General features: G+C 38.5%; 2 protein-coding genes across 2 annotated transcripts; both read left to right on the top strand.

Annotated features, from left to right (window-relative positions):
* Nucleotides 1–464: 464 nt before the first annotated feature.
* Nucleotides 465–9,408, top strand: LOC125178109. Its single transcript, XM_047881152.1, has 6 exons — nucleotides 465–511; nucleotides 4,048–4,131; nucleotides 6,659–6,710; nucleotides 7,432–7,542; nucleotides 9,076–9,158; nucleotides 9,388–9,408. Exons 2-6 carry the CDS (start codon nucleotides 4,048–4,050, stop codon nucleotides 9,406–9,408), a joined length of 351 nt encoding a protein of 116 aa, XP_047737108.1. The 5' UTR covers nucleotides 465–511.
* A 17,308-nt stretch (nucleotides 9,409–26,716) lies between these two features.
* Nucleotides 26,717–38,312, top strand: LOC108670073. The gene is made up of 6 exons (XM_018157526.2): nucleotides 26,717–26,872; nucleotides 34,045–34,128; nucleotides 34,811–34,862; nucleotides 35,886–35,968; nucleotides 36,519–36,698; nucleotides 37,087–38,312. The coding sequence occupies exons 1-6, from the start codon at nucleotides 26,717–26,719 to the stop codon at nucleotides 37,123–37,125; spliced, it is 594 nt and encodes a 197-aa protein (XP_018013015.1). The 3' UTR covers nucleotides 37,126–38,312.
* Nucleotides 38,313–55,439: the final 17,127 nt, after the last annotated feature.

Here is a 55,439-nt window from a genome sequence, read left to right as displayed (position 1 = left end):
GCCTTCTCAACACTTTACTCTAAGTCTCTAACTTTCATAACTCAATTTACGAATTAATTCACCCACAGACTGCGTTCTATAAAATATAATATAATTTTAAATCAGAATTACCAACGCTCTAATCAAGGTGAAATTTTATTACAACTCCCAACTCAATTCTAAGAGAAACTGTGAGGGGCTAATCTTGCTGCCCATATTTAATCGGACTTACTCCACTTCATAAGAATACTTCAATATTTACGGCCAGGGATTGAAATGATAAAGTGATTATGGTAAAAGAGGCTTGTAATGTTCACTAAAATATAGGTATTTTATTTTATTGATATAGAATTATTATATCACAACATTTTATGTATTGAAATACGGTATGTAATATGTGATGTTTAGATTGAATTATTATGGCACAAACGCTCATTATTTTTCGCAGATGACAGAGAAGTGCTTGGTCTCGCAGTGCTGCTGCGGTTGTTCGCTCTGCTCGGGAGCCTTCGGAACTGGCACCTTTCGCTTGGTAAGTGGTAGCAATTACCTGCAATTCAATTTTCGACCTCACATTTTGCAGTTCAACAAATTTATTTCTAAAGTTGGGCAATGAAATAATTGGCACGTTTATCCGCAATTTCAATCAAGAAAACAACATCAGTTAGCACAGATTTTCCTCAACCAAACCTTTGTTCTTATACAACCTAAATACTACAGAAGGCAAGACGCCGTAATTTTAAATCTAAATTGGGATTTGCTCTTTGAGTTACATGCGATTCGATTTTTATTTCGCGCTATTTTCAACGAAAGATTTCGACAGCCTTACTTTCTTTACACTTGGTCGCATTAGGAATAACCGTCATATGGTGTCAAATAATTCCTGAAATTTGCGTATATATGCAACAAGGTGGAGGTGAAATTGGATTAAAACTCCTAATTATAAGAGAAGCTGTGGGGGCTAATCTTGCCGCCCATACTTAATCCTGTCTTACTCCACTTCTGAAGCAAATATTAACGTCCAGAGATTGAAATGATGAAGTGATTGTGGTAAAAGATTTATTTATTGTAGTAAAAGCTCACAACATTGGCATACGCAATTAGGATTTGAATGAGACATGTAAATAAAAGAATAGGCGAGATAAAATGGTTGGCTAAAATCAACAGTTAACTTATCTGGATCCAAGCAGTTAATGGAGCCAGTTAATTCAATAAAACAGGCTTTTTGGTCCTATATCATTTAATTAAAAATACTATAAAACTAATTAATGAACATTTTACATCGCGAAGATGTCATGCAGGTCTTCAGTGATTCGCATGCACAAAGGAAACGTGCGTTGTCTGCACGATCAACCAAAAGGCGGGTAGGAGTTTAGTTTTAGTCTAAACTAAACTTGTGCCAAGGCAGGCACGAGTTTACTTTTAGTTCCGTGTTCTGTTCATGTTCTTTGTGTGCAGTAATGCCAGGACACAAGACCTTGTATTACGGTATGTGTAATGTACAAAATTTTCCGGGGCTTCTCTTAAGAATCTTTGTATAATCTACAAGTCTTAGAAGTCTGCTTGCAGGTGGTGGTCAAGGCCGGAAGAGGACAAAGCCGAGTGGTGCACGGCTGATTGGTGGATATCCGGAGAGATCCAAGGCGTTCGATTCAGGGCTCTTTGGTGCACAAAATTGGTGGTGCACGGCTGCGCTCCCGTACCTAGCCACTCATTCAATTATTTCCATAGTCTTTGCGGAGGCGCGGACAGCTTTTTTCTTCTTCTTCGCATCCGTTTTATGAGGACTCGGTTGTTCACCACCCGCCTCTCGTCTGGTTGGTCAGCGACGGCCAAACTGGAGCGACTTGTGGACAAAAAGCCAGATTAGACTTTGAAAACTAAAAGGTTGGTTTGTTAGTTCAACAAGCTACTTCAGCACTAGTTTAGTAAATGGAGCAAATTTGGTCACCTTTACCTATCGGGAGAGCCTACCCAGACAAATAACAAGGGCCAGATGGTCCAGCCTGAAGAATCATCTAAAGTCCATCCGGGGGGCACACTTTAGATGAGAAAAAAAATGCAGCTGATGCTGCATCTGCAACGTTACTTAGCTACTACCATCAGGATCGTACTTCAAAGGGGGATCACTGTCTGAGCAATTTTTTTAGGACTCTTAGGAGGATCCTGTACATATGCACATTTACAATAAAATATATGGGATAGAATCCTTCCAGGAGCATGGCGCTTGAAATGGTATCAAAGGGATGGTTGAGGACCTCTAAGTTAGTGTTTAGGCAAAGTCTACAGATTTCTCAGGTGCCCTGTTCTGAGAAGGTACTTAAAGAAGGCTTCGACTCCGCGGACAGCTCGTTTTTGTCTCAAGCCGGGCACGTATAAACGTCTGTTTCTCAACTCAAACTAATTGAACCAGAACGGAAAGAAAATATTACAATGGATATAAAATGCACATCTCGCGTTCTCTATGATGAACATGAATCAAGGCTTTGCTTTGTAATTACATATGCTAGGTTTACATAGGTTTATACATAGGTTTATGCCAGATTATGTTGAAAATATGTCATCAAAAAATAAAGAATCTATCGAAAAATCAACTTGACATTATCAATCACGTATAATAAATTATCGGTAAAAAATTAATGAACCATAAAAAGTTATAATCAAGGCACAAGCAGTTTCATTTAATTCATTTGGTTGCACTTTATAGTCCGAATTAAATTATAGTGAGAATCCAATTTATTAACATGACTGAGTAAAATGGGTAGCAATTTTATTATAAACAAACGACCATCTTTTACTGACGGCAGTACCCGAGGTCTCTTTCACTGTCCGCAGTAAACACAGTCTCGAATCGGTGTCTCTTCCACTGATAGCAGTTAACACGGCCTCTTCCACTGTCGGCAGTGAACGCGGTCTCAGTCAGAGGCGGCAGTACTTATTTGGTTAAGATGAGGCGCGTCACCGACTGAAGTATTGGCGCCCACAGGCGGCAGTAAACGATGTCACATTCACTGTCAGCAGTGAACGCGGTGGATTCTTCCAATGGCAAGAGGGAACACTATTTTCTTACTTCACAAAATTAAGCCTTGTACCAATCAGACGTAATAATGAACAGATAGAAACCAGTGTTTTGGAACTTAATAAATGAGTGGATTAATATACGAGCGTGGATACGAGGATAAAAATAGTATGGCAACTTGGCAAGCCATCCGCTGCCTCACCCCTATGGGCCTATGACGTCATTAGTATGCTAGAGCGGTGCATTGAGTGAGGCGTGCGGTGCAGTGCGCTCACGTTCGACTTCAGTATTACCATTTGTTTCTACACGAAAACAACCAATACGAGGTGAGCTGTAGACGAATATCATACGTATATCTTAAAAGCAATAAATTGTCCAAGGAAGAAAAATCATCTAAAATTCAAATTGGGATTCGCTCTTCGAGTTTCATGCGATTCGATGTTTATTTCGCTCTATTTTCAACGGAAGTTTCCTTGTGTTCTTTGCATCTGGTCGCATTAAGAATAACCGCCGTATAGTGTCAAATAATTCCTGAAATGTGCGTATATATGCAACAAGGTGGAGGTGAAACAGGATTAAAACTCTTAATTCAAAGAGAAGCTGTGGGGGCTAATCTTGCCGTCCACATTTAATTCGTATTGCTCAGCCTCAGAAACATATGTATATATACGGCTTGAGATAGAAATGAAAAAAGTAATTATAATTATGGTATAAGATTTACTATAAAGAAGCTCACGACTTTGGCATCCGCCATTAGGATTTGAATGAGACAAATGTAAGTACAAGAATAGGCGAGATGTATATGGTTAACTAAAATAAATAGTGAATTTATCTGGATCCCAGCAATTAATGGAGCCAGTTGATTAAACAAAGCAAGCTTTTTGGTCCTTTATCATTGATTAAAAATGATTAATAACTAATTAATGAACAGACATAAAGAAAGATATCACGTAAGCCCTTGGTGAATCGCATGCACAAAAGAAACATGCGTTGTCTGAAAGATCAACCACTTGAATTATTATGGCACAAACGCTTCTTCTCTTTGGCAGATGACAGAGAAGTGCTTGGTCTCGGAGGGCTGCTGCGGTTGTTCGCTGCGCTCGGGAGCCTTGGCAACTGGCATCTTCTACTTGGTAAGAAGTGTCAATTACCTGCAATTCACTTTTCTACCTCACGTTTTACTGTTCAGCAAATCTATTTTTAAAGTTGGCGATGAAATTATTGGCACATTTATCCACAATTTCACTCGTAAAAACAACAGTAGTTCGCATATATTTTCCCTAACTAAACCTTTGTCTTATATGACAAAATTAAGTTAAGTAAAGTTAGTCTTAAAACAAACAAAAGAACAAAGTCTTAACAAAGTTAAGACTCTTCATTTAATATATTTTTTCAATATTCTGATTCAGCTTATTTCAGATTAAAGATGACCAAATATGTAACTAATTTCTGAGATCTACAGTAAAAAATCATCAACTCAGTGGTCTTACAATACAGGGTTATTCTAAGTGATGGGCCCAATTTAATTAATTCGTACTCATTCAAGTATTCATTAAAATGAATATTCATCCACCAATGGAAAGGGAATAAAGCAAAGTTTTTTCTATCTTTACCAGCAACTTTGTTTACGTCCCGCCTCTACCAGCAACTCTGTTTGATGTGAAGAACCGTATCACTGCTACGGTACACTCTTTAGCAAGATATGCTTTCTCGTGTGACACGAATTTGGATACCGTTTACAGGTTTGCCGTGCCGCACAAGGCGGACATATTGAAAATTCATAAATATTTTCAAAAAACTCTCCATCATTTAATTTCCATTGGTGTATAAATTATTCATTTTGAATCGATACCTAAACAAATAGAATAGAAGTGTCGGCACTGAAGAAATAAGCCCATGGCCTGGTGCCGATTCTTGTCTTCATGACTTGATTCACAAGGAATCCGGCTTTTGGAATCCGATCTTTCCAAACTGACAATTGATTGAGATAGCTGCTGGACTTATTGCCTGGTCCGTAAGTTGTCAGGCATTTCAAGACTGAACATTTGCTCCTCCTGCATAGCTTCGTCTAGTCTGTTCTTGAAGGCATTCATACTCGGAGCGTCAACGATGCTACAAGGAAGCTGTTCCACATGTCCCATGTGACTCGAAGCGAGAAGAAATGTTGTCGCGTGGACAAGTTGCAGCGCAGTTTTTTAGTTTGTAGCCGTGGCCCCTGGTGTTGGTTCTTGTTTCAAATTCTAGTAATCCTTCTGGGACCTTGTATAAACCGTGGTTATACTTGTATACTTCAATGAGGTTACCAAGCAGACGTCGATAACGGTGGCCTGGAAGCTTCATAATTTTTAATCTTTCTTCATACGGCTTGCGTTTTAATCCCGGAATTATCCTTGTTGCACGTCTTTGAACACTCTCGACTAAATTTTTGTCCTTTTCTAGTTTTGGTGACCACACTGCGTTTCCGAACTCTAGGTTCGGGCGCACGACAGCGACATACAACTGCTTCATCGCTTCTGCATCTAGGAACTCGAAAGAGCGTCTGATCAGTCCAAGTCGTTGATTGGAATTATTAACTTGAGCTTCAATATGATTAGAAAATTCAACTCATTGTCGACATCGACATCATCACTCTGTCGTTGCAACCATGTCGTCTCAAGTTCTCATACTGTAATCTTGCTGTCCATTAATCTTGCCAAGGTGAATTACTTTGCATTTGTCAGCATTAAAACGCAGCTGCCACTTATCAGCCCAGTTAACAAAACTGTCAAGATCACCTAGCAACTGTACTTTTTGCGACGTATTCCGCATTGTATTATAAACTTTTTATCGTCAGCATACATCTAGCACACGCTAGACACAGCTTCGGGTAGATCGTTTATAAACGCAACGAATAAAACAGGTCCGAAAACGCTTCCTTGTGGCACGCCGCTAAACACTGACGCCCAGTCCGATACGGTCCCATTAATACTGATACGTTGTCGTCTCCCTACTAGAAAATCTCTGATCCACTTGAATACATTACTCTCAATTCCCGAAGACTTCAATTTACGCAAGAGCCGCTCGTGTGGGACACTGTCAAATGCCTTGGCAAAATCGAGGCACACTGCATCTACTGGCTCCCTTTCGTCCAGCATGCGGGTCCATTCGTTCAGAGTAGACAAGAGGTTAGTGGTGCAGGATCTCCCGGCAATAAAGCCATGTTGACAATCTGATAGGAGATTATTAACTGTCAAATGATCGATCAATCGATCCCTCACAACAGATTTCATTACCTTGCAAACGACTCTTGTCAAACTGACAGGGCGACAGTTGCCCGGGCAGCTTTTGTCACCTTTTTTGAACAATGGTGTCACTTGAGCTTCTTTCCAGTCAGCCTGCAAGATCCCTACGTTCAAAGTTCTTCGAAAAAATGACGTCAGAGGGCCGGCTAGGACGGTTGCTAACTCTTTGAGTAATCTGGGATGGAAGCCGTCCGGACCACATTGCCGTGGGGTGGAAGCCGTCCGGTCCACATTGGAGTGGAAGCTGTCCAATCTGATTTTATTAAATTAGGTTCAATATTTAGAATAACCCAGTACATTCAAGGCCTACCACTGCAAGAAATATTACATTCGGGACTGTATGTGTCATCTTAACATTCTCAACGGTTTGTGTGCACAGGTGGTAAACCTCCTTACTCTACTCTACTCCATCTTGGTCATGCTCGCTTCACGTGAGTAAATGAAATAATTATTCAATTATCTGTATACGAGTCACGCACCTCTTACGTCTTTCTATTACGTCTTCTATCTATTTTCACGCACCGATTGATTCGATTTTCATTAGTAAAATTTTACAAAAAGCAAATCTACTCTCAAAATTAAAAAATTTCAAAATTGATATATACACAACACATGTGCACCCTGAATACTTATGTAAAAAAACTCAGTAGAGCTTGTAAATAAACTTTTAAAACACCGACTGCAGATCGATATCTTGAACCCTTCAAAATATTTACTTCCTAATCAAGCATTCATTAGAAGCCTATGTAGTTCAACGCGTTGGATATTTGTGAAATATAATGAACAATCAGCTTGAGTCAGCATTTCCAGAGTTTGATTTTCCAGGAGATTTGAAAATCCCGTAAGGACTCGTAGGATACTCTCATTTTACATATCATTTATCTTTCGTTTAAAAGTTCGGAGGATTATTGATTTTCTCACAAAATTGAAAATTACAAAATTTTAACTAAAAATTCGAGTTTCCAATCCAGTGTGCGGGCTACGTGCCCGACCACTTTCAATAATTATTTGACTCCTATCAGTGGAAATTGAGGCCAAGGCAACTTGTAATATTCACTAAAATTAGATGGAAACTTTAGGTGCGGCAAGATAAAATTGGTCGGCTCAAAATAAACACAACAACAAATGATGATATGAATTTTTTTTGTTAAGCTCACGTGGCTTGCTTGAAGGTGATGATCCCGATGGAATTTGAAGATGAGGCCGGTGGTGGAGACGACGCTTGGCTTGGCGAGATCTCGAGGCTGCGTGAAGAACCTTGTAGTGAGTGCTGCGTGGTGTTGACGGCGTCACGTATAGAGATCAGCTGAGGTTACTGGAGATACGTGGAAACGTAGACACGTGGAGATGTGTACACGTGGGGATATGGACCGTGGAGAAAGTCACTGAATGTGCATGGAGAAAAAGTCACTAAATGCACGTGGAGAAAGTTGTTCAGCCGACAGGGATGATGTCGTTATGCAGACAGGGACGGCGTCGGTACGCAGGCAGAGACGCAGACAGAGACGGCGTCAGTACGCAGACAGAGACGACGTCGGTACGCTGACAGAGACGGCGTCACTACGCAGACAGAGACGCGGATGGAGACGGGAGTTAGCACGTTGCAGAGTTTGGTGATGGCTCGTTCGCCGATTGGGGGTCACTGCGAAATAGACTAATACACTAATAATACACTATTCACGATACCATTTGATTAGTACGCAGTTATCACGTGAGCTTATACGGCATGACAACATTAATTACTCAAAAACTTGCAATGTCTCTGAACTAACTTTACACTTGCACTTAACACAACTGAATACAAGAGCTATTCTAAGGCAGGGTTTCTAAGTTAGAGAACTTACGAGAGATGCTGGCAGCGCGATGTCAGAGAGAGAGAGAGAGAAATGGACGCTAGAATACGAGGAGACCATAGAGCTAGTGAGAGAGGCGTAGGATGTTGCCAAACGGCGGAAATGAGATTTCTCTGGACTATTCTTATGATATGCAAATTATTAATACGATAAACATAATGTTATGGGTATTAATATTAACATGAGAAACATAAAATTAGTTCTATGTAGCGAGATCCGCTACACTAGCTCCCGTCCTGTAATACTCATGATTACACAAAAAAACGGATATACAGGGTGTACCAGAATTAACTGACCCTTTTAATTTGTTAATAAATAAAAAACTAAGAATGTTATGAAGTAGAAACTTGTTTTATTTAAAAGAAGAACATTTTTATGGTAATATTGTATCATAGTTACGTCATTATCTTGTATAGCTTGCTAAATTTGTGTTTAATTATCAAGCCTTAAATTTTCATCATGATTCGCTACAGCAAAGAAGAAAGAACGAAAATTCTGTAAACCTACATCAGGACGATGTCAATAACAGAAGTTCAACGTGATTACAGGATCCATTTCAAAACAATAATTGTGGTGGGCATTTAAAAGGTATTATATTTAAAAACTAGGATACAATATTACCATAAAAATGTTCTTCTTTTAAATAAAACAAGTTTCAACTTCATAACGTTCTTAGTTTTTTATTTATTAACAAATTAAAAGGGTCAGTTAATTCTGGGACACCCTGTATATACCACCTTTGATCTGAAAAAAAAAAAAGAAATTTTAGATCCCAGTAAAATCCCGACACGATAGGTATTGTGAATAGTCGCTCAAATCCCTTTGAATTTAAATACTTTCAAACCCAACAAGAAATGAAAACTATTACAATAATAAAATGATATTTTTTATGGAATATTAGCCGTGATTGCACTTGTAATTTAAGTTTTTAATTACTCAACAGAGGAAGAAATTATTTGGTTCGACATCACAAGTAGCATCATCGGCATCCTGCTCTCCCTCACACTCATATTTGCTGTTGATACGGCAAGTACAATAACATTATACAACTATTTTCAGCTCAACAGGTGTTTTCGAGATGGATAATACCTGAGGCTTGAAAATCCATTTCTTGTACGGTAATCAAAATAGTTTCCAACTTGAAGTACATTCAATTTAAAAAAATTCAAAATCTGCTTTCACATCAGAATATTAATATAGTTTTTAAAAGTGAAGTAAATTGTAATCATTTATCAACGAATAAATTACGCAATAGTTTGTCCAGTGGCAGGCATAAGAAGAAAAAATTTTCACAGTATGCCACAGCCAGGACTAAAATTGCAATATGTTAAACAACTAAAATTCTGAGGACGGAACACATCGATGTATTTAAATAATTAAGACATGTTTGGACTTTTTCTCATTACGGTAAAACATTATTTCGTGATATTCGTACCTCATGACCACTGGTGACAAGAGTTACAATCTGTACACGGAGGGGTTAACAGAACGGTTATCGAAGGGGTTAACGGGACGGTTACCAATGGGATTAACGTGATAAACCAGTCAGAATCCTAAGCTTCAAAGTCCTACACTTAGAACATACCTCATTCTTTTGATTTGCAGAAACGAGTGAAGCTCATCAAGTTTTGGGTCTACGTGGAGATCGCATTGGTCATCATTGCAATAATCTGCTACGTGACGATAATTGTGCTTACCAAGCATTGGGTCGACCTCATTGCAGCTCTCATCGGGACGGCTACTACGTCGTACCTCATCGTCGTAGTGCGCTCCTACGCCGTACAGGTGAGTTTACATTTCATTGTCTACTGCCTTGCAGATGTCATGCAATTTCTATCCGATTTACACTCATCATTGATTTTGATAATTATTTTTTAACAAGTGAATGTATGAGAGATACTTTTAGAACGGAATGAATAAATAGGAGCATTCAAAGTACAAATCCGTGACGCACTTTCAATAAGCATCAAAATCCAAATTATTATTTTTTAGTATCTCACAATCGATTATTTTTTATATGACAGTTGGAATCCGGTGGCGGTGGTGGAGGAAACATCGTCTAAGGCGCTCGACTTCATTCCCTTCCGCAACCATCCTTTCTGTGTACGCCGAACATACGTAAAGAGGGAATTACGGCGACCACCAATGCTGGACTTCGATTATACGTCAAGAGGTAATTACGGCGACTATCAATGCTGGACATCGAACATGCGTCAAGAGGTAATTACGGCGACCACCAATGCTGGAGATCGAACAAATGACCAAGGGTGATTACGGCGACTATCAATGCTGGACATCGAACATATGACAAGAGGTTATTACGGCGACCACCAATGCTAGACATCGAAAATATGACAAGAGGTAATTACGGCGACCATCAAAGCTGGACATCGAACATATGGCGAGATAATAAAGGCGACCATAAAAGTTGGACATCGAACATATATGATGAGTAAAGTAATCCACCTTGGCAAGAATAATGAACAGCAAGATTACAGTATGAGAAGACACGGTTGCAACGACAGAGTGATGATGTCGAAGTCTACAATGGAAAAAAATTTAGGAGTTAATATCGACAATTAGTTGAAATTTTCTAAGCATATTGAAGGTAAAATTAATAAAGCCAATAAACGACTTGGACTGATCAGACGCTCTTTCGAGTTCCTAGATGCAAAAGCAACGAAGCTGTTGTTTGTTGCTGTCGTGCGCCTGAGCGTAGAGTTTGGAAAGTCGTGTGGTCACCGAAACTTGAAAAAGAGAAAAATTTAATGGAGAGTGTTCAAAGACGTGCAACAAGGATAATTCCGGGCTTGAAAGGCAAGTCATACGAGGAAACATTAAAGATTATGTTAAGCTTCCGAGACTCAGCTATCGACGTCTGCGTGGGGACCTCATTGAAGCATACAAGTATACTCATGGCTTAAACAAGGTTCCAGAAGGATTACTAGAATTTGAAACAAGAACCACCAGGGGCCACGGCTATAAACGAAAACACCAGAGGTCACGGCTATAAACTAAAAAACTGCGCTGTAACATATCCATGCGACATTTCTTCTCGCTTCGAGTCACCGACATGTGGAACAGCCTCCCTGACAGCATCGTTGACGCTCCGAGTATGAACGCCTTCAAGAACAGACTAGACGAAGCTATGCAGGAGCAAATGTTTAGTCTTAAAATGCCGTGCAACTTTCGGACCAGACAATAAGTCCAGCAGCTATCTCAATCAATCGTCAGTTATGGAAAGATCGCATTCCAAAGGCCGGATCTTCTGTGATTCAAGGCACGAAAAGTACAAGAATCGGCAAAAGCCATAGGCCTATATCTTCAGTGCCGACACTCCTATTCTATTCTATTCTATGTTGAGAGGTATTGAAGACGAACATCACTGCTGGCTATCGTACAAGCTTGACAGCATCAAAGGGGCACACACCGCGATACGGCAGAGAACAAACATTAACGAATTAAGACTATCAATTATTCAAAAGAACTTTGGGGCGAAGAAAATTCATGTTCAATTTTAATTTCTGAGCATCAATTACATAACTTTAATATATTGTTGAAAGTTTCCCGAGCACTGTGAAATGGCCGACTGAAACGGCTATATGTAAGCCACTTATATTTTACAATTCACTCTCATAGTCTCATTGTCTTTCCGGAAATCTTTGTTATCTATCATTCCTAACAATGATTTAGTCTGTTCATTGATATTTTTTTAGGGGGGAAGACTTCCTCACTGTTCAGAACAATAAACAGTCTGGCAACCAGTCTTGGAAGTGATCAAGAAACGAAAGGCTACAGGAATCGAACACGAATTTGAAACAAGAACCAACACCAAGGGCCACGGTTATAAACTAAAAAAAAACAGCGTTGGAACACATCCATGCAACAATATTTCTTCTCGCTTCGAGTCACCGACATGTGGAACAGCCTCCCCGAGAGCATCGTTGAAGCTCCGAGTATGAACATCTTCAAAAACAGACTAGACGAAGCTATGCAGGAGCATATGTTCAGTCTTAAAATGCCTAGCAAATTACGGTGGCAACAGGCCATGGGCCTATTTCTTCAACGCCGACACTTCTATTTTATTCTATTCTACCACCTCTCCTCACCAAGCTATCATCCCCTTTGTTATCCGCCACAATTGTAAACAACGTTCAGTGTTGTCCCCCTCACCCTCACAGCCGACGTGAGAAAGGGAGAGGACAAGGGACTTGCCAGTGATTAATTGGCACTGACAGTCGGACGAGTCTACGTTTGACTCGTGCTGTCCAATTTTGTTCAGAGACTGACTAAAGAGTAAATTTCATTGATGATTGCTGTACGTGCGTGCCTGTGTAACTAAAGTTCCTCACAATGAGTGTAGAACTTTAATCTAGTAACGTTAAAAAAGTAACTGTGATATTGCATACATTAAATCGAGATTAGTGATGGATGTTTGTTCATTGGATGTGACTATTTGTAATATATTAATCGTTTAGAATAGATGAGATTTGAGAACTATTATGACTTGGGAGACTACTGATGGCTGAGAGCATGGTTGATCAACTATAAGTTCAACCATGGCTGAGTGCTTCCTCTACCTGCAACCTTTAATTCCTAACATTCTACCAATAAAACATGGGGATGTTGTGGGTGTGCGTGGGGCTGGTGTCTGGGGGTGCGAAATTTCTGAAGTGCACTCACAAACGCTCGTACGATGTGTATACACGCAAACATGCGCACTAGGGTGGAGAGCTTTAGACCTTTAGGTTGATTTCTTCATGATTTGAGGGTCGTTGGAAATTTTCAAATACATGAAAAAATAGCATATACATGAAATTTTTCTCAAAAATCCAACAAGCATTTTTATGCGAGAACTTAATTCCGTCTTCAACACTTCAAAATTATTGGCACGTGAGAAAGCCAATAGGTAAAACAAAAATTAACAACAAAATAATAGCTTCCTAAGTTCCTAGTAATTATTAAACCATATACATTTTGTTGTTATAAGGCCGGTTAGATTGTTACACGATAGCTTACCGATGTTGACTAACAAATTTTATTCTAAAAAATCATAGTAAAGGAATACCATGTAAAATAAACTAAATTTCATCAACTCACAGATGAACTTTCTTTAGTAAAACTTGCAACATTGAAATGCAAACTTCATTTGAATGTTTAGTCTCAATTAGCAGTAAAGTAGGAGTTGCGTAAATAACGATAAAAATATTTTTGCAATGATACTGCGTACCATGATACCTCGTATCAATATGGTTTTAGCTCATGCTATTTGATTTAAAATTAAACATTTATTTTTGCCGTTTTATAATCATATACATCATCATTTTTGCAATCACAGTAATAATAATAATTTAAATCAGTAATTCAGTATGACAGTTAATCAGTGGGCCTAGTCTGATAATAATATTACAAATTATTAAGCGATTTTCATTGTATTGCTACGGGCTACCTTTGATCCATGAGAAACATTTTTACAGGAATAGAAGAATGACATGAAATTAACCACGTTTTTAACCATAATTTAGTGTATCATGTGCTTATTTCTATCAAAATTTCTGTATTCAATGTTTCTTATAACTTGAAAATGAATGTTGTCGCATTCGAAACGAAGTTAATCAATTAAAATTACTTCCTAAAACCAGCATTTTGATCAACCAACGTCTTCTAAAGAGTAAAATTATTGCTCGACTCTGAAAATTTAAATCAATGAATTCTATGGTTATTAACCACCCTAGTTTGAAGGAGCTAATTCTGTTATCTTTTACTAATTTTTAAATGTTTAAACTTGTCAAGTCTCTCATATGTCATATAGATCTGTACCTCAATTTTTTTGTCGGATTTTCATAGAGAAAATCAAAAAATTGTCACGACCTTAACATCACCTTTAGGTCCCATTGAACACGTGTGCTGAGTTTCATCGAGTTGCGTTCATTAGTGTGGGAGATATTTCATGTTCACTGAATTTTGGAGACCGGCCTCAAGTTTGGACGTAAATGCGTCCGAGAGGTGCACTAAACGCGGACTATTAACTGTTGGCAGTGAGCAGTCTTTTCCAGTAACCGCAGGAAACGAGGTCTCATTTACTGTCAGCAGTGAACGCGGTGGTCTCTTTCAATGGCGAAAGGAACATTACTTTTTTACTTCACAAAATTACACCTTATACCAATCAGTCGTACTAACGAAAGAAACCGGCTGTTAGGAAATTAATCAACGAGCTGATTGATATACGAACGCGGATACGAGGATAATATATGTATATACGCATGACAATTGACAAGCCACAAGCCAATACATGACAAGCAACGCGTTGCCTCCCCCAACGACATCATTAGGTTTCAAAAGCTGGTGGAGTTTGGCGTGCGGTGCAGGGCGCTCACGTTCGACTTCAATATTACCATTTGTTTCTGCACCCAAACAACATATACGAGGTGAGCTATATAGACGAATATCATACGTTTATCTCAAACAATTAATTGTCAAAGGAAGAAAAATGAACTAAAATCCAAATAGGGATTCGCTCCTCGAGTGACATGCGATTCGATGCTTATTTCGCGCTATTTACAACGGAAGTTATTTTAGACTTCCGTTCTTTGCACTTGGTCGCATTAGGAATAACCGACGTAAGGTGTCAAATAATGCCTGAAACACGCGTATATATGCAACAAGGTGGAAGTGAAATTGGATTAAAACTCTTAATTCTAAGAGAAGCTGTGGGGGCTAATCTTGCCGCCCATATTTAATTCGTTTTACACCACTTTAGTAGCAAATATTTATGGCCAGGGATTGAAATGATAAAGTGATTATGGTAAAAGATTTATTTATTATGGTAAAGGAAGCTTATAATGTTGCATCCGCAATTAGGATTTGAATCATGGTCTTGCAGATCTCGCAATCATGGACTTGCTAATAGACGAGATAGATATGGTTAGCTAAAATAAACAGTGACCTTAATTAACTGGAGCCAAGCAAATTTAAGCCCAGGTGACCCGCTTGATGATGGCGGCCACAGACGAACTATATATACACTTAATTGTGCCCGAAATTATTTATACCCTAACGTCATTTCGAAAAATTTCCAGAAATAGACGAAAAAATGTTAAACTTTATAAGAGATATAAACCATTTATGAACCATATAACATGTATTTGAAATCCAAAAACATTTTATTCAGCTTCATAAAGAGATACAAATGAAACATAAAACTGACTCATAACCAAATTTATTCATACCCTGTATCAATAGTTAATATAATATAATATGAATAATAAAATTAATAAGCCTATGCTTTTGATAACTTTACATACTGTAATGGTCAACAAGGTTCCTGCATGTATCGACACAAAGTTTTGTCCATTCTTCCTTGGCATATTGTTCCACTTCTTTCAAATTTTTAGGTTGTCTCTTTTTTCACCTGTGTTTTCAGTACGCGCCACAAATTCTCAATTGTATTGAGATCGGGACCTTGACTAGGCCATTCCATGACATTGATGTGAGAATCCTCGAACCATTTCTTGATTATTATCGATATGATCTTCTGATCATTATCCTGCAGAAGAATCCAATCAGAACCAAGAATGCAGAAGAATCAGAAGAATCCAATCTGCAACCTGTTTGATGTTATTTTTGATAATATCAAGATATTTTTTCTTTTTTCATGATCCCGTTTAACTTTAATCAGACTTCCTGGACATTAGCAGAAAAATAATCCCAAAACATAAGATTGCCATCCCGATGTTCAACTGTAGGGATTTTGTTCTTTGAATTATGCGCCTCGCCATTTTTTCTCCAAACGTAAGCAACATCCATATGCCCGAATAGTTCTATTTTAGTTTCATCTGTCAACAAAATCTTGGAGAAAAATGAGGTTGGGGAATCGACATGAGTTTTAGCAAACTTCACACTTGTCATGTTAGCGAAGGGGCTTTCCTGGGTCGCCAACCCTTCAGTCCGTTTCGCGTATTGTTCTTTGCAATTTTTGTCTTGATACCTTCTCACCAGAAGTATCCAAATTTAAAAGAATTTCCTTACTTGTGATCCTAAGATTTTTGCAAAAGGAGCGTATATTGTTTCTAGCGTATTATGGGGAGATTTTTCCCTTCCTTCCTCGACCATATGCCAGGTTATCCAATGTGTTAAACGATTTGATTTTTTTAAGAAGTTCTGTATTGTAAAAGTAGATACATCAAACTTCTTAGATATTGCTTTATATACCAGCCCTTCTTTGTGGAAATTAACAATTTTGTTTCTGAAATCATTACTAAGCTCTTTTTCCTTCGCCATCTTCAAACTTTTAGCATTATTTTAGCTTTTCCCTGAATTGTAAAAAAATTATATTTTCAGACTCTGCTGAGAAAAATTACAATGCTTAATAATACCAAATTTTGAAATACACTTATTGAGGACCTACTACTATTTTCATTAATAGTTCTTCTTATATATTATGGTAAATGATCTGCAAAAGAGGGTACGAATAATTATGAACAGTTAGTTACTCACGAAATTCAAAATAATTACTGTTGAAAGTTATTTTGTAAATATTTTATAACATTAAATTTGTTACACATTATAATGACACCCTTTCCTAGAAGAATAAGTTGTAAATGATCTTTATTGTTCTTTAAAATTTGAATTTATTATATTTTCGAAGGGGTATGAATAATTTTGTGCACAAGTGTAGGAGACAAGAGCGCGCATGATAACGAGGTTTGAACATGGAAGTTTGAAAGAAAGGTTTCGTCGAATACTATATTTGAAATAAAGGATTTCAAATACTATATTTGAAATGAAGGATCGTGGCGTTGTAGGTTCACTGGGAGGTTCCTTTTGAACCAAAACCGTTACCGTATGTTGCATGGTCTTCCGACGATAACTCATACATAGTCTAAGGTTTACTAAAATAGAGGTATTTTATATTTATAATATTGAATTGTTATATCAAGATATTATATATAATGAAATACATTATGTTATATTTAGATTGAATTATTACGGCACAAACGCTTATTCTCTTTCGCAGATGACAGAGAAGTGCTTGGTCTCGCAGTGCTGCTGCGGTTGTTCGCTCCGCTCGGGAGCCTTGGGAACTGGCATCTTAGGCTTAGTAAGTAGAGGCAATTACCTGAAATTAAATTTTATACCTCACGTTTTACTGTTTAAAAAATTTATTTCCTAAGTTGGGCAATGAAATTATTGGTACGTTTATCCGCAACAATTTCACTCATGACATGAAAACAACATTGGTTGGCCTAGTTTTCCGCGACTAGACCTTTGTTATTATAGGACCTAAATACTCCTGAAGGCAATACGCCGTAATTTGATTTAGCTTATTTCAGATTAATGATGACCAAATACGAAACTAATTTCTGAGGTCTACAGTAAACAATCATCAACTGAATTGTCTTACAATACAGGGTTATTTTAAATGATGGACCCAATCTAATATTTTAACTTGACGTGACCATGTGGCCATTTTCTAACAGTTTGTGTTTGCATGCAAGACGATGAGACTCGACGACATTCCTAATAATCTGCGTCGATTCATTCTGTGCTATGCTAATAAATTCGTATTTATTTAAGCACGAATTTCTCATTGGGACGGCTATTGTGTCGTACCTCATCGTCGTGGTGCGCTCCTACGCCGTACAGGTGAGTTTACATTTTACTGTCTACTTTCTTGTACAATAATCGCCACAGTGGCGATGCTTGTGCTCGGCGAGCATTGGCTCTCCCTCATAGCAGTTCTCATCGGGGCGGCTATTGCGTCGTACCTCATCGTCGTGGTGCGCTCCTACGCCGTACAGGTGAGTTTACATTTCACTGTCTACTTTCTTGTACATGTCGTGCAATTTCCATCAAACTTTCACTAATCATTGATTTTCACAACTCTTTTTCAACAAATGGAAGCACGAGATACTTTCAGAACGAAATGAATAGATGAGAGAATTGAAAGTACAGGTTCGTGGCATACTTTCAATAAGCATCAAAATTCAAGTTATGATTTGATTTAGTATCTCACAATCGCTTATTTTTAGCGCATTTTCTCATTTATGGAAAAAGGCGCTGTTGTGCTCGTCATGTCCGTCCGTCTGTCCGTGACTTCACGTGACAGAGAAAATGCGCTCTCTGTCACTCACTGCAGTGAGTCCTGATAGATTTTTTATATGACAGTTGGAATCCGGTGGCGGTGGTGGCGGAAACATCGTCTAAGGCGCTCGACTTCATTCCCTTCCGCGTCCATCATTTCTGTGTACATCGAACATACGTAAAGAGGGAATTACGGCGACCATCAATGCTGGACATCGAACATACGTCAAGAAGGAATTACGGCCACCATTAATGCTGGACATCGAACAAATGACAAGAGGTAATTACGACGACAACAAATTTTGGACATCGAACGAATGACACGAGGTAATAAAGGCGACATTCAAAGATGCACATCGTACTAGCTTTTGGGAGCATCAACGGGGCACACGCTGCGATGTTCATTATACAGGCATAACATTCGATAGCTGAGACACAACAACAAACATTTACGAATTAAAGCTTCCAATTATTCAAAAGAACCTAACCTAGGGGCGAATAAAAACGACGTTTAACTTTAATTTCCTATCATCAATCATATAACTTTGATTAATTAGTGAAAGTTTCTGGAGCACAGAGAAATTGCCGGCTTAAACGGCTATGTGCACGAGAGCTTTTCGGCTAAAGGCAAGGTTAGTCTTTAAGGAGTTGTCAGGGCCTTATTATAGCCATATGGTCATTAATTAAATAAGAGGCCTTTTTTACAGATTTGGGTTTTAAACCAACTAGCTTTTTTATACTACGTTTCCAATCATAGAGGCTACGGTACTTTAAGAATTCATATATATGTTATTATAAATATACATAAGTATAAACCAGTATGAATAACCATCTATTGAGACCTAGTTGGACAACTTAATTTAGAGTTGCCATAGTTAGACAAGTCCTATATAAGTCGAAATTAAATTATGTATACATTAATCTCTCACTTGTCCTGAAACTACGCTTTTATGTTTAGTATTCATATATTCCTCATCATCTAAATTACACCTTGTTCAAAAGTTTTATCTTGTTCAATAGCTTGCTGTTGTTGATTTAGCACTATATTAAAGGCATCTGAATCTTAAATTAGCTAAATTATCCTTTACCTCATTCTTTCAGGTCAATTTTAGCCTGGTAGCTGCGCAAATTAACAAAAGTGATGATAGGCAATCAATATATTGTCCAGTTGTATTTATTTTTCATGTGTATAAGAAGACGAGTTCTAATAAATGTTGTTTGGAGATGTGAAATTTAAATGTATTTACTGTTTTTCAGTAGTGCATCGAAGTATTTAAGTTCGCTGCAAGGAATTAGACTGCAATTATTGCCATTTTATAAATGTACACAATAAGAAACTTGTTGCTTATGAGTGAACTTGTTGTTGGTAGTCTATAAAACACGAGAAGTGTTTTGCTACAGAAAAGCACTTTCATCAGACATAGCAGTGGGAATAAGTGGAACAAAGGTTTAAAATGGCATCAGTAAAAGTTTCAAAATTAAAATTTATTACTGATATAACAATTTTCTACATATATTCAACTAGGATTGTCTGTAATACATATTATAATTACTCAAGCTAGAATAATTTGTAATGGACTAAACTTGTAACCACAATAGGAAGTAATTGATAAGAAACAGGAGAGTGAAGCTTGAATTTTCATAATAGAGACGTATCCACTATAGATCTCCGAAATGATTTGTAAACACTAATCTTTCTACAAACAAAGTTTATAGTTTAAATGTTTTTTATTTCGGTTGGAGGTAATTTACATGAAAAGTCGTCAACAAAGTTGAAAGTTAATACTAATAGCATGAACATATATGTTGCATTCTCAGACTCATAAGGCTGTCCCATGAGAATTTTTTTATAAACATCCATACTAGGGCAGTTAATGACCATAGAATTCATTGATTTAAATTTTCAGGGTCGAACAATTTTTAGAAGACGTTGGTTGATCAAAAGGCAGGTTTTAGGAAGTAATTTTAACGTATTAACGACGTTTCGAATATGACATCATTCATTTTCAAGTTATAGGAAACATTGAATACAGAAATTTCGATAGAAATAAGTACATGGTACACGTATATATGATGCATCACAAAAATTTGGAAAGTTCAGAATTAATTTTAAGTTTAGAAAATCTGGTATGGATAGCTGGAGCCTGGAGGCCAATCCCGGCCGTAGAGATGCGGGCCTCTAGCTGATCGTCGGTCGGTTGATGTCAGGCCACTCCATGAAGACGATGCTAGTGGGTTCCTCCAGCACAGGAAGTGATCTCATCACAGGAAATCATCTCAAGATCGTCGATGAATTCAACAGTCTCCGATGAATTCAACAGGCTCCATTCAGTAGGTTTGACCACAATGTCAAACCCCAAAATATACGAGTCAACGGCCCCAGCAAAAGAGGGGTAGTTCTCCTACAATCTGGATTAATCTATAGATTTTGGCTTCAAAAAAGATTGTAGGCTTCTTCATTATTTGAACTACATTAAAGAAATTACTACTACATTGAGCAGCCGTTTATCCTGCTACATGAGACAAGCTCGAAGCCAGACCAGGTCTCAAAGTATTACAATCGAGCAGCTTCATCTCAAGATCCACGATGAATTCAACAGACCCCGTGACACCCTTGACAACAATGTCAAACCCAACGAGACTATCATTCACGCTGTCTTTCAAGAACCCACCAGCATCGTCAACTTGCAGTGGCTCGACAACATATGACCGACGACAGCTGAAGCCCTCATCTCTACGGATTTTACTCCAGCTATCCATCTCACAACTATATATATATATACTGGATTTTCTAAGCTTTGAGAATGTTTCAGAATTATTTTCACGATTCTAAATTTTCCTGTTGTATCATATTTACGTGTCTAATGTACTTCTTTCTACCAAAATTTCCGTATTCAATGCTTTATATAACTTGAAAATGAATGTTGTCGCATTCGAACCGTCGTTAATAAATTAAAATTACTTCCTAAAACCAGCAATTTGATCAACCAACTTCTTCTAAAGAGTAATATTATTTTTTTAAATTTAAATAAATGAATTCTATGGTCATTAACCACCCTAGTTTTAAAGAGCTAATTCTGCCATCTAATAATAATTTCTAAGTGTTTAAACCTGTCATCTCAATCTTATGTCATATAGATCTGCAGGATCACAATTTTTTGTCAGATTTTCACACAGAAATCGAAAAAATTGTCACGACCTAAACATCACCTTTAGGTTCCATTGAACACGTGTGCTGAGTTTCATCGAACAGCGTTCATTAGTTTGGAGTTATTTCATGTTCACTGAATTTTGGAGACCGGCCGCAAGTTTGGCCGTAAAAGTGTCCGAGAGGTGCACTAAACGCGGACTATTTACTGTTGGCAGTGTACAGTCTTTTCCAGTAATCGCAGGAAACGAGGTCTCTTCCACTGTCAGCAGTGAACGCGGTGGTTTCTTTCAATGACGAAAGGAACATTATTTTCTTACTCCACAAATATTAAACCTTGTGCCAATCAGACGTAATAACGAACGGCTAGAAACCAGCTGTTAGGAAATTAATCAATGAGTGGTTTAATATACGAGCGTTGATACAAGGATAAAAATAGCATGGCAAGCCACGAGCTGCCTCACCCGGTCACCACTACGACATCAATAGGTTTCAAAAGTTGGTGGAGTTTGGCGTGCGGTGCAATGCGCACACGTTCGACTTCAATATTACCATTTGTTTCTGCACGCAAACAACGTATACGAGGTGAGCTGTAGACGGATATCAATCGTATCATACGTTTATCTAGAACAATAAATTGTCGAAAGAAAGAATGAACTTAAATCCAAATTGGGATTCGCTGTTCGAGTGACATGCGATTCGATGTTTATTACGAGCTATTAACAACGGAACTTTTTTATAGCCTTATGTTCTTTCCACTTGTCGCATTAGGAATCGCCACCATACCGACACAACACTAGACCATATTGTAGTATGGTGTCAAGTAATTCCTGAAACGCGCTTATATATGCTATTAGGTGGAGGTGGAATTTTATTACAACTCTCACCTCAATTCTAAGAGAAACTGTGGGGGCTAGTCTTGCTGCCCATATATAATTCGATTTACTCCATTTCAGAAGAATACTTCAATATTTACGGCCAGGGATTGAAATGATAAGTGATTATGGTAAAAGAGGCTTATAATGTTCACTAAAATATAGGTATTTTATTTTATTGATAGCGAATTATTATATAACAACATTTTATGTATTGAAATATGTAACATGTTATGTTTACATTGAATTATTATGGCACAAACGCTTATTATTGGGCAATGAAATAATTGGCACGTTTATCCGAAATTTCAATCAAGAAAACAACATCAGTTAGCATAGATTTTCCTCAACTAAACCTCTGTCCTTATACGACCTAAATACTACAGAAGGCAAGACGCCGTAATTTTAAATCTAAATTGGGATTTGCTCTTTGAGTTACATGCGATTCGATTTTTATTTCGAGCTATTTTCAACGAAAGATTTCTACAGCCTTACTTTCTTTACACCTGGTCGCATTAGGAATAACCGTCATATGGTGTCAAATAATTCCTGAAATGTGCGTATATTATATGCAACAAGGTGGAGGTGAAATTGGATTAAAACTCCTAATTCTGAGAGAAGCTGTGGGGGCTAATCTTGGCGCCCATATTTAATCCGTCTTACACCACTTCTGAAGCAAATATGTATTAACGTCCAGAGATTGAAATGATGAAGTGATTGTTGTAAAAGATTTATTTATTGTAGTAAAAGAAGCTCACAACATTGGCATACGCAATTAGGATTTGAATGAGACAAATGTAAATAAAAGAATAGGCGAGATAAAATGGTTGGCTAAAATCAACAGTTAACTTATCTGGATCCAAGCAATTAATGGAGCCAGTTAATTCAATAAAACAGGCTTTTTGGTCCTATATAATTTAATTAAAAATACTATAAAACTAATTAATGAACATTTTACATCGCAAAGATATCATGCAGGTCTTCAGTGATTCGCATGCACAAAGGAAACGTGCGTCATCTGCACGATCAACCAAAAGGCGGGTAGGAGTTTAGTTTTAGTCTAAACTAAACTTGTGCCAAGGCGGGCACGAGTTTACTTTTAGTTCCGTGCTCTGTTCATGTTGAAATTTGTGATCCGCGCTATAGTGGGAGTCATGATGTCATTTGTGTGCAGTAATGCCAGGACACAAGACCTTGTATTACGGTAGGTATGTGTAATGTACAAAATTTTCCGGGGCTTCTCTTAATAATCTTTGTATAATCTACAAGTCTTAGCTTAGAAGTCAGCTGCGCAACGCTTCACAGTGGAAAAATTCGAAGTCGAAAAGGGCAACAAAGTTGTCTCATCCCTAGGGCTAAAGAATATTCTAAGAATATTTCTAAGCTAAGAATATTCGCCATATATTTTACGCTACGGAAAGAGTAGGAGCTTAGTGCTAAGGAAGAAGGCAGTTTTCATGTTATATCTCTGGGTCGCCTGCCGAAGACCACCACTGCCCTCGATGTAATGGACCATCATGATTCCTGCCTTCCGGAACGTAGCCTTCAACACTTCTGGACAATCATATAGGCAGCCGAAAGCCACCAGACAGAACGAATCAATTAAATTAGACCAATCAGCCCTCAGGAGAAACAGCCGGCGATCGAATGGCCTAGCATCGTCCGCCGTCCCGCGAAAAAATTCTGCACCACTCGGACGTAACGCGCCGGAGCCTTGCAGCGAATGTGATTTCCGCCACCAAGTCGTCCCTATCTAGGCCGTGCGTCGAACCAGCCCTCGGTCGAACGACCACTCGTCGAAGGACGATAAATTTTGGAACAGAGCTATGCTATCTGAAACCTAACCTCAGATGCGGTGAACGTAAAAGTACGTAATTTAACGATGTCCGAAAGTCATATTCGATCCGCGGTCTGGTGGTGCACGGCAAGTTTTTTGCAAGGCCGGAGGAGGACAAAGCCGAGTGGTCGCAAGCTGTTGCGCGCAAGTTCTAGTTCGAGCGGTGGCCAGGGTATGAAGTGATGCTTCGACGCAACGTTCAGTGGTGGACGGTCATTCGACTCTAGACTATTCGGCCTCGCGTCTGGGGGGTGTAGAGCTCAAAATATTCAAAGCAGAATGATGTCAAGGGTCGGCTACGGATAGCTGAAGGTTCCATTCACGGCTGATTGGTGGATGTCCAGAGAGATCCAAGGCGTTCGATTCAGGGCTTATTGGTGCACGGCTGCGTTCTCATATCCCTCGCGAATGTGACCTTGTCTGCATAAAGCTTCATTCAAGATTCTGGTGCGGCAGGTTTTGCCTCTTTGGTGCTCCGCCTTGCGCACGATTAAGTTGGTTGAGCTCAGGGTTGCCATGTGGTGGCAAGGGAATAGGGCATAATCAGCTCACAAAGAGGCTAAATAAAATACTTAAAAATACTTTTTTAAAAACATGTTTTACTTGTGGACTAAAAAGTAGAAAATAAATTATGGCTCGCCCCAAAAAACGTGTGTCGGGCAGATTTATGATTAAAGCGAAAAGCACACAACACACGAATTTGGAAATTTAATGGTAAACGTACAGCCCGACCNGGAAGGGAGGGGGCATTTTTTAACGCATTTTTCATATTCGGCCGTGTCTGTCCCGAACGTATCAGGTACCAAATACGCGCGCCCCACGATCGCCCCAAGCTCGACGGGTATTTCACAAGATTCCATTTCGGCGCTTATTTCGCTCCGGCAACCGGAACCTAAAGCGGACATAGAGCTTCTAATTTACACCGTAACAAGAATTTGGGGCGTCCTTGTGCCAGCGGCTGAGTGCTGACAGGAATAAAAGTTTCGATAGGGTATGGTTTCTCGTGCGTGGGACGAGTTTGGCTACCGTTTAGATGTTTGCCGCGCAGCACAAGAGGGACATATTGATCATTTATAAAAAAAACTATGAATCTTTTTATTTCCATTGGTGTATAAATTATTCATTATAAATTTATACCTAAATAAATACGAATTTATTAAATTGGGTCCATCATTTAGAATAACCCTGTATATTCAAGGAGTAAAACTGCAAGAAATTTTCCGTTCTGGACAGCATGTGCCATCTTAACATATCTCAATGGTTTGTGTGCGCAGGTGGCAAGCCTTCTTTTACTACTGTTCGGCATCTATGGCTTGGCCGTTACAAGTGAGTAAATGAAATAATTATTTATCTATATCTGAATCCCGCACCACATTGGTCTCTCATGCCCGAATGACCAATCAATTCTCACGCATCGATTGGTTCGATTTTCTCTTAATCAAATTTTCCAAACAGCAAATGTACGCGCAAAATTGGGAGAATTTCAAAATTGAAACATTATACACAACACATGTTGTGTTTAATGTTTTAATGTTTTTCACAACACATGTTGTGTGTAATGTTTTTAAAATTGAAAACAGTGCTTGGAACTTGTAAAACTTCCAAAACACCGAGAGGATCAATATCTACTCGGAAGAAACCCCTTCAAAATATTTACTTATTAAGCAAGCACTTATTAGAAGCCAATACAGTTCAACGCGTTGAATAATTGTGGAATATAATGCACAATCAGCATGAGCCAGCAGTTCTAGAGATTGATTTTCTAGGAGATTTGAGAAAGAGTAAACCTAGTTCACACTCACATTATACATTCATTTAACTTTCGTTTAAAAGTCTGGAGGATTCTTGATTTTTGTCACAAAATTGAAATGAACTAAATTAAAGTAAAAGTTCGACTTTTCAACCTAGCCCCATCCTGTAATGGCTTATGATTCTACCCCCAAAAAACATACCACCTTTGCTCAGAAAAAAAAAAAAATTTTTAGATCACAGTAAAATGCCGACACGATAGGTATTGTGAATACTCGCCCGAATCCATTCGTGTATAAATTCTCTCAGACGCAAACAAGATATAAAAACTATTACAATAATAAAATGATTTTATTAATAGAATATAAGCCGTGATTGCACTGTAATTTAAGGTTTTTGATTACTCAGCAGAGGATAAAATGATTTGGTACGACATCATAGCTTACGTCACTGACATCCTGCTCGCCATCACACTCATAATTGGTGTTATAAAGGCAAGTACAATAACGTTATAAAACTATTTTCAGCTTAACAGGTGTTTTCGAGATGGATAATACCCGACGCTTGAAAATCCCCTTTTTGTAATCAAACTATGGTTTCCAACTTAAAGTGGTCAATTCCAAAAAAAAAATTAGTTCAAAATCTGATTGAACATCAGAATATAAATAAAGTTTTTAAATGTGAAGTAAACTGTAATCCTTTATCTACCAATAAATTACGTAATAGTTTGTCCAATGGCAGGTATACGAAGAAATATTTCTTACAGGTTCCACTACCACGAATATAATTTCAATATTTTAAAGAACAAAAATTCTGAGGACAGAACACATCGATGGATTCAAATCTGTCTCTTATACACATCTAGATGTGTATAAGAGACAGATGTGGGGTTATGTGGGGGTCTACCTCCCGCACCCCCCATTGGGACAGTGCATTAGCCNCGGAGTTAGTGCTCGGCGACACGACTTGGGCCTTCTTCGTTGGTGGGCTCATTGGGACGGCTATTGTGTCGTACCTCATCGTCGTGGTGCGCTCCTACGCCGTACAGGTGAGTTTACATTTTACTGTCTACTTTCTTGTACATGTCGTGCAATTTCCATCAAGCTTTCAATCATCATTGATTTTCACAACTCTTTTTAGCGCATTTTCTCATTTATGGAAAAAATGCACTATTGTGCTCGCCATGTCAGTCTGTCTGTCTGTTCGTCCGTCCGTGACCTCAAGTTTTCGTCAACGAGAAAATGCGCTCTCTGTCACTCACTGCTGTGAGTACTGAGTTAAATTTTTTAACAAATGGATGCACGAGATACTTGCAGAACGAAATGAATAAATGAGACTATTGAAAGTACAGGTTAGTGGCATACTTTCAATAAGCATCAAAATCCAAGTTAGGGTTTGTTTTAGTATCTCACAATCGATTATTTTTAGCGCATTTTCTCACTTTTGGAAAAAAACGCTATTGTGCTCGTCATGTCCGTCCGTCCGTCCGTGACTTCACGTGACAGAGAAAATGCGCTCTCTGTCACTCTCTGCAGTGAGTCCTGATAGATTTTTTATATGACAGTTGGAATCCAGTGGCGGTGGTGGTGGAAACATCGTCTAATTAAGGCGCTCGACTTCATTCCCTTCCGCGTCCATCATTTCTGTGTACATCGAACATACGTAAAGAGGTAGTAACGGCGACCATCAGTGCTGGACTTCGAACATATGAGAAGAGGTAGTAACGGCGACCATCAGTGCTGGACCTCGAACATATGAGAAGAGGTAATAACGGCGACCATCATTATTTTGTACTCAACAGATTAATACATGCTGAATGATTGTAAAAACATTTTCATTAGATTAATTTGACAAAAATGCATTATTTTGCGAAATTTCTGTTCAATCTGCAGTACAGGAGCGCTCAAAGAAAACATATATTGATACTATTGATACAGCACATAAAAGTTTAAATATAGAGAAATGAATTTGTCCAAAAAGCGGCGCACTTTTTTTATGCTCCTGTGTGGGTCATTACGACCTAATTTGACCAGGCAGAAGGGCGAGTCAATGCTACGTCTGCTCCCGAAGTCCTAACAGAGCTATAGGCCGAACTGCGTGTCAACTCGAGACTGCAAGAGACAGCAGCGCGCCCTCACGTCTTCAGTGACGGAAATGGCTATACGACCACTCACATTTTTCTAAATATCTTTTCTTGCATAGAAAAATACTGGATTCTAATTATACTAGGCTAAACTACGTATAAAAACGTTTCAAACGCTATACGAAAAAAATAATTTTCTCAAAATATATAAGAAGAAACGATGAAATTTAGAAAAACCTAGGTGGAAATGGTTATAAGACCAAGATGGGCTTTTCTTCATTTTAGTATGTTTGTAATATTTTCACGTTAAAAAGTACAGCAACATAAAGAATATCCTGATTTTCGCCATTTAGGGTACTTCTGGTGTACTCTTGGTGTATTTCAGTGTCCTCATTTATATTTTTTTAAGGAAAAATATGTCAAAAGGGACAGGACTCACAGAGGCAGAGAAGGCGCAGATTTTGGCCTTTGCGAAATGCGGTAGAATCCAACAGGACATCGCAAAGGAAATAAAACGCTCAAAAACCGTTGTACAATTACTTTTTGCTAATCCGGATGGCTACGGATCATAAATGCACCCTGGACCAACCCCAAAATTGATCGACAGGAATCTTAGGCGACTGTTTCCAAAGGTTTCTAAAGCTGGCGCTACCTCTACTTCTATAATATTGGCCACCAGAGTTGATGTGACAGCACGACTCATCCGTCAGATATTGCATGCCTCGAATAAATTCAAGTACATGAAGCGGAAAAATGCCCCTCTGCTCACACACTACTAAAACTTGCTGAAAAAATATGCTTATCGGTGAGGCATTATCTTCAGTGATGAAAAAAAGTTCAATCTTTATGGTCTAGATGGATGGAAATGCTATTTGCACCATCTGAACCGTGAGCCGGAATTCTTTTCCAAGCTGCAATCCTATGCTCAAGTAAAAACTTATTATCAACCTACTAAAACTTGCTGAAAAAAATATGCTTATCGGTGAGGCATTATCTTCAGTGATGAAAAAAAGTTCAATCTTTATGGTCTAGATAGATGACAATGCTATTGGCACCGTCTGGACCGTGAGCCTCAATTCTTTTCAAAGCGGCAATCTGGTGTTGGTTCGGTCATGGTTTGGGGGGATTTTAGCCATAAGGGAAAAATTAACTCTATATAGCTATTTTACAAGGGAGACAAGATTCCAAGGCATAAAAGCACACGCTATTTCGCCATCTTCTCCCTTTTGCCGATGAGAAACGAGGGATCATATGTTTTCCAGCAAGACAATGCTTCGATTCACACTTCGAAGTCAGCTAACAAGTGGTTCCAAAAGCAGAATATTACTCTTTTGCCGTGGCCAGCGCTTAGCCCTGACCTCAACGCCATTGAAAACCTATGGAGCATCATGGCGAGGGATGTTTACCAAAATGAGCGCCGGTTCCAATCTGTGAGTGACCTGAGCACGGCTATCCTTCGTTCCTGGGATAAAATTCCTCAAAAGACTTTGGATGATTTGGTAAATAGCATGGGAAGATGATACATTGAGGTAATTAGGGCAAAAGGAGGTAAGATTGCCTATAAAAACGAGTGTATGTGTTCCACAAACGGAAAAACATATCTTGGTCTTATAACCATTTCTACCATAGGTTTATCTAATTTCATCATTTCTTCTCAAGTTATTTTTTTTTTCGTTTGGCGTTGAAACAGTTTTTGAACATAGTTTAGCCTTGTATAATTATAATCCAGTAGTTTTATACGCAGAAAAAATATTTAGAAAAAGCTAAGTGGTAGTACAGCCATTTCCGTCACTGTAGCAGCGTATAACAGTGGAGAGGATGATTGAGGGAGGGGAAGGAAATGGTGAATGTAGGGAGGAATTGGTGAATGTAGAGAGGAATTGGTGAATGTAGGGAGGAATTGGTGAATGTAGAGAGGAATTGGTGAATGAATAAATTGCTAAAATAATTGGGCCATGTATCGCGTGCGCGAAACATATACGGAACAGAGGTGCATGGTTTATTAACAAATCTATTATCCAACGCCCTAGAGCACAGTAAAAAATTCGAAGACAGTCTGATTCTGCGCTTTTCATATTTTGTGCGACTGGAAAAATCCTGACATACAATTAAGTGCCTTGTTATTCAGGTTCATGAATGAAGTTGTACAAGGCTGACTTAGAAGACGCTAGTATTTGACAATGCAGTCGTATTGTTTTTCCTGATATATTTGTTATCTATTTATCACGACAATGATTTAATCTGTTCATTGATACTCTTTTTTTTTTGAGGGTATAAGGAGGCTCTTCCTCACTGTTCAGATTAATAAACAGTCTGGCAAGGGAAGTGGTCAAGAAACGCAAGGCTACAGGAATCGAACGCCTCCTCACCCCTCCAATTGCTTACTCTGATCTCCTACCCTAATTAACCCCCACAATTGTGAAAAACATTTAGGGTTGTTACCCTCACCATTACAGCCGACGTGAGGGCGAGGGTGCCCTCATACCCTCTCCTAGGTACGATATATCTCGTCCATACAATCATATCATGTAAAAATGTTAACAAAACACACAACACATCCAGTGCAAATATTGTCTCATCCCTCCCTCAGGGGGGACTTCTGACGCGTGTCAGTACTCGTCAGAAGTCCTTTGGGATTTTGCGCTCCTAGGGGGATTGTCCCTAGCTGAGCGCCCCACCGCTGAGCTCGCGGTGTCTGACTGTGGGTCTCAGTTGTGTGGTTAAGTTATTATGTAGGTAGGATTCCTTACATTAAGTTATTATGTAGGTAGGGTTCCGTACATTAAGTTATTATGTAGGTAGGATTCCTTACATTAAGTTATTATGTAGCTAGGATTCCTTACATTTCCCTTCTCTGTCTCTCTCGTGCGGGCGGCCGACGTCCCGTGTAAGCGACCTTTTGTTCGAGTGTCTTAGTTTCTGGTGCTTTTCACCTGTCCCTCCTTGTCACTTCGTCTCTTTGAGATGCTAACGCTGCTTTCTTCGCGCCAGCTTCAGCGGGCTGGGCAAATGAGACCTTCCACCCCTTGTAGGTGATGAACAATTTTTGATTTGGGAATCTTTTGATAAGAGATTTTTCGATAACATCACCACCTCTTTGGTGATGTTCATATTGACTTAAGGTGCGAGATAGCTAAATAGCTGAAGCGCTAGTAAACCTGTGGCCACTAGACTAAACTAAATTATCTCATCCCTATACTAATAAGTGCGCTATTTACTTCAATCTGAGAAAGTGAATGCAGTCAAGGAAAATATAGACCACCAACTCACATAATGTTTTCTTAAAACTGCCCCTCTCCTATAATATGCATACACACACACACTCGCGCTCGCTTGCCCTTGCAAGGAAATTCTTAATTAACTGTGAAAAATCGTTCAACATTTATATTTTTACTATATATTAATGATGATAAATTAATTGATACCACCTTGTTGCGATTCTTGCATGCATTTCAACATGAATTTCGAACTGTTGACTCGAGAGGCTATGAATGGCTGAGTGTTTCCTCCATGGTTGAACTAATACAAGGTTGACCCACGTGCAGCTGCGCCTTGCGGATGTCGTTTGTTATTCCATCCGTGATGTCACCTTGGTCGTTGTGACGTCACCGTGTGATAAAAATTGATTTGTAGCACCTGTTCTGCTTAAAATAAGACTAGTTGCAGTAAATAATTTGTTGGGGCCATTTTGATGAGGTAAATTTTTTCATGATTGAACTAATATACAAGGTTTTCCCACGTGCAGCTGCGCCTTGCAGATGTCATTTGTTATTCCAACTGTGACGTCACCTCGGCTATTGTGACGTCACCTTGACTATTGTGACGTCACCTCGTGACGTCAAACGGATTTGTAACACCGGTTTGGCTTAAACTAAGACTAGTTGCTTGCAGTATACAAATTTTCTTGGGCAATTTTGATGAGGTAAATTTTTTAAATGCTTTCAAAGATGACATAAAAACAATATGTTGATCCACACTATTCACATTTTGTGCTCACAATGACGTCACTCTAGAGATGCGCAGAACGGCGAAACTCGTCATCGCTGTGGGTCAACCTTGTATTAGTTCAACCATAGTTTTCTCTACCCGCAAGCTTGCCTCCATCACCCCCAACCAATAGAACGTAGGGAGGCCGTGGGTGTGCGTGGGGCTACAGTGATTGGGGGTGCGAGACTACTGAAGTGCACTCAGCTTAATTATATTTCCATATTATTATATTATTGACGATACAGGTACAAACATGTCCTGTCCGAATATTGCCTAATTTCATCACTGATATCTGATCAAATATAAAGCATTCTCACTGGAGCTAACTACTACTCGATCGAGCTATATAAAACTATATATATAGCCTAACGAAGTATAAAATATAGCCTAAACTAAATATATAGCCTTCGTAAATAGCCTAAACTAACAACGAAGACTGTAATTTAAAAGTCTGGGTAATTTAAAATTAGCAGCCCCTATAAACGCTTGAGAACGGGAGAGGAGGATAAGAAAAAAATAACTCAGTACTCACTGCAGTGAGTACTGAGTTATATTTTTTTAAACTTGAATTTGATCTCTCAATAAATATACTAATTTAGCAGAGTTACAAAGGTAACTGCACTAGGCTTGAGCGAGCACACGGTACGCTCTGCTACCCGATAACTTACGGTAGTAACGTCTGTTTCCTTGTTTTAATTAGTTAAAAACTAATTAATTTTAACTCATTCCTTCTTTAATTGCAAGGCAATTATGTAGACTTTCTGTGAAGTGCACGTCGTAGTAGCAGTTAAAGGACGATCATCCTAAAGACGGACATGAGTTACGTTAATAGTTAAGTACTCAGTTAGTCCGCACTAGTGCATGGGAGTCATCAGGTCATAGCGTACAAAAATGTTAAGACGTCATAACAAATCGGGTTTTTACCATGTGCAGTAGAATCCCCGAGTGTAGTTTCCGTGCCAAACCCCGAAAGCGATTTCGGGTGGTCCCGTAAATACTATATTACATTCTCATTGCAAATTTAAACGCAAAGAGTTACTCCAAAGTGTAATACGGAGCGCACTGAGTGCTTCATTTCGCTGATCATTTAAATGAATTAGTAAATAAATTTTATGTTAGCGAGATCTTTTAATGTGTACTTTACACATTAGAGCCTGTCTCTTATACACATCTAGATGTGTATAAGAGACAGGTGTAATACGGAGCGCACTGAGAGCTTCATTTCGCTGATCATTTAAAATTAGCAAATAACTTTTATGCTGTTAGCGAGATCTTTTCATGTGTACTTTACACATTAGAGTGTTGCACGAGTAGAATAACTACCGATTAGTCGAGATGGATGTATCAAATTGAACGGCATTTCAGATAATGATGTTTACAGCACGCAATGCGAGTTCTTGCTGTCATTTTTTGTCGATTCATAGAGAATAAGATTGAAAATCAAAACTTTCTAGAACAAAACCGAACAAAATCGACGTGATTATGAAGATATTACTGGGCAAAATCTCATTTATCAATGCACTTTGAGCTCAGGGTGTCGTTTTAATGAAGTGATTTTCGATTAGGTCTGTCAGAGTCCAGGAAGGATTAAATGGTACAACAATCTCCTCGTAACATGACATATTGTCATGTTACGAAGCTCTTGTGCAAGAAGAGTCTGTTGTAGCGATCAGAATTCGATTATAACAAAAATTATACAGCGGGATCAGATTTGATCCAGGCCATGTTGGCCTGTAGCCGATTCCTAACAACCCGACCTAAGTCTAATGATATTCCGGCAAATCAATTGAAAAAACCGTAAAAGCCGGCAAATTTGGCCGGAAAAAGATCTAAGTCGGCAAATTTGGATATAATAAAGCCTGACAACTCGGCATCACTGATGCGCCGCCATGGATTAACCTCAACAACGCTAGCATCGCATTCTATTTCGGTGAACAAAACCTTATTAGTGCCTGTGATAATAACATAGAAGTTTAAAAGAAAGGTTTCGTCGAATAGTAAATTAGAAATGAATGATCGTGGCGTTCCTTGGAGGTTCCTCTTGAACCAAAATCGTTACCGCATGCGGTCTGCCAACGATGACTCATACACAGCATCAGGTTCAATTTACATTGAATTATTATGGCACAAACGCTTATTATTTTTCGCAGATGGCAGAGAAGTGCTTGGTCTCGCAGTGCTGCTGCGGTTGTTCGCTCCGCTCGGGAGCCTTGGGAACTGGCATCTTCGACTTAGTAAGTAGAGGCAATTCCCTGCAATTGAATTTTCTAACTCCCGTTTTACAGTTCAACAAATTTATTTCCTAAGTTGGGCAATAAAATTATTGGCACGTTCGATATTTCCGCAAGAAAAAAAATCCGATTTCACTCATAAAAACAAAATTAGTTTGCATAGATTTTCCTCGACTAGACCTTCGTTTTTATACGACCTAAATACTCAAAAGACAAGACGCCTTAATTTGATTCAGCTTATTTTAGATTAAAGGTTACCAAATACGTGACTAATTTCTGATATCTACTGTTAACATTCGCGTCAATTGTCTTACAATGAATTATTGTTCTAAATGACGCACCCCAATTTTTTGATCTGAAGAACCGTATCACTGCTACGGTGCACTCAGTAACAGAAGATATGCTCTCTCGTGTGTGGGACGAGTTTGGCGATCGTTTAGATGTTTGCCGTGCAGCACAAGGGGGACATATTTTACATTTATAAATATGTAAAAACTTTGAATCTTTCTCTTCCCGTTGGTGTATAAATTATTCATTTTTAATTAATACTTGAATGAATACTAATTGTCTAAATTAGGTCAATTATTTAGAATAACTCTTTACATCCAAGGCCTAACACTGCAAGAAATATTCTCTTCGGGACTTTATGTGCATCTTAATAAATCTCGACGGTTTGTGTGCGCAGGTGGCAAGACTCCTTTACCTACCGTTCGGCATCTATGGCTTGGTCGTTACAAGTGAGTAAATGAAATAATTATTTAATTATCTATATCCGAATCACGCACTCCATACGTCATGCACCCCGATGGATCAATCAATTCTCACGCACCGACTGGTTTGATTTTCGGTAATCGAATTTTACAAAGAGCATATCTATGTACAGAAGTAAGATAATTTCAAATTGCAACTTTAAATACAACACATGAACGAAATGCATGCTTTTGTAAAAAAAACTGTGCTTGAAACTTTAAAATAAATTTTTTTAAACACAGACTGAGGATCAATATCTTCTCATAAGAAAACCTTTCAAATTATTTACTTACTAATCAAGCATTTATTAGAAGCCAAAACAGTTCAACGCGTTGAATAACTGTAAAATATAATAAACAATCAGCATGAGCCAGCATTTCCAGAGATTTATTTTCCAGGAGATTTGAAAATCCCGTAAGGCTGACTACAGAAAGCCTCGTTGACACCCACATTTTTCATCCAATTTAACTTTCGTTTAAAATGTGAAGGATTCTCGATTATCTCACAAATTGAAATTTATTGAATTAAAACTAAAAATTCGAGTTTCCAATCCATCCCCCATCTTGTAATACTTTATGATTACACCACCAAAAAGATATACCACCTTTGATCTAAAATAATGAAATTTTACCTCCCAGCAGAATCCTCACACGATAGGTATTGTGAATACTCACTGGAATCCTCTTGTGTTTAAATTCTTTGAAACACGCACAAAAAATAAAAACTATTACAATAAAAATATAATAATAATAATAATAATAATGATAATAATAGGCCGTAGGCCGTCGCCGATTCTTAACATCGCAGAACACTCACGGCATTTTGCGGTCTCGAACTCGCAACTCACTGTCACAATTCTGCTGTGCATAACCGCCCGGCCTCCTTGCCGATTCTGACCAGAAACTGGTGCACAGAACTGGGATCGAACCCGCGCCTCTCTGCGCCAATCTTGGTACTCTGAACTTTAACCACTGGGCCAGTTGTAATATAAATATTTGATTATTCAACAGAGGACGAAATGAAGTGGTTCAGCATCATAGGCAACATTATAGCCATCCTGCTCTCCATCACACTCATAATTGGTGTTACAAAGGCAAGTACAATAATGTTATAAAACTATTTTCAGCTCAACAAGTGTTTTCGAGATGGATAATAAATACCCGACGTTTGAGAATCCCTCTCTTGTAACTAATAAAATTTGCAACTTAAAATACAATCAACTTGAAAAAGTTTTGTTCAAACTCTGATTTCACATCAATATATAAATGACGTTTTCAAATGTGAATCAAATTTAAATTATGCAACAACAAAAAAAATCATGTTATAGGACGTCCAATGATAGGTGCGAGAAGAAAAATTTGTCTTAGGATTCCACTAACATAAATAACATTTCAATATTCTAAACGACTAGAATTCAGAGGACAAAACACGTCGTTGGACTTGAATTACGAAGCCCATGTTTAAACTTTTTTTCCCTGGCGGTGAAACATTATATAGTGATATTCGTACCTCATGACCTCATAAGAGTTACAATCTGTACACAAAGGGGTTAACGCGACGGTTAACGGGACGGTTACCTATGGGGTTAACGTGATAAAACAAAGTCCCACACTTAAAACGTATCTCATTCTTTTGAATTGCAGGAACGAGTGACGCTTATCAAGATTTGGGTTTACGTGGAGATCGTATTGGTCATCCTTGCAATAATCGGAGTGGTGACGATGCTTGTGCTAGGCGAGCCTTGGCTCCCTCTCATTGAAGTTCCCATCGGGGCGGCTATTGCGTCGTACCTCATCGTCGTAGTGCGCTCCTACGCCATACAGGTGAGTTTACATTTTACTTTCTTGTACATGTCGTGTGCAATTTTCATCAGAATTCCACTCATCATTGATTTTGACAACTCTTATATTATATTTTTTATTAAGTTATATTTTTTTAACAAATAGATGTACGAGATTCTTTTAGAAATAAATGAATAAATTTGTGTTGAAAGTACAGATTCGTGGCATACTTTAAATAAGCATCAAAATCCATGTTAGGATTTGTTTTAGTATCTCACAATCGATTATTTTTAGCACATTTTCTCATTTATGGAAAAAAACGCTATTGTGCTCGTCATGTCCGTCCGTCCGTCCGTGACTTCACGTGACAGAGAAAATGCGCTCTCTGTCTCTCACTGCAGTGGGTCCTGATATATTTTTTATATGACAGTTGGAATCCAGTGACGGTGGTGGCGGAAACATCGTCTAAGGCGCTCGACTTCATTCCCTTCCGCGTCCATCATTTCTGTGTACACCGAACATACGTAAAGAGGTAGTAACGGCGAACACCATTACAGGACATCGAACAAATGACAAGAGGTAATAACGGCGAACACCAATGCAAGACATCAAACAAATGACAAGAAGCAATTACGGCGACCATCAATGCTGGACATCGAACAAATGACAAAAGTAATAACGGCGACCATCAATGCTGTTCATCGAGCATATGACAAGGGTAACGAAGGCGACCATCAAAGCTAGACATCGAACATATGGCAAGAGGTAATAACGGCGACCATCGTACAGTACATCATACAAGCTTACGACGACATCGTACAAGCTTGACAGCGCTTAACTCTATTTTCCGAGCACCAATTACACAACTTTAATTTATTAGTGAAAGTTACAAAAAGCACTGAGAAATGGCCGACTGAAACGGTTATGCACGCACAAGCTTGTCAGCTAACGCAAGATTAGTCTTTAAGGAGTTGCCAGGGCCTTATTACAGTCATGTGGTCATTAATAACGAAGAAGTCTGTTTTTACAGATTTAAGTTTTCCAACCAGCTAACTTTTCTAGACTACGTTTGCAAACAGAAACTGGGGTACTTGTATATAGTCCAGTTGATTACTTTTCCATGTGATAAAGACATAGTTCGTCTTCGAAAAAATATTTGGAAATAAAAAGTGAAATTTTCATTCATTTATACTGTTTTCAGTAATTCATTGATGTATTTAAGTTCGCTGTAATGTAAATGACAATTATTGCCATTTGATAAATGTACACAATAAGAAACTAGTTGCTTATAAGTGAACTTGTTGTTTGTAGTCTATAAAACACGAGTGTTTTGCTACTAAAAAAAGCACTTTCATCAGACATCGCAGTGGGAATAAGTGGAAGTAAAGTTTAAAACGGCATCAGTAAAAATTTCAAAATTCAAATTTATTACTGATATAACAATTTTCTACATATATTCAACTAGGATTGCCTATAATACATATTCATACTCCAGCTAGAATAACTTTTAATGGAGAAAACTTGTAACCAGAACAGGAAATTATTGATATGAAACAGGGAAGTGAAGCATGAATTTTCATATTAGAGACGTATCCACTAGATCTCAGAAATGTTTTGTAAACATTGATCTCTCTACATACAACGTTGATAATTTTATTTTTTTTTATTTCAGTTGGAGGTAATTTCATGAAAAGTCGCCAACAAAGTTGGAAGTTAATAATGATTGTATGAACATATGATGCATCCTCAGCATATGGCTGTTTTAGGGAAATTTTTATCAAAATGTTTCAATACCTGTCATGTCAGTCATATGTCATATAGATCTGCACCACAATTTTTAGGCAGAGGTTCACAAAGGAATCGAAAAAATTGTGGTGACCTAAAAATCACCGTTAGATCCTATTAAACACGTGAGCTAAGTTTCGTCGACTTGCGTTCATTGGTTTGAGAGACATTTCATGTTCATTGAATCTTGGTGACCGGCCGCAAGTCTGGCCGAAATAGTGTCCGAGAGGTGCAGCAAAGGAGGTCTCAGTTACTGTCAGCCATGGTTCATTTCCCTTCTCTGTCTCTCTCGTGCGGGCGGCCGACGTCCCGTGTAAGCGACCTCTTGTTCGAGTGTCTTAGTTTCTGGTGCTTTTCACCTGTCCCTCCTTGTCACTTCGTCTCTTTGAGATGCTAACGCTGCTTCCTTTGAGCCAGCTCCAGCTGGCTGGACATCTGAGACCTTCTGCCCCTAGTGGGTGATGAACAATTTATGATTTGAGAATCTTTCGATAACCGAGACTTTCCACCTCTTTGGTTATGTTCATCTTGACTTTCGGTGAAAGATAGCTAAATAGCTGAAGCGCTAATAAACCTGTGGCCACCAAACTAAGCTTAATTATCTCACCCCTGCACTAATAAGTGCGCTATTCACTTCAATCTGAGAAAGTGAATGCAGTCAAGGAAAATATAGACTACCAAGTCACTCAATGTTTTCCTCTAGCTTTCAAGCTTGGCCTCCCTTCACTCTCTTCCACATGCGGCAAGGAGGGTTGGAATTGAAGGAATTCAGCAGTGGGTAATTTATAGGGAGGCAGCGGTTGGGGACTTTTAAACTACCCACCTCATACAATATGCACACACACACACTTTCACGCTCGCTTGCTCTTGCAAGGAAATTCTTTAATTAACTGTGTAAAATCGTTCAACATTTATATTTTTACCATGCATTAACGATGATAAATTAATTGATACCACCTTGTTGCGATTCTTGCATGCATTTCAACATAAATTTCGAACTGTTATGACTTGAGAGGCTATGAATGGCTGAGTGTTTCCTCCATGGTTGAACTAATACAAGGTTGACCCACGTGCAGCTGCGCCTTGCGGATGTCGTTTGTTATTCCATCCGTGATGTCACCTTGGTCGTTGTGACGTCACCGTGTGATAAAAATTGATTTGTAGCACCTGTTCTGCTTAAAATAAGACTAGTTGCAGTAAATAATTTGTTGGGGCCATTTTGATGAGGTAAATTTTTTCATGATTGAACTAATATACAAGGTTTTCCCACGTGCAGCTGCGCCTTGCAGATGTCATTTGTTATTCCAACTGTGACGTCACCTCGGCTATTGTGACGTCACCTTGACTATTGTGACGTCACCTCGTGACGTCAAACGGATTTGTAACACCGGTTTGGCTTAAACTAAGACTAGTTGCTTGCAGTATACAAATTTTCTTGGGCAATTTTGATGAGGTAAATTTTTTAAATGCTTTCAAAGATGACATAAAAACAATATGTTGATCCACACTATTCACATTTTGTGCTCACAATGACGTCACTCTAGAGATGCGCAGAACGGCGAAACTCGTCATCGCTGTGGGTCAACCTTGTATTAGTTCAACCATAGTTTTCTCTACCCGCAAGCTTGCCTCCATCACCCCCAACCAATAGAACGTAGGGAGGCCGTGGGTGTGCGTGGGGCTACAGTGATTGGGGGTGCGAGACTACTGAAGTGCACACGTATACGCTCGTATGATATGTACATACACAAAACATGCGCATTTTCTTGGAGGAGCAAAGAATGAGTTTAATTAACTATTCAAAATAGTTTAAAACCGATATTTTTACAACATAAAATGATGTGAAAAGAATTGTTACCAGGCTCAACTGATCATGCTTCTCCCTAACTAAAGAGGAAGGGGGGAAGGGGTAAATAAAACAAGAGTATTGAGGAATCAGTCCCCTTCATTCACCCCCATGGGGCTCACCCCAATTCCCTCTACTCCTCCCATTTCATCAATTGTCTTCTGTTTTCCTAGTCTCTAAGCTGGAAATCGTTCCTCCACCACCGGTACTGAGAGATGCCTTTGCTCTCACGCATGGCTTCGTTGTGTACGGTACTGTACACAATTGATATACAAGTGGCATCGCCTTATTACATTGTCACTGCAAATTGCTTTTGCTCCACCAAAGATTGGCACAAAAAACATCCAAAGATTGCTTTATTATTATTATAAAGGGGTACCTATTGTCTCTTCGAAATTTCTTATAGGAATTGAATGGCATGAAATTAGAAAAAATTCTTAACCGTACCTAAGGAATTTTGACATTGAAAATTTCCACTTCGACATGAATGCTCCAATGATTACATAAAGTAATGCACGTTTGAAATTTAATATGCTACATCCTAATTCATTTAATTAAATGATTTGCATTAAATAATAGTTCAAGTAGGAGCAAATGAGAATTTCAAAATGAACTGTGTTGTTTATGATTTTATATCCTTCATATTTTATAACATGATTACTCTTACCTCTTCGTTATCACCCTAACGCATGACGCTTATTTACCAGCTTAATTATATTTCCATATTATTATATTATTGACGATACAGGTACAAACATGTCCTGTCTGAGTCTGAATATTGCCTAATTTCATCACTGATATCTGACCAAATATAAAACATTCTCACTCGAGCTAACTACTACTCGAGCTATATAAAACTATATATAGGCTAACGAAGTATAAATATAGCCTAAACTAAACTATATAGCCTTCGTATATAGCCTAAACTAACAACAAAGACTATAATTTAAAAGTCTGGGTAATTTAAAATTAGCAGCCCCTATAAAACGCTTGACAACGGGAGAGGAGAGATAAGAAAAATATAACTCAGTACTCACTGCAGTGAGTGACAGAGAGCGCATTTTCTCGTCGACGAAAACGTGAGGTCACGGACGGACAGACGGACGGACATGGCGAGCATAATAGTGCATTTTTTCCATAAATGAGAAAATGCGCTTAAAATGTAGAGGATAAGGGACTTGCCTCTTGAAGGGCGAAGTGATTAATAATTGGCATCAGGTGACTCCTTCCTCTTGCAACGTACAACAATGCAGCCTGGACAAATCTACGGAATTTCAACTGCCCGATTGAAAAACAAGTTCTTTTATCTAACAGTGGAAGTCTGATCCAGAAATACATGGCACACCGATCAGCAGAGGATACATGGTAAAAATCACACACGTCGCGAAAAATATAATTTAAAAGTTGAACGCTTCATGAACATTGGGGTGCAAAAAATTCCTACCTGATAAAAGCTGTAAAACAAAGTTTACAAAATTTATCTTGATAACCGTGATTTGAAAAATATAGCCAGAATAGCATTCAAAATTCAAACATCTATCTTATTTAGGCAAGGAGCAATTCAGATGCAGACATAGTGAAGAAACCTCATAGGCGATCCTAGTGTGATATATAAAGTGCGATATACAAAGTGTGCTCTACGGACCTTGATTCTTAAGTAGACATCAAATGAAAGAAATAATTTGCACGGCAAACTAAAATATTTATTCTACCCGAAAACTGTGTCATTATTATGTAAATTATATGCCGTTTCTAGACTTACGACATAGTTTTCAACGTACAAGTGAGCAAAATATGTGGGACAAAGGAGTCTTTTTAGCGCATTTTCCCATTTATGGAAAAAATGCCCTATTGTACTCGACATGTCCGTCCGTCTGTCTGTCAGTCTGTCTGTCCGTCCGTCCGTGGCTTCACGTTTTCGTCGACGAGAAAATGCGCTCTCTGTCACTCACTGCAGTGAGTACTGAGTTACATTTTTTAAACTTGAATTTGATCTCTCAATAAATGTACTAATTTAGCAGAGTTACAAAAGTAACTGCAATAGGCTTGAGCGAGCACATGGCACGCTCTGCTACCCGATAACTTACGGTAGTAACGTCTATTTCCTTGTTTTATTTAGTTAAAAACTAATTAATTTTAACTCATTCCTTCTTTAATTGCAAGGCAATTATGTAGACTTTCTGTGAAGTGCACGTCGTAGTAGCAGTTAAAGGACGATCATACCAAAGATGGACATGAGCTACATCAATAGCCAAGTACTCAGTTCGTCCGCATTCGTGAAAGTCATCAGGTCATTGGCGTACAAAAATGTCAAGAAGTCATATCAAATCGGGTTTTTACCTAGTGCGGTAGAATCCCCGAGTGTAGTTTCCGTGCCTAACCCCGAAAGCGATTTCCGGTGGTCCCGTAAATACTATATTACATTCTCATTGCAAATTTAAACGCAAAGAGTTACTCCAAAGTGTAATACGGAGCGCACTGAGTGCTTCATTTCGCTGATCATTTAAATGAATTAGTAAATAAATTTTATGTTAGCGAGATCTTTTAATGTGTACTTTACACATTAGAGCGTTGCACGAGTAGAATAACTACCGATTAGTCGAGATGGATGTACCCGTGGTTGAATTAATACATATTATTTCAACCATGGATGTACCGAATTGAACGGCATTTCAGATAATGATGTTTACAGCACGCAAAGCGAGTTCTTGCTTAAATTTTTTGTCGATTCATAGAGAATAAGATTGAGAATCAAAACTTTCTAGAACAAACACGAACAAAATAGACGTGTTTATGAAGATATTACTGGGCAAAATTTCATTTATCAATGCACTTTGAGCTCAGGGTGTCGTTTTAATGAAGTGATTTTCGATTAGGTCTGTCAGAGTCCAGGAAGGATTAAATGGTACAACAATCTCCTTAACATGACATATTGTCATGTTACGAAGCTCTTGTGAAGAAGAGTCGGTTGGAGGGATCAGTATTCGATTATAACGAAAAATCATCCAGCAAGATCAGATTTCGAGGCGTTTCGAGGCGGGAATGATCGAGGCGTTTCTACAGGCCATGTTGACCTGTAGCCGATTCCTAAAAACCCGACTTAAGTCTAAGGATATTCAACATATATTTGACGTTTATAAACATAAAATAACGGTAAACATATAATAACGGCCAAATTAGCTAACAAAAGAGGCCTGAAATTCGAGATTTTCTTGTAAATTTGTAACTAACGGGACAAATTGAAATTTCAAGTTATTTATACTTCAAAAATAACATTGGGTTCAAGATCCAAGTAAATGTATATAGAAATATATATTCTGTAAAATCAATTGAAAAAACGTACAAACCGGCAAATTTGGCCGAAAAAAGATCTAAGTCGGCAAATTTGGATATAAAAAGGCCTGACAACTCGGCATCACTGCTGCGGACGTACTATAGTACGTCCGTGCCATGGATTAACCTCAATAAACCTGGCATCGCATTCTATTTCGGTGAAAAAACCTTATTCGTGCCTTTGATAATAACATATTAGTTTAAAAGAAAGGTTTCGTCGAATAGTTAATTAGAAATGAATGATCGTGGCGTTCCTTGAAGGTTCCTCTTGAACCAAAATCGTTACCGTAAGCGATCTGCCGAAGATGACTCACACACAGTGTCAGGTTCACTAAAATAGAGGTATTTTATAGTATTTATGTTGAATTATTATATCACAATATTTTATACATTCATATATATCATATGTTATGTTTAGATTGAATTAATATGGCACAAACGCTGATTATTTTTCGCAGATGACAGAGAAGTGCTTGGTCTCGCAGTGCTGCTGCGGTTGTTCGCTGCGCTCGGGAGCCTTGGGAACTGGCATCTTCGGCTTAGTAAGTAGTGGCAATTACCTGCAATTGAATTTTCTACCCCACGTTTTACAGTTCAACAAATTTATTTCCTAAGTTGGAGAATAAAATTATTGGCACGTTCGATATTTCCGCAAGAAAGAAAATCTAATTTCACTCATGAAAACAAAATTAGTTCGCATAGATTTTCCTCGACTAGACCTTTGTTTTTATACGACCTAACTACTCATAAGACATCAGCCTTAATTTTATTCAGCTCATTTTAGATTAATGATTACCAAATACGTGACTAATTTCTGATATCTACTGTCGCCTCTACCAGCAACTCTGTTTACGTCCCGTCTCTACCAGCAACTCTGTTTACGTCCCGCTTCTACCAGCAACTCTGTTTACGTCCCGCCTCTACCAGCAACTCTGTTTACGTCCCGTCTCGATCTACCAGCAACTCTGTTTACGTCCCGCCTCTACCAGCAACTCTGTTTACGTCCCGCCTCTACTAGCAACTCTGGCTGATTTGAAGAACCGTATCACTGGTACCGTGCACTCAGTAACAGAAGATATGCTTTCTCGTGTGGTACGAGTTTGGCTACCGTTTAGAATCTTTAGATGTTTGCCGTGCAGCGCAAGGGGGACATATAGAACATTTATAAATATGTAGTAAAAAACTTTGAATCTTCTTTTTTCCATTAGCGTATGTACTCGTGCTGTTCATATTGGATTTATACTTATATGAATAGGAATTTATTAAATTGTATCCATCATTTAGAATAACCTTGTACGTTGAAGGACTAAGACTGCAAAAAATATTCCCTTCCAGACTGTATTTGCCATCCTAACATATCTCAATGGTTTGTGTGCGCAGGTGTTAAACCTCCTTGCCCTACTCTTCGCCATCTATGGCTTGATCGTTACAAGTGAGTAAATGAAATAATTATACAAATATCTTTATTCGAATCACGCACCCTATACGTTTTTCATGCCCGAATGACCCATCAATTATCGCGCACCGATGCTTCGATTTTCGTTTCTGAAATTTAAAAAGAGCAAATCTACGCATAGAATGAAGAGAATTTCAGAATTGAAAAATTATACACAACAAATGAACACAATAAATGCTTTTGTAAAAAAATTGTGCTTGGATATGGTAAATTTTTTCAAAACACCGACCGAGGATCAGTATCTAGTACTCGGGAGAAAACCCTTGAAAATATGTACTTAATAATCAAGCATTTATTAGAAGCCTATATAGTTCAACGCGTTGAATAACTGTGAAATATAATGAACAATCACCACGAGCCATCGTTGCCAGGGATTGACTTCCCGGGAGATTTGAAAATCCCGTAAGGCTGATTAGAGATAGCCTCGTTGATACCAGCATTTTACATCCCATCTAACTCTCGTTCAAAAGTATGAAGGATTCATGATTTTTTTTCACGAAATTTAAATTTACTAAATCAAAAATAAAAATTCGAGTTTTAAATCTAGTCCCCATTCTGTAATGGCTTATGATTATACCCCCCAAAAACATACCACCTTTGATCTCAAATAATGAAATTTTAGATCCAAGAAAAATCCCGACATTATAGGTATTGTGAATACCCGCTCGAATCCCTTTGTATTTAAATTCTCACAAACACACACAAGAAATAAAAAATATTACAATGATAAAATAATATTAATAATAGAATATTAGTCATGATTGCAGTTGCAATTTAACTTTTGAATTTTTAATTTTTTTTAATTAAACAGAGGACGGAATGATGTGGTACAACATCGTAGCTTGCAGCATTGGCATCCTGCTCACCATCATGCTCATAGTTGGCGTTGAAAAGGCAAGTACAATAACGTTATGAAACTATTTTCAGCTTAACAGGTGTTTTCGAGATGGATAATACCCGAGGTTTGAGAACCCCTTTCTTGTAGTCAAAATAGTTTCCAACTTGACGTACAGTCAATTTTAAAAAAGTTTCGTTCAAACTCTGATTTAATATCAATATATAAATAACGATTTCAAATGTGAAATAAATTTTATTCATATATTAGCGAAAAAATCATGTTATAGTACGTCCAATGGCAGGTATAAGAAAAAAATTTATACCAGGATTTCACTAACATAAATAAACATTTTAAACTACTAATAATGATCAGAGGACACAACACATCGATGGACTTGGATTACATAGGCCAGGTTTGGACTTTTTTCTCCTGGCGGTGAAACATTATTTAGTGATATTCGTGCCTCATGACCTGATGACAAGAGTTACAATCTCTACACAAAGAGGTTAACGGGACGGTTACCAATGGGGTTAATGTGATAAACCAGTCAGAATCTTAATTCGTACGTACTTAATTCTTCTGATTTGCAGGAACGAGTGAAACTTATCAAAACTTGGGTTTACGTGGTGATCGGATCGGTCATCATTAGAATAATCGACATTATAGTGACGCTCTTCGTGCTCGGCGTGAATTGGATTGTTCTCGTCGCTGGTCTCGTCGGTGTTTTCGTCGGGACGGCTATTGCGTCGTACCTCATCGTCGTGGTGCGCTCGTACGCCGTGCAGGTGAGTTTACATTTTAATGTCTACTGTCTTGCACATGTCGTGCAATTTACCTCCGACTTTCACTCATCATTGATTTTGACAACTCTTTTTCAACAAATGGATGAATGAGATACTATCACAACGTTCAATGAAAGTATTAAAAGTACAAGCCCATTTCACACTTTTAATAAGCATTAAAATTCAAGTTAGGATTTTTTTCCTTCCTCACGATCGATTATTTTTTACAGTTGGAATCCGGCGGCGGTGGTGGCAGTAACATAGTCTAAGGCGCTCGACTTCATTCCCTTCCGCGTCCGTCATTTCTTTGGACATCGAACATAATATTTTTAAGATTATATGATTATATCGTGGCACCTAGTTCGAACGAACTTTGAGGGCACGTCACAAATAAGATTTACAGCACGCGAAAAATAAATAGATATAAGAAAAGATGGGAACGGATAAAATGAGTAATGAAGCACTAGATTCATAGGCTTCACGAAATAGTTCCGGAATCGAACAAATGACAAGATGTAATTACGGCTACCATCACAGTTGGACATCGAATATATGACAAGAGGTATTTACTATATATGACCATCAATGCAGGACATCGAACAAATGATAAGTGGTAATGAAGGCGGCCATCAAATCTGGAGATCGAACATACAGTAGATAAGAGATATTGACGACGACCATCACTGCTGGACATCGTACAAGCTAGGCAGCGTCAACGGGGCACACGCCGCGATATTCATGACAGGCATAACATTCAATAGCTGAAAAGAAACACAACAAACATTAAACGATTTAAAGCTTTCAATTATTCAAGAGAATTTAGGGGCTAAGAAAAACAACGTTTAACTCAAATTCCCGCGCATCAATCACATAATTATAATTTATTAGTGAAATTTCCAAGAGCACCATGAAATGGCTGACTAAAACGGTTATGTACGCGAGAATTTTTCGGCGCGCTGCAAGGGTAGTTTTTAAGGAGTTGTCACTCCTTGTTAGGGCCTAATAAGTCATGTTGTCATTAAATAAATGAGCGGCCTTTTTTACAGATCAAGTTTTTTAAACCACTAACTTTTCTATGCTACGTCTTCAAACATAGAGGCAGCGGTACTTTAGGCCTTCGCACCACAATATATATATATATGTATACTGTATAGCACCAGAATGTATATATAACCATCTATTGAGTCATAGGAGGACAACTTAACGTTGCCATGGTTAGACAAGTCCTAAATAACTCGAAATTAAATTATATACATTGATCTCTCACATAACTTGAAACTACACTTTTACGCTTAGTCTTCAAATATTCCTTATCATCTGATTCATAGCATGTTCAAACGTTTTATCTTGTTCGAGAGCTTGATGTTGATGATTTAGCACTATATAGTTAAGGCATCTGAATCTTCCATTAGCGCAATAATCCTTTACCTTATTTTTTCAGGTCAATTTTTGCTTGCTATATAGTTAGGCAAATAAAACAGAAGTGATGAAAAGTAATCAATATCTATTCCAGTTAAATTACTTTTTCATGTGTAGGAGGCGGAGTTCTAATAAATATTGTTTGGAGATAAGAAGTGAAATTTACATGCATTTCGAGTGTTTTTAAGTAGTGCATTGATGTATTTAGGTTCGTTGTTATGAATTGCATTGCAATTATTACCATTTTGCAAACTAGTTGCTTATAAGTTACCAGAAACTAGTTGCTTATTAGTGAAGTTGCGATTTTGTAGTCTATAAAACTTGAGTGTTTTGCTACAGAAAAGCACTTTCATCAGACATCGCAGTGGGAATAAGTGCAACAAAGGTTTAGAATGACATCAGTTAAACTGTTAAAGGTTTCAAAATTTAACGTTGTTATTGATATAACAATGTTCTACAAATATACTATAACACGTATTTATACGCTAGAACAATTTTTAATGGACAAAGCTATAATAACCAAAATAGGAAATTATTGATATTAAATACGCGATCGAAGTGTGAATTTTCATATTTTCATAAAATGGTCATGTATCCACTATTTTTCAGAAATGCTTTGTAAAGACTAATCTTTTCACATACAAGTTGATAACTTGAAAGTTTTTATCTCGTTTGGAGGTAATTTCCTGAAAAGTCGTCAACAAAGTTGTGAGTGTTAATATTAATTCTATGAACCTATGATGCATGATCAGCAGCATATGGCTGTCCTAGGGAGTTTTATCCTAATGTTTCTAAACCTGTCATGTAACTCATATCTCACACTGATCTGCACCACAATTTTTTGTGAGATTTTCACAAAGAAACAGAAAAAATGGCCATGACCTAAACATCACCATTATGTCCTATTGAACATGTGTGCTGAGTTTTATCGAGCTGCGTTCATCAGTTAGGGAGACATTTAATGTTCACTGAATCATGGTGACCGGCCGCAAGTCTGGCCGAAATAGTGTCCGAGAGTTGCAGTAAAGGAGGTCACATTCACTGTCAGCAGTGAACGCGGTGGTCTCTTTCAACGGAAAAAGGTATATTTTTTCTTTATTCACGAAAATTAAGTCTTGTACCAATCAGACGTAATAATGAACGGCAAGAAACAAGCTGTAAGGAAATTAATCCACGAGTTGATAAATATACCGTACGAGCGTGGATACGAGGGTAAAAACCTCTTGGCAAGCCACGAGCTGCCTCACCCGTCACCCCTACGAGGCTACGACATCATTAGGTTGCTAGAGCTGGTGGAGTTTGGTATGTGGTTCTGTGCGCTCACGTTCGATTTCAATATTTCACCATTTGTTTCTATACGCAAACAACATATACACGCAAAAAAACATATACGAGGTGAGATATAGACGAATATCAATCGTTTATCTAAAATAATAAATTGTCGAAGGTAGAGAAATGAACTAAAATACAAATTTGGATTTCCATTTTTGTGGGACATTCGCCTCGATGTCTATTTCGTGATATTTTAGACAGAAGATCCGAGTGCAACGTGTCCTTATGTACGTGGCGCTTAATCGCATTAGGAATAACTTTCGTATTGTTTCAAATAATTCCTGATACGCGCGTATATATGCTACACGGAGGAGGTGAAATTGGAATAAAACTGTTAATTATAAGAGAAGCGATCACTAAATGTTACAAGATTAGCCTGGAATAGTGTTAAATAGTGTTATATTTCATATATACCAGGTTTATAAACAGGCCGAATGATTACAAATAATATAGTCACGAGAACATGATTTTCGAAAAAATGCGTTGTTTTGCAAAATCTATGTATATGCTACCGCACAAGAGCACCAAAAGAAAACATTGATACAGGGAAAGAAGGAAGAATACACTCACAGTAATGACTTCGTCCATATAGCGAAGGACTTTTTACCATTGTTGGTTTCTCACGACTCAGTTTGGCGTGTCGGAGCTACGACCGCTCGTGCTGTGGGTAAGAAAGTGGGTCACTATTAGGACGAGGTCACCCATTAATTTTTCCGAGTGTACATATACTCAGCGAGCTCGTCCTCCATTAATGAAGCGACCTTCAAGGCAACACAAGGTTGGCATTATGAAGAGATGATCATTTTTCGAAGTTGGTCTTTATATCCATATAAACAGAAATATTATTGCTGTTTTAAATAATGGACGTCAAAATTATGACATTTTATTTTTCAACAAAATCAACTATGATCTTTTTCAACAAAATCAACTATGATCTCGGTGGATGAAGAGAAACCTAGCGGGTGACCTTCTGTACTATATACGAAGCGTACATGCAATTACTTACCTAGATTCTTAAATAGACTTCCGACTTACGACATAGTTCTGGGAATTCAGGCTTACGACATTGCCGGGGAACTACCTCTTTATCACTGTATCTCGAAAACGGTTATGAAAAGGCTTCAGTTCAGATAAAGCACTGAGTCCTGGAATTTCACGAGAAACAGAATATCCTAACTCCAACAGGCAATGTTGCAGAAAAGAGAGTTAACTCTACCGGCAACATGAATTACGTACAAGCCTCTGCATCGGCAAGGTACTTGGAGCATATTCGTGCTCGTCATGCTCTGGAGGAATTTTCATAATGAATTACATAGCATCGACAGCTGTCTTTTAAATTCCCGGTCTTTACCTGATGGTAAAATCAAACTCTGCTAACTCGTACATTGTCAGCATCAGACTCGAGTTATCGCATGCCATGTTATTCAAGTCAAGTAGCACAGAGGCATATGATCAGTATGCAAGACGAATGGTACACCAAATAAGAAATACCTAAAACGTCTGTTTAGGTCTTTAGATATCCTAAACCAACTCACGTTCAATCGTTGAGTAACGCGTCTGTGTATGAGTGAGTCATTGATGCGTCACCCAGCGTACGATACTCGCCCTCTTGAAACTGAATTAAACAGCCTCACGCTCCTACGCTTGAGGCGTCGACAAAAAGCTCAAGCTTACTGGCCCCTTCACTATAATCGGGAAAACTTTGAGAAACCTCCTTTATTAATAAATCATTCAACGAATTATAGGCCCTGTCCACATCAACTCACCAATTCAGTACTTGCTTCATCGGGCCCCCTTTTGTTCAGTCAAGGGCTTTGCGATCACAGAACAGTTTTCGACAAATTTACGTGAAAAATTTTCAGGCCTAAAAATTTACGTAACTCTGTGACTGTTCGAGGTTTCGGATAATCTATTATCTTCTGCGTAAACTCAGGGGACTTCCGAACACCATTCTTGCTCAATACATGACCCAAAAATGTGACTTCACTCTAAATAAACTGACATTTCTCGATTTTTACCTTTAATGTAGTATTGCGCAATGTCTGCACAATTTTATCAACTAGGGCCCATACTTTCAAAACTCGCTAAGTAAACGTAAGTACTTACGTTCTATTTTCTTGTCTATAATTGGTGGATTTTGTTTGAAAGGCCGTCAATGATTGGCTGATGAAATTACGATCTCTTAACTTTTTTTGAGAGTATAGGCCATGATCAAAATGTTCATCGAACGTTTCACTCATGATGAGGATATCAATATACACTAAAACATTCGCTTAAATTTGAAATGGCTATGGGATGTACTGAAGGCAGAGAATTTGCGGCTGTTAACCTCAATCGGCACCTGATAATATTCCCGTACAAGATCTAATTTAGTAAAATAATTCACATTGCGTGCTCTATAAATGGACTCAAACTGGGCATCGGAAATTTCTCTGTTCGGGTAACCTAATTCAATGCACGGTAATCGATACACATTCTAAGTTGGCCATCTTTCTTTCTACTGGACTACAGGAGAAGACCACTCTGAGTTGCTATATTCAATAATATTCCAGGATAACAATTCTCTACATTTACGGTTGATTTCTTGGTTCACAGGTGCTGAAATGATGCGGGGTTTCTGTCAAATTGGAGTCTCATCATTAAGCTCAATAACGTGCGGTGCTACATTCGCTTTGCCAACATCTCTATCGCTGTCGCTCAAAGCTTTCTGTGCACGCAATAGAACGTCAAATAACTCATCACACTCATGAGCTGCTAATCCATCTCCTAGTTCTACCTTTTGATTGAACATTTCCTAATGATTGAACCTTTCGATTGAACCTAAAAAATACTAAAACAAAATTAAGGGCAGATATCATTTGCACCCGAGGTTGTAGCGTGACACGACAACCCGTGGCGATTAGGGTTAACACACGCAGCATAGAAAAATACTTCATTTTTTATTTATTTGCAAATTCCAGTATTTTCCATGATCTGAAATGAAATTCCAGTACTTTTTATGCCCGGAAAATGAAAAATTAAATTCCAGGACAGACCAGATTTTCCATGATCGGTACGCACCCTGCCGGTAGACATGACTTCTATACTGTTTTATTTCTGTAATTATTAAATCCATTAATAGCCTATTTGCTGGAGTCAAGTTGAGTAATGTTTATGGTGATGCCGGAGTGAAATTGAGTAATGTTTACGGTGATGCCGGAGTCAAGTTGAGTAATGTTTATGGTGATGTTGGATTCGGGAGCAACACTTAAGATTCAGAGGATGAATCATCGGGAAGTGTGGATGAGAGTTTATCCAACATCGCTGATGCTGGTAAACATCTCGTTATCAGTTTTGAGAGCAACATCCGCGACAGCCAAGCGATGATATTGCAAGGTAATCATGCAGACCATTAGTGATTTACACCTCACGCGCAGTGCCAGTTAATTAAATGAAACAGGCTTTTTGGTCCTATATAATTCAACACAAAATGATTAATAACTAATTACTGAATATTTTACATCGCAAACATATCATGCAGTATGCACAGATATCACGTGCGTTGTCCGCACGCTCAACCACAAAGCGGGCACGAGTTTAGTCGATAGTGCGAATCATGAGGTCATTTGTATCCTTGATATTTGTTTCGGACGTAGCAGTCCCGGACCACGATGGATCGCCGCCTCTGATTATCGCTCATCGGCCTCATCCGCCCTCATCTGGGCCAGCTGATGCACGAAGCTGTTGCTTGCTTGTCGCCGCTGGTAGTGTTGCAGGGGAGGTCGATCTGGGATTGTATCCAGGAACACGTCCAGTCGTCTTTTGAAGGTCTCCAGGGTGAACTCCCCCTCTCTTAGATCCTTTGGTAGAACGTTAAACAGCCTCGGCCCTGCCACGGCAAGTGATCCATCCCGCAGGGATTGAAATCTGACTGCTGATCTGTTACGTAGTGTGGGTATCTTGCACAGTCTCCCCCTTCTCTCGTTGTGATGTGTCTCAATCCTGAAGGTCTCGTTCTCGAAGTTTGGCGCCATTCTGATTAATATCTTCCATGTGTACAGAATGACATACCTCTCCCGTCTTCTCTGCAGTGAGTACAGACCCAGGCGCCTTAACCTCTCCCAGTAGTACAACTCTTCCATTTCTTTGATCCTGAAAGTGAAGGTTCGCTGGACACCTTCCAGTTGCCGCACTGCGCCGAGTGTGAACGGGATCCAGAGCTGGTAGCAGTATTCACGAATTGGTATTACAAAGGCCCTAAGAGTGTGATCATTGGTTCCGCTTCTCTTGTTCTGAACGTCTGATGTAATATTCAAGAATTAAACTTGTAAGTAAACCCAACGAAACTTTAAATGTAGCTCTTTGTAAAAAAGAAAGAATTAAAACGCTATCTTTAATACTTTTTACTTTGTGATTTTTTTAAAAGAGTAAGTTCCCACGCCGCACCCTGTATCACAGATTGACGACCACCGCTCGGAACAGCTTAATGAATCTAAGAAATCTCACGAGCTTGTTCGTCCAGTCTCGGACATTGACTTGTCCGCACAAGCTGGACAAGAGGCAACCGCACTGCGTCGGAAATAAATAATTCAAGATTACCTTTATTATTATGGAAGATTGTTTGGAAATAATATTTAGCTTGGAAATTACAGAAATAATCGGTGAGAAATTTATAATTTCTCACACAATGCATCTGGCGATTCGGTGCCGTGACGTCATACTTTCGAGCCCGATTGCCGTTAGTCATATTAAAAAGTCATATTAACCCGAGCGCTGCAGAAGCCCCGAGTGTGGTTTCCGTAGAAAACACCTGAGAGCGGTGTCCGGTTGTTTTATGTCTACTGTATTACATTCACGTTTCAAATGTAAACACTCGAATTGCGGAATAATATAGCAAATCCGAGTTGAACTACAGTTACTTATGCAACGGGGCACGAGTAGAATTACTACGAACAAACACGAACAAAATTAACGGGTTTGTGATGATCTTCATCGCCAAATACTCAATTATTGAATTGCACTCTGAGCTCAGGGAATCGTTTATTGAAGTGATCTTTGATTAAGTCTGTCTGTATCCAGGAAGGATTCAATTTCCTGCTTGAAAACTCGGCTCTTGTGAAGAAGAGTCTGTTGAAACGGGCAGCGCTCGATTATAACAACAAAATTACAATAATATGGATTTGATAAGGCCACGCTGTCCTGCACCCGATTCTTAACAACCCGACAGTCATGCCAATTTAGACCAGAATTTATTCAAAGATGCCTAGAATCTAATAATTGATAGCATGCCTTTGTTCGTTTGGCAAATATTTATTTGTTTCACTAATCATCGAGGCTGTCGCTTCCCACCATTGATTACAAGCCAGTCTCTAAAAAATTTAACGATATTCACCATATATTTTACGCTTAGAAAAGGGTAAAAGCTTGGTGCTGAGGACGAAGGCAGAGCCGCAGTCATGCAATAATAGCGGTTTCAGCGTTTATTGGGCCGTAGGCCTGTCGCCGATTCTTAACATCGCAGAACGTTTACAGCTTGTTGCGGTCTCGAACACACAACTCACTGCTCCCATTCTGCTGTGCTTAACCACCCGGCCTCCTCGCCGATTCTGACCAGAAACTGTTGAACAGAACTGGGATCGAAACCGCGCCTCTCTGCGCCAATTCCAGTACTCAGGGGCCATACTTTCAAAACTCGCTAAGTGAACGTAAGTACTTAATTACGCTCTATTTTCTTGTCTATGATTGGTGAATTTTGCTTGAAAGGCCGTCAATGATTCGCTGATGAACTTACGATCTCTTAACTTTTTTTGAAAGTATAGGCCCTGAACTTTAACTACTGGGCCACCCTGCCAGTATCCCCCGGAATGTGACTTTGCAAACCGTAAATGTTGAAACTTACGTAGTGCATTAGTGCTGCGGTAACCACAGTGGAACCGTGGTTACAGTTCAGAGTAGCTAGATTGGAGAAGAGAGGCGCGAGGGTTTGATCCCAGCTCTGTGCGCCAGTTTCTGG

The sequence above is a fragment of the Hyalella azteca genome, unplaced genomic scaffold (genome assembly GCF_000764305.2).
Source record: "Hyalella azteca isolate HAZT.00-mixed unplaced genomic scaffold, Hazt_2.0.2 contig931, whole genome shotgun sequence".
In the NCBI taxonomy this organism is placed as follows: domain Eukaryota; kingdom Metazoa; phylum Arthropoda; class Malacostraca; order Amphipoda; family Hyalellidae; genus Hyalella; species Hyalella azteca.
Note: the sequence above shows the minus strand (reverse complement) of the source record. Positions and strands in the feature narration are given on the sequence as shown.

Coding starts and splice junctions, on each gene's coding strand:
- LOC125178109 (XM_047881152.1), top strand. CDS start 4,048: ATGACAGAGAAGTGCTTGGTCTCGGAGGGCTGCTGCGGTTGTTCGCTG. Junction 6,711..7,431: donor CTTGGTCATGCTCGCTTCAC/GTGAGTAAATGA, acceptor TTTTTTGTTAAG/CTCACGTGGCTTGCTTGAAG. Junction 9,159..9,387: donor TCATATTTGCTGTTGATACG/GCAAGTACAATA, acceptor ATTACGCAATAG/TTTGTCCAGTGGCAGGCATA.